The sequence below is a fragment of the Sabethes cyaneus genome, chromosome 2 (genome assembly GCF_943734655.1).
Source record: "Sabethes cyaneus chromosome 2, idSabCyanKW18_F2, whole genome shotgun sequence".
Classification (NCBI taxonomy): domain Eukaryota; kingdom Metazoa; phylum Arthropoda; class Insecta; order Diptera; family Culicidae; genus Sabethes; species Sabethes cyaneus.
Genome location: NC_071354.1, coordinates 99,333,457 through 99,394,821, shown reverse-complemented (window position 1 = coordinate 99,394,821; position 61,365 = coordinate 99,333,457). Strand labels below are relative to the sequence as shown.

The following is a 61,365-nucleotide window of genomic DNA, read 5'->3' as shown; positions in this document are numbered from 1 at the left end:
CGTGTTGTACAAAATACAACAACGTGAGTAACCGAAGGTTAATAAAAATTGATGAAATTTATTCAAGAAAACTTTATTGATGTGAATCAAATAGAATGGCATTACAAGAAATTATGCATAGTTCAAAAACCTATAAACTAGGCCTTTACCAGGTATTGGATATATTAAAGAATAATATTTTCTCCTACAGCTTACTTTTACTTGCACTTACTCAAATTAGTAACAACTTACTTATACTTACTCAGCAATCACATGAAAAAAAGATCTATCAAAATTTAAAAGTGCTCCTACTTTGTTCAAATTTTGTAAACTTATTCAATTTCCAAAAATTTATGTAAACCAATGCACAACACAACGTTAATCAACAGATGAATTATGTTCCGAAGACGTGTCGATTTCAAGGGACTGGAAACCCTATCCTTAGCCTATGTGTTTGACAGTAGCCAACATCTACTGCCGGTGCGGGAATTATTTGCAAAAATCTGGCTAAGATTGGAAAATAATACCCATCTGCCAGCATACCGTCTTTGAAGAGTGAAACGCACAGAACGTATGGCGATATCATGCTGTTTCATTTACACAAATGCATAGATGTTGACTGCAAAAACATGGCTGCCTAGCAGTACCTTGGTCGATTTCTATCTCGCATAGCAAGTAAGACCGTATAACAAAGGTTCCTTTCACCATTAGGTGGATTAAATCGGGTACAACTTCACTTTACGCAATCAAATCATAACAACTGGATATTTACAGATTTTAACCAAAATAATGCCTTCGGAAATGACGCAAAAAAATTACATCGGAAGCTGTTAGAAAACAAATTTATTTTTGAAATGTTGAAAATCTACATGGAATTCATATGCCAATATGATAGCATATTTCTACATAAACTTGTATCCATTACAATCAAAGTTCTTGCAGGCTAAGCATGAATATACAGCAATCAAAAGATTTACTGACTCTATTACCGCAGTGAAATCCTGTTTGTCGATAAGAAAATTTTTTTATTCTCGAAATCGCTCTAATTCTCGGGAAATCTAAACACAACAATGTATAGACTCATAATTCAGCAAAAAAACTGTGCTGAAATAAAAAATTGTGCATCTGAGCATCAACAAAATAAATAGTTGTTCTGAAAGAGTGAAACCCGGATAGTATAGAATCTTGAAACTTGTAAAGTGAATCATCAGTCAAAAATACAATGATTTATAATTAATTTTATAATTTTTATATAGTTTATGATGCGTACTTTATGATATGTATAGCTAGATAAATATTCCCCGGCCCTGCGGTGTGCGGACTTCGGTTCACTACGGTAAAAATATAATATGCAAACTATGCAGTTTAATCCTCAGTATTAGCTAATCAGATATTTTGTCGTTCAACCTTCGTTCAATAGAGCTCTAATAATAAACCATGGCAAATTAGAGCTGCGGGGATATTTTGGAAATCCTTGCATAATTTCTCGAAATAAATGCAATTTTGTTACAATATGCAACATGTTCTACATATAATTACAAAGAACTGAATGGTATTGTCGAATCAAATCGTTGTACAATGCAACTTGATTGAAATTTAAGTTAGAAATTCTGCAAGTTCTGAAGACGTTCCTAGTTCTATCTTGGACCATCAAGTTTTTATTTTGGACCGCCCAAAACCTATTTTGGTCCACCATTGCACTGTGGTCCAGAAAGCCAAATTAGGTGGAAAAAATTGTTTACTCAGTAGTCGTTGATATTAGACTATTTACGTCTTAGCAACATAATCTTGATTTAGGATGGCGCTTTTTTTGGCATGAGCTATTTTAGGGTGACCCTTAAATTAACCAAGATCCAGAAATTATCTTCAAAACGAAACAAGATAGAGCGATATTCACTGCAGTAATTTCATAGCTTGAAATATTTTGAGTAATATTGTAGAAGACGAAATCCTTCTATCTCGAACCGTTTCCATATTAGGGCGATTTTCCTGAGTCAAGTTAGGGTGACCCTGCTATTTTGCGATTTTTCTCCATAACTTTTTTATTTTGCATTTCTCGCAAAACACTTCTTCAGATGACTTTTGAATCTCAATAAGACGCAACTTTTGGTGAAAAAAGAAATTGGCTATCTATTTTACTTCTACCTTTATATTAAATTTTATGATAAAAGTAGGCCGTTTTCAAATGTTAGTATCTCAGAAAGGTGCAAGCAGAATTAAAATCGGTTGATTGCGTTTGAAAGATCGTGATTTTTTGTGCATAATATCAAAAAATTGGAGAGTGAATTTTTTTCTATCTCAAATAAATCAACTTTGAATATGTGTGGTTTTAACATATTTAAGTATATAAAAGTAAACGAGTTGCGCCATAACTCCGGAAGGCCTTGACTGTTCTTGATTAAACTTAGCGTACATGTTTCTTGACATAAGTAAATCAGTACAGGGGGTTGACAAAAGCGGGGTGGTCGCTGAAAATGGGAGCGGGAGGTACAAATAAGTAAAAGTGGCTGCGATCATCTTGCATTAAGGGGCGAACCAGCCACAGGCTGAAAACCTCTCAAATATAGAATAATAATAATAATAATAATAATATCTTGCATTTGGTCTGTTAGAAGTTGTACAAGTGGCTGGGAGATAAGATGAAGAGCGGTCACAACTACGGAAGTAGAACAATATAAGGAAGACTTTATATCTCTTTTATTATCTTCGGAGAGACGTACACGTTGCTGTAGACAAAAGGGCCGCTGACCGAGAAGAGCTAATCAAAGGAAGGGGTAGATTTGTCTAAATGAGGAAAAAAGTTTTGTTTTTTGTATTATGAGAATTTGCCAACTGAAACGTAGTGTTGTGAAGACCGCATTCGTGCGGTCCAATTTCTCTCACTATTTTCTTCTAACGAACACATATGCATGAGCATTTCTTTCGGATTTCTTTTCTGATATTCTCATACACTGCGACAAGTTTTTGCCATAGTGTATTTAGTTATCACCTCCCAGTTGGCCTCGAGGTATGATGCTGGTCTAATAAGCCAGTCGTCATATGTTCGAATCCCGACTGGGAGAGGCTGTTAGAGTCAATAGGATCGTAACAACTGGCCCTGCAATTGTCCTGCACTCTAACAGCTGGCTGCAAAGTCTGTCGTATAAACAAAAACAGAAGGTCAAGTTTCGATAACGGAATGTAGCACATAGGCTTTGCAATGCTTTGCTATTTAGTTATCAGCCACGTTCGTTGCTTACGCTCGCCATTGCAACCCAGCAGTTGATACCTATCATCGCTCGCATTGGCCCGCACACTTACCCGCCTGTGTAAGCGAGAGTGTAAAATGAAGAAGAAAAGTAAAATCCGTATCCATACATCCTAGTGTGCCGCTCGTGCTCACGACCTATGTACAGCTCGTGAGCTTTGGATTCGCGGGCGGGATGTGTAGAAAGTTAATATGAGGCTGTACACTCGCGAGTGTGCAGGTAGCAGAATGTATATCCACAGAGAACAGACATCCATTCAGGAACAAATTTTTCGGGAATTCTTGGATAAAATTTCAAATTTAAATTACCTAATATGCTAGCGTCACCACCACTATAGTTTCCCAACTAAATGATTCTTTTGATTTGCACACTGACAACCTTTGGCTCCTCTGGCGTTAGTATATATGGACTGTAACCGTTATGCTAGCGCCAGAAGCTAGCTGTTGTGAGTTTATTGTAGAATTTTATGCGCTTTTAGCGACATCATCACTATAGTTTCCCAACTAATTTGACATAAGTTTTATCCAAGTGGGGACCTTTCGCTTGGATGTCTGTTCTCTGTGGTATATCGGAGACGAATGAATCTAATGATTTAAAGTCTCCGTTAACAAATAAAAAACGAACGAACGCAGAATGTATGCACACAGTGCCAGCAGTTGTTTGGCGTAGGCTTGCGTCAGTGGAGTACGCTTTGGATGCTATGCTTTTCACACACGCTCGCCTGTGATTTTTAACCTTATCGAAAACAAATGTACAAGTGGCTGAAAGACAAAAGAATGGTGGCCTCTGATGAAAGGGGAGGTGGGAATCACGGAAATCCCCGTCGCGGGTAGAAAACTATTTAAACTTCTCATTCGGTAGTTCCACTCCATGATACTATGAAAAACATATGATTTCATTACTTTGTCTACCATTCCCTCTGTTTATTGGAAAGTCTACCGTTTTTAATGTCTAACCTCATTATAAAGTTCAAGTCAACAAACATGAGGTTAAGTTTATACATTATCTTTTAGATTTGGACCACTCACACAACTTATAACGGTTTAAATGCAATATAATTACAGCCACTTTGTACCTCCCGCTCCCATTTTCAGCGACCACCCCGCTTTTGTCAACCCCCTGTACTGATTTACTTATGTCAAGAAACATGTACGCTAAGTTTAATCAAGAACAGTCAAGGCCTTCCGGAGTTATGGCGCAACTCGTTTACTTTTATATACTTAAATATGTTAAAATCACACATATTCAAAGTTGATTTATTTGAGATAGAAAAAAATCCACTCTCCAATTTTTTGATATTATGCACAAAAAATCACGATCTTTCAAACGCAATCAACCGATTTTAATTCTGCTTGCACCTTTCTGAGATACTAACATTTGAAAACGGCCTATTTTTATCATAAAATTTAATATAAGTGTAGAAGTAAAATAGATAGCCAATTTCTTTTTTCACCAAAAGTTGCGTCTTATTGAGATTCAAAAGTCATCTGAAGAAGTGTTTTGCGAGAAATGCAAAATAAAAAAGTTATGGAGAAAAATCGCAAAATAGCAGGGTCACCCTAACTTGACTCACGAAAATCGCCCTAATATGAAAACGGTTTGAGATAGAAGGATTTCGTCTTCTACAATATTATTCAAAATATTTCAAGCTATGAAATTACTGCAGTGAATACCGCTCTATCTTGTTTCGTTTTGAAGATAATTTCTGGATCTTGGTTAATTTAAGGGTCACCCTAAAATAGCTCATGCCAAAAAAAGCGCCATCCTAAATCAAGATTTTGTTGCTAAGACGTAAATAGTCTAAAATCAACGACTACTGAGTAAACAATTTTTTCCACCTAATTTGGCTTTCTGGACCATAGTGCAATGAGGTGGCGAATTGTTTCGTACAGCTGCTCGCTCCTCGCTTTTAGCAGTTCAGCCAGGATACCATCCTTTACAGCAACCTTGCCGTTTTTCAGCTCACTGATTGCTCTTTTGACCTCCTCCTGTGTTGGTGGCTCCACAGTTTGGCCTTCGCTCAAAATTCTTATCCTGTAGCTGCTGATCTTCGTGTTTACTTCTCTATTCAACAGCGTCTGGAAATACTCTTCCACCTGCCGTTTACCGTCATTTTGTCAGTAAGCAGGTTGCCAGCACTATCATTGCACATCACAGGCATGGCAAAATTCTTACACCTGACCGTTTTTGTGGAAAGTCCGTGTGTTGTTGCTGACGAACCTCTCCTCTGGACTGGCGAGCACGTGCTCTTCGTACTGGCGTTTTTGGACGACGGGTTCTTTTTTCCGCAGCTCTACCAGGACGAACCAAAAAGACTCGCACAGAGTCTCGGGCATTCCTCGCATTGAAATCGTGTGAAGAAATTATACAGAGGATTCTCATAGAATTCCTTGCTTATAGAAGCAGGATTCTTATAGGAGAATCCTAGAGTTTAATCCCAGGGATAGCTATAACTCGGCACGGGAATCGCCTGCACTATGAACTGTTCTGTTCTGACGTGTAGAGGCAGTAAGCTGCTCATGTATATTGAACTATTGACATCATATTATTTATCACACAAATCAAATCAAATGTTCACACTGCGGCAGATCCTCCAAAAAGTCCATGAATACAGAATTCAGCGGACAATTATTTCATTGATTTCAACGTTGCGTATGATACCATCGACCGTAAAATCATGACCATTCTAACCTTGCAGGGGACTTTATCGACGTGATGGTCCCTCATGTGGGCTGTTCAACATGCCGTTACAGGATGTTATGAAAGGAGCAACACTCAGGCACAATCTTCAGCAAATCTAGTTAGTTTGTCTGTTTTCCAAATGAAATGGATATTGTCGATGGAACAGCATCTGTGGTGGTGGCTGAATAAACTAAAACTCAAAGCAGCGAAGATTGGGTTGAAGAAAAATGCGTTAAAACTAAAGTACCGTGAACCGCTAATATGACCCACACGCTAAAAGCTGGTAACTCGGTCCTAATAACGACTGAGTTTGTTTTGTTTCGAGCATCGAGCCGCTATGCTGCCCGTTCTCCCGATACTCGACACTCGACAGTGCCTGAGTCGAGTCGAGTTGCACGACATGACTTACAAAATAGAGCCCATATTCATTCGATTTACTGTCCTTGTAACGCAGATGTCTTTTGAGTAGATGTCTTTTTTGTGTTAATTTACTATCATGAGAATATTGCAAACTGGGGCCCCTAATATCAAAGATCCGGTGGGCCCTTTGGCTCCCAGTCCGCCCCTGACGTGTTATGCCAATTTTAAAACTCGAGCTTACATACAAAAAATACCTACTTTTCGTTGTAGCTTTTCAATCGAAAACTGTAAAATAACAACGAAAGTTAGATCAGGAAAAGTATGGTGGGCCGAATATGACACAAGGATGCCGGACGACAGTGTGACGAAAGCAGTTCTCTTCAACAACCCGATCGGCAGCAGGAAAAAGGGGCTCAATGTGTAAGATGGCTCGACTAAGTTTGGTCCTTAAGTGCTGGAGCTTGTGTTGTCTGGTCAGCGTCCCTTTGGGGCGCCCATGCAAATTATGTGATCCCTAACAATTTATTTAAGGATTTATTAGGGTAACCAACGTATTTTGGACCCCATCAACAGCTGTACATATTTTGGACACTTCCATTTGATTTTGCTGTAAGTGTCCAAATTATGTACAGCTACTGATGGGATCCAAAATACGTTGGTTACCCTATAAAGTATGCTAGCCATACTCATAATAGAGGGTTTTATTCTCCACTAGTTGCACACATATTATCCTATCGGTGTATTGTTTATTTACTTTATGGTATAAAAACGACGAGATAGCGTTTTCATATCAATTACAGGAATCCCCCGAATAACGCGATGGGTGGTGCTGTACGCTCATCGCGATATCTCAGCGGTCCATTAACCAATTAAGTTGATTTTTGGTAGTTGACTAGATTGTACCACATACTAACAATGTACCAAAAATCAACTTTCCATTAACCATTAACCATTAACCCTTTAACCCATTAATAAAATTAATCCATTAACCAATGGATAACTAAAAAATCGCCATGGGCGTACACCACCATCCACCGCGTTATTCGGGGGACTGCTGTACACTTCTGCTATCGTTAAATCAGCGAAGCGCAACGCAGCTCAGTTCGACTCGAAATTTCAATAAACTATAGTTCATAATTTACCGTTGGCAGTTTTGCAATTGAGGTATGTAACAGTGATAATCTGATTTCAAATATCTAGGTACAATAATATGCAACACTTAATTTTCTTTTGCTAAATCCGTTGAAAAAGGCTTAAATCTCAACAATTAGGTTCTTAGCAATCCTATTGGCGAAAATTGAGTTTACTGTTCAATAATTAAACGCAAACCAAATCGATCTTCCAAAGTACAATGGGAATTACGACAGGATATGCTGACTTATTCGGAAGTTTTTTAACGAGACTCGTATAATTTAAAACGACTTTTCCTAAATCGACGATCAGCAAAAAAAATTCCGAGGTTGTTTGAAGAAAAAATACACTATTACACTATACACTCGATACACTATTTATAGTGTCGTATAGCTGAAGTCCTGTTTCGGTGAAACTAAGTGCTATGTTATTGCATCTGGCAGCAATTTTAAGAGTCCTTCGCAAATTCGTTTTTTAATAATAATTATCCTGTACTTACTGAATACATTGAAAATATGCTTGTCAAGTAAGGAGGGATGCAGCGGGGAGGCAATTACGAAACACTGATGGTTCAAATTGCTAAATTGCAAACATGTGTGGTAAACGCTGAAAATAACCACGCTAATAATTTTCACGTGGGACTCTAGATAGGTGGAAACTCCGCAATAACGTTCCTACATCTATCAGTGAATAAATCTGGTGAGCGCTTTGCATTTCTGACTACAAAACAAACTGCATGTCCTGTGACAAACCATTAAAGCTCAACGATATAATTATAAAATAATCATTGGCGAAACTAGTGCTCATTTCTACGGGGGCTATAGCCCCGTCATTTTTTTCGATCTTTTTATTTCGTCGGCATTTTAAAATTAAAAGCACATTAATGCATGGGATCTTATAGCTAGTGATGTCCGTTAATCGTTCGATTAATTCAACTAATCGAATAATACATGGAATATTCGAATAATTTTTAATCGAATATTGCCAGCACGAGTAGTTGAATTAATCGAATAGATCAATGAGTACGAATAATGCCCGAATAATGCTCGTTAATCGTTCATAATCGTTCGATTAATCGAATTAATCAAAGAATTATTCGAATATTTTTAACCGAACACCACTGACACGAATAGTTGAATTAATCGATTAGTCCAGACAACGCTCACCGATTAATCGGTAATCGAATAATTAAAATTTCGGACATCACTACTTATAACCACAGAGAACAGACTACCAGGTAATTGGCAAAAAGTGTGTAAAAGGTTTTTATGTAATCTACGAGTAATCCTTCAATAGAGCACCCCTTGAGCAGTAAGTGGCAAACTAAATCTTGATGTCGCTGCCATCGCTGCTATGTAACTCCAGCACAAAGAAATATTAATAAAGGTACATGTATATTTTATAATGCGTTTGGCAAACTATTTCTGGATGGCGCCACCGACAGATTTTACACACAAAAAATCGATTACTTCCTTCGAGTCTGTTAATCTGTTCTCTGTGCTTTTACTTCATCGATGGATTCCGAGGGCAGTTCAGGTACTGTTTCAAACGTTCCAAAGGTAACAAATGATTAAATTGGCAACACAGTTCGTAATGTTTTATCGCCATAACTGGCAACACAGGCTCATTACATTTCTGTCGCAACCTTGATCGTGACTTCGTGTTAATCATACAAAAGCATTAAAAAATTTACTTTCGAATACGAAAGTTATTGCTTTGTTATTGCTTGTTTGGATAATGAAGGACAAACTGTGGGCAAACGACGCTTTATTCACTATGAAATTTCGGCAAACCGGCGCTTGAACCGGCCTTAAAAATACAAATTCATTTCATGCTGAATTTCGTTCCGTTTCTTCTGTTCTGATAGAACGGTAATTGCTAGGTTTATTTACTTTGCACGATTGGTTCCAATAACGAAACAGCGATGATGACACAATTTGACATTTTAGCTGTCAAAAGCTAAAACGACCCTTTTTACGACCGTTCAGAAACACGACTGTTTCAACCAACCCATCGACATCTCTATATCGAACTGCAGTAAACGTCAGCGACAGCATGTCCGGGGCTCAAAATTTGACAGCGGGCCCAAATCAGACTGCTGGCAGTTGAGTGAAACGCAGTGCTGACATGCTATCTCATTTTCGCACACACGAGATGTTGGCGACGAAAACATGGTTGTCTGCCGATGGGGTGGTTTCAACCGTCGTGTCCAGTAAGGGAATGCGTGTACAATAGGCATATAAACGCAAAGCTAATGAAGCCCATGCGACTCCTACATTTGGCTGTCCGAACTAGGATAATTATGATCAGTTACAAATTTTCGCTGAACGCAAATCAAAACATTTTTACCTTTATTATACTATAACAAAGGTTTAAAAATTGGTCGAAAAACACGAAATTGATCCGAGGCCCGGAGGGCCAAACCAATCGATAGGGTTCGTCGATTTGAGCAATGTCTGTGTGTGTGTGTGTGTGTGTGTGTGTGTGTGTGTGTGTGTGTGTGTGTGTGTGTGTGTGTGTGTGTGTGTGTGTGTGTGTGTGTGTGTGTGTGTGTGTGTGTGTGTGTGTGTGTGTGTGTGTGTGTGTGTGTGTGTGTGTGTGTGTGTGTGTGTGTGTGTGTGTTGTAACTGGTACCTTGGTGTGTCTTTACTGTGTGTACCGGGAAAGCTCAGTAGCAAGAGACCCTGTGACTATGGTCCCAGGATCGGCTTACTACTGGGTAATCAGAGGGGCTTCGCGAACAAACGTGCAGTCGACTTTCACCTTGCTTGGCTTGGGCTATTGTGATAATTTGGTTTTGGAGGTTGAAAAGATTGGAATTAGGAAAAACTATTGATTTTATTCTTTTCTATTGTGGGTGTGTATGTGTGTGTGGGTGTGGGTGATGGGTGAAAAACCGGTACGTACCGCTGTCGCTACTGCTGCTGGTCGAGTTTTCCGCTGCTTTCTGCTACTGACTCACTGTTCGGGGGAGGCTGGGGGACGCTCTGCGCGCGCTGCTAACTGCTGGCTTCGCAGGCACTGCTGACGACGCCGCTATGATTAAGGCGACGCTGCTGGCCGGTGCTAGTCCGCTCGTTCTGGTCTTCCCTCTTTGACGGAGATCGACAGGCCCAGGACGATACCGGAATGACCGTGCCGAGAGGGGAATGTCCTCCTTAATAATTATGGCCCAAGGCCAGAGGACTGCCGCTGGTCCTTTACGGGTTAGACGTAGCGAGCATCCAGGGCTCGCTAGGCCGATCGTGTGCTGACCTTCAATGGCAAACCGTCCCACGGTTGCACAAACAATTTGTGGTGTAATAAAAGGTCCTGAATAAACTTAATTCCACCACTCACTACTAGCACTTGTTCTTACTTAAAATGTAAGTCTTTTGCACACGACAACCAGATACTATCTGAGCAATGGTGGTCCTTTTAGCCACCACGAAACCTTTTCGCGGTATTTTTCCCCGCATATGGCCGCATATTTCGCGCAGTTTTTACCTTGTCATTCAGCGTATAACAGTTTTCTTCCCCCCCCGTCAGCTTTTCTGTTATACTAGTCTGGTGGTGACTGTCGTTGCACCACCCACTTGTACCCACTGTGTCACGTGTTTATTGTTTTAGTGTGTTGACAAAATTTTAATTATTTATTTATTTATTTTACTAACCTAACTAACCTATTTTAACAATTTTTGGCATTTAACTAACCCTACTAACAATAACCCTAGAAACGTGAAAGTAAACAAACATTTAAGCACATATTAAAAAAACCAGAAGATACTGTAACGCACGGTTACACTATCCCTCCACCTCGGTAAAATAAATGTTGGAATTACATTCTAAACATTTATTTTTACAAACACTAAATACTTTAAAAACTTAATAGACTTAACCATTCATAAACATAAAAACATTTACATTTACTCGTAGCTTTTGAATATTCAATCACATTTGAGTGAGCAACTAAACATATTAAAATTCGTGAACAACTAAAAGCTAAATTTAATTTAAATTTGCCATAATCCTTCACGTGTGATTTTACTCCTATGCTTAGGCATCACTGTGAACACCATTGGTGAGGCTCTGCTACTTCATTTTACTGTTTAATCGATTCTCTGATTGGGCAATACAATCGACGAACTACTAAACAATTCAGTCTACCTACAATCGCGATCGCGTACGGAATAAAAACGTGTTCTTGTGAATTATGATAATCTGCAGTTAAATAATTTAGAATAGAAACTCTAATTTGGGTGCAGTAATTCGGCGGATTTAGTGATTTCAGGAAAGTTTTATTCTATGTGTCCATATTTTTGTTAGGCTGATTGAAACTGTTGTTCCAGGATTCATTCCCCCAGTTGGCCACCTGGGGATTTCAGGAATAACTCCTGCAACAATTCGGTTTCTGGTTTCAAGATTTCAGGTAAGTAGCGATCACATTTCTTGTAGGGGAATGTTTTATATTCGTTCTGTATATTCAATCATTATGTAGGTTTGTTTAATATTAACTAAAGGAATTCCATAATCTTAATTTTATTTGTGACGTCACATCTCATTTCAGGTTATGCACAACTTCTCACATGGCGAAATCTCTACACTTCGGCAGAACTTCTCAACACGTTGCGGTGTTCATCCGCTCGGATATTCATCATCTTTACTCACCGCTCACAATTCGTAAATCGTGAGATAAATGGATGATGAGACAGGCCGAACACACGGATCATCTCATTAGAGTTCAGAGGTCAATCAACTCTGATGATCGATGATGCAACTATAATGCAGCTATGATGCAGCTTGTTATTGGTTTGTTGTTTCTGTTTTATTATCAGACAACTTCAAACAGGCAATAATATATTTTGTATTTTCCTTTTTTCTAGGTATTAGGAATTTATTCGTCGCCAGGTTTAAGATCTTTTGCTGAAAAAATCCCGATATTTTTACCTTGATCGTCGGCCAGTTCATAAGAGCTGCAGCCGCGTCGGGCAACGATAGTGCATGGGGTGAAAAGCGGTCCATATTTCGCGTTGTAATGATCCGCCGCTGAAGATAGGCGGAAATTCCGCTTATAAACTCTTTGGCCCACTCGGTAAGTTGGTGCAAACTTTTTGTGTCTAAGATTATAGTTTCTACGGTGCTTTTCGTTGCTCTTTTGCAAGTTCTTGGCGACCGTGCTCAATATATTTCCCCCAACTTGCCTTCGATACTGATCCCTCGCTTCAACGGATCTTTCACCTTCATCACGCTCCAAACGATGTTCCTCGCCTTTCACAACTTTTTCATGCCCATACAGAATGCGGTACGGCGTGTAACCAGTTGAGGCATGGATAGTAGTGTTTATCATTTCCTCAACTTCTGCTACTCTAGTGTCCCACACTCGTTGGTCTGTCTGCATGTACGTTCTCAGACAGGCATTTATCGTCCGGTTGGTCCGCTCTGCTGGATTAGCCTGACTGTGGTGCCTTGCATTAGGCCAATGTTGGACCCCTCGCTGGGAGAGGAGCGCTTGGAACTCTTTTCCCTGGAATGTGGTAGCATTGTCGCTAATCACCACCTCTGGGGTTCCATAACGTCTCATCCATTGATCCTCCAAAAGCCTGCAAACCAATTTAGCCTCAATCTTCTTCACCGGTATGAGCATTGACCATTTAGAGAAGCAATCCATAACAACTAGTAAATGGCAATTTCCGGTTCGACTTCTTGGCAAATTTTGAATATAATCCAAAGCTATAATCTGAAATGGGCGATCAGTTATCTTTGGTTTACCCATAGGAGGGACCGACGATACTGTCGACGGTTTACATTGCTTGCATGTATCGCAAGCTTGGACATATCGTTTGGTATCTGCAGCCATTCTCGGCCAATAATACCGAGTTTTGAGCCGATGCAAGGTCTTTTCATACCCTGGATGCAAACAATCATCGTGCTCCTGCTGCATTACCGTTTTTCGCAATCCTTCCGGTAGACACAGCTTCCACTCGTACGAATAATCCAGAGCATCAGACAGATTGGACACAAACTTATAGAGCTTGCCCTCTTCTAATTTAAAGTCCGCGTAGCTCTCCGGTTCCTCTTCGACTTTTTTAAACAAGTTAGCATACCAACTGTCTGCAGTCTGTTCTACAGCTTCGACTGCCCTAGAAAGTGCGTCGGCAACAACATTTTCCGATCCTTTGCGATGTTGGATCTGCATATCGTATTGCTGCAAAAGGATACTCCACCGGCTAAGCTTTGGGGAAGGCTTCCATTTCGTATTCATAATGAACGAAAGAGCCGACGAGTCCGTCACGAGAGTAAATCTTGAACCCTCGACATATGGACGAAACTTCTCGATTGCTTCCAGTGCTGCTAATCCCTCTTTTTCAGCTGCTTTCCAGGACCTCTGAGGCGTCGTAAGCTTTCGAGAAAAGTACGCTACAACATTTTCTTTATCCGCGAGGTCCTGTGTTAGGACACCAGCGATGGCTATATCACTTGCATCTGTTTGTATTTTGAACGGAAGATTGAAGTTTGGGTTGGACAGGATTAGCGCGGTAATTAACTTTTCTTTAAGAAAATTGAACGCCTCCTCCGCTGTCTCGTTCCACGTTACTACCTTCGGTTTTCTCTTTAGCAAATCCGTCAGAGGACTAGTCATTTTGCTAAAGTCTTCTATAAAGCGGCGGTAATAATTTACCATGCCTAAGAAGCGCCTTAGCGAACGTACCGATGACGGTCGCTCAAAGTTGACGATAGCTTCAACTTTAGACGGATTTGGTCTTACCCCGTGTTCTGAGAGGATGAAGCCTAAATACGGAAGCTCAGGAACGCAAAACTTGGACTTCTCAACGTTAATTGACAAGTTGGCAGTCCTTAAGCGCTTTGCCACTTCCTGCAACTGACGAATGTGTTCCTCAAACGTGTTGCTTGCGACTACGATGTCATCAAGATACACAAACACGTTTGGTTCTAATTCTCCGTAGCCCAATACCTGGTCCATAAGCCTCGATAATGTAGCCGGGCTATTAACTAGGCCGAAAGGCAAACGGGTGAATTGGAAAAGCCCTCTACCAAACACTCGGAAGGCTGTATACTTCCGTGAGGCAGGGTCAAGTGGAATTTGCCAAAACGCCTTAGATAAATCGATGGTGGATAGGTATTTCGCCGAGCCCAATCTTCCCAGTATTCTATCCTGGTGTGGCAATGGGTAGGCATCTTTCCTTGTCCTATCATTCAATTTCCTCGCGTCCAGACACATCCTGACTTTGACCTTTTCCTCTCCATTTTCTCCCTCGCTCTTCTTCATTACCGGAACAATTAACAACGCCCAATCGCTATTTGACCGTTCAACCACTCCAGAATCTATCCATTTATCGAGCTCTTCGTTAACATTTCTCTGCACTTCCGGCGACCAAGGATACGGATTCAACCGGACAGGCGAGGCATTTTGAAACTCATCCATAAATTCAATCTTATGAGAAATCAATGGTGTTGTTTCTAATTTTCCTCCTTCCACAAATATCTTAAACTGCTTTTTAACTTCTTCTAATCGATCCTTCTGCTTTGTAGTTAATAATTCTTTCTTCTCCTGCTCGGCAATACGCAGTTCTAGCGCCTCTACTAAACTTCCCGAAGGACCTTTAATTGTGGGTTCTATGTTGTATAAACGCCAGAAATTTATTCCCAGAATTAACCGACGGTTCAGTTTCGGTGCAATCAGAGTCGTAAGAATTTTTGTCCTACCATTAAACGTAATTGGCAGGTTTACGTACCCTGTGACCTCTAAGTTATCTCCTCCGGCGGTAGACAATCTTGTTTCGGTGTTGAACTGTTTTAGCTTTAATGACTTAAGCAGATTCTCACTTCCTGCTCCTAGAATAGACACCTGCGCTCCACTGTCCAACAACCCTATCAATTCTATTCCCAACACTGACACCTCGGCAAACGGTCTATCATCATCTTCCAATCTCAGCTTTAATTCGCTAACTTCCGAGCAGTATGGAACAAATACGGTTGAAGGATTTTTAAAGGAACCTCGGCGACCTTCTACGCCGACTTCCTTCCGTTTTTTGCACAAAACGGGCAATTCTCGGTTCTGAAATTATAGAATCCGCAAACGGTACAGAAGACTTCTCGCTCCCTTAGACAGGATTCGAAGTGATGGTTTTTTCCTCTACAGTTAAAGCAAACTAGTTTTTCTGGAACCTTATGATTCGCAATTCTATTTTCCAAATCTCCCTTACTGGAACGTGGCTGATCATTGTCCTTCCCTGGGTACGGTTTCCTGGGTGCAGACGGTTTTGACATTTCCTCTTTTGGCTGCCAATTAGACTTCTTAGCTGTTGGCTGGTTGACCCACAGTTTTCTATCTAATTGATCTTCCTTTCGCGGTGGGAAGTGTTTGACTTCGTGTACTTGTACTGTTTTTGGAGGTCTATCGGAATCTTTGCTCTTGTACATCGGCATGTTAGCGGAATCTAATTTCCGTCCCCAATGTTTCAGCGATTTAAGATTCCTGACTCCCTTAATTACTAACGCATTTTTGTAATCTGAGCGTAGGTTTCTAAAAACGATATCGAATTTCCTCTGCTCGCTGGGCTGTACCGCCATGCAATGGAAAATCTCCATCATCGCATTGTAGTACTCTTGAAATTTCTCAGAGCGTCTTTGCCACCGGTGTGCCGCCTGCTGCTCGTAGTGAAAGTCCATGTCAGGTGGCTGGAATTCAAGCTTCAGCTCCGTGACTAACTCTGTCCAGTTTCGAAAGTCTCTGTTACTCTTCCCCTCAATGTACCATGTCCTAGCATCTCCACTAAAGAGATGAATTGCTTCGTTGAACAACGCTCGTTTGCCCATGTTCTCTGCTTCTGCCATAAACTCTACTTCAGTTATAAACTTATTCAACCTCTTCCCCTCATCTCTACCGTCGTATTTCATTCTCCAATCGGCAACTGAACGTGGTGACCGTTTTGGAGCATACGATTTATCGCTATCATCATCAGAAAAACTATCATCACTTGAACTACTAGTCACTTTTCTGTTGATCCACTCTTTCGGTTTTTCTATGCTAACTTTTCGTTTCTTAATCTTCGCTTCTTTCATCTTTTCATTATTTCCTTCTAAATCATTCGATTCTATATTTCTGTCTTTACTTTCTTTGTCATTGATATCGAGACTACTCAGTTTCGACTCAATATACTGTTCTACGTGTTTCAGCATTTTCTTCATAATTTCCTCTGTTGATTTCGCTTTCGCTTGCCGTTTCCTTCTCAGCTTAGGAGTACTAGAAATCCTTTTCCTTGCTTTGTTTCTCTTTTTGTTTCGTTTTGCCACAGACTCTAGTATGCTTTCGTCATCACTGTCGTCTGGCTCTTCGTGTTCAGATTCCACATCCCTGATACTAGCGTTGCTTAATTCGGCCCTAATCTGTTCCTCAGTTCGCTTTCTTGCATCCGGATCTACGGATAACAAGCTAAAGTGATCATTCATCATTTTCATTGCTATACATTCCAGTCCTGCTGTATCAAAGTTCTTTTTTAATCTGTCCAGTCTGAATAACAGATGGATCAGTCTAGTTTTCAGTAAGGGAAGTTCTGCTTTCTTAGGTTTCCTATTTTCTAGCTGGTCACGAATTTTAGCCAGTTTTTCATCTACGCGATTTAGTTCGTCTTCACACTCCGCAGGGTTTTCGAAATACGCAAGCGTGACAACATTAGTTTCACGTTGCTCTCTCAACTTGTTCCTCAATTTCCGTTTCTTTGCATCGATGGATTCGCCAGTCTTAAACGAAACCTTCCTGATTAACAACTCGTGTTCAATCTCATCTGCGAGCAGATGCTCCACATTCATTGAACGATATTGTAACTCAAACTCAGAATTCATTTTAAATGTTAATAGAAATAAATATAAACCAAATTATAATTGCCGTAGAGAATCAATTGAATCGAAAAATGATGTACATATAATAAAAATAAAATGTTGTTAATTTTGTGTCTGTGTGCCTAGTTATTTATTTATTCAGGACCTTTCCACTGAAGTGCAGCTATTTTCGCTGCTATATCCGAATTTTACTATATTCGTTGCTACTCTTCTTGTAATTTAAATTTTCAACAGCTTTATCAGTGCGTTTCACTATTGCTTCGCACTCAACCGCGATCTAAACAGAATGGTCAGAGTCTAGTGTAAGTATTTAAACAGTAAGTAGTGTACAGAAATACCGGTTTTATTGGTGGTAGCTTAGGGATCCTACACAATCACTTTATGTTGGTTGTGTACTCTCCTGCCGCCTAGGGAAAAAATCGACTGATTTTTTTATTCTACTCGAGTCCTCTGATTACCTTTCGTGTGTTGTAGTTGGGCGCCATGTGTAACTGGTACCTTGGTGTGTCTTTACTGTGTGTACCGGGAAAGCTCAGTAGCAAGAGACCCTGTGACTATGGTCCCAGGATCGGCTTACTACTGGGTAATCAGAGGGGCTTCGCGAACAAACGTGCAGTCGACTTTCACCTTGCTTGGCTTGGGCTATTGTGATAATTTGGTTTTGGAGGTTGAAAAGATTGGAATTAGGAAAAACTATTGATTTTATTCTTTTCTATTGTGGGTGTGTATGTGTGTGTGGGTGTGGGTGATGGGTGAAAAACCGGTACGTACCGCTGTCGCTACTGCTGCTGGTCGAGTTTTCCGCTGCTTTCTGCTACTGACTCACTGTTCGGGGGAGGCTGGGGGACGCTCTGCGCGCGCTGCTAACTGCTGGCTTCGCAGGCACTGCTGACGACGCCGCTATGATTAAGGCGACGCTGCTGGCCGGTGCTAGTCCGCTCGTTCTGGTCTTCCCTCTTTGACGGAGATCGACAGGCCCAGGACGATACCGGAATGACCGTGCCGAGAGGGGAATGTCCTCCTTAATAATTATGGCCCAAGGCCAGAGGACTGCCGCTGGTCCTTTACGGGTTAGACGTAGCGAGCATCCAGGGCTCGCTAGGCCGATCGTGTGCTGACCTTCAATGGCAAACCGTCCCACGGTTGCACAAACAATTTGTGGTGTAATAAAAGGTCCTGAATAAACTTAATTCCACCACTCACTACTAGCACTTGTTCTTACTTAAAATGTAAGTCTTTTGCACACGACAACCAGATACTATCTGAGCAATGGTGGTCCTTTTAGCCACCACGAAACCTTTTCGCGGTATTTTTCCCCGCATATGGCCGCATATTTCGCGCAGTTTTTACCTTGTCATTCAGCGTATAACAGTTTTCTTCCCCCCCCGTCAGCTTTTCTGTTATACTAGTCTGGTGGTGACTGTCGTTGCACCACCCACTTGTACCCACTGTGTCACGTGTTTATTGTTTTAGTGTGTTGACAAAATTTTAATTATTTATTTATTTATTTTACTAACCTAACTAACCTATTTTAACAATTTTTGGCATTTAACTAACCCTACTAACAATAACCCTAGAAACGTGAAAGTAAACAAACATTTAAGCACATATTAAAAAAACCAGAAGATACTGTAACGCACGGTTACAGTGTGTGTGTGTGTGTGTGTGTGTGTGTGTGTGTGTGTGTGTGTGTGTGTGTGTGTGTGTGTGTGTGTGTGTGTGTGTGTGTGTGTGTGTGTGTGTGTGTGTGTGTGTGTGTGTGTGTGTGTGTGTGTGTGTGTGTGTGTGTGTGTGTGTGTGTGTGTGTGTGTGTGTGTGTGTGTGTGTGTGTGTGTGTGTGTGTGTGTGTGTGTGTGTAATGATTTTTTCTATCGCCTGTTTCTCAGAGATGGCTGAACCGAATCGTTCGCTATTACTTTTGTTTGAAAGGTATTATTGTCTAGTAGATTACTATTGAGTTGCTTCGTGACACGACGTTTCGTTTAAAAGTTATGAGCAAAGATGTGAAAAATACGTGACACGGGTTTCTCTAGAACTACATGACCGATTTCAGCGTTCTTAGTATCAAATAAAAGCTCTTATTAAAGCTAAATTATTCAGCAATTTTTAATTGAAAACAAACAAGCAGTTTCAAAGTTATGCTTTAAAAACCTTTTTTGACAAGGTAATAATTATCGTCTGTTTCTTAGAGATGGTCAAACCGATTTATGCGCTATTAGTCTCATTTGAAATATAATATATCCTAATAGATCACTATTGAATGATTTTTTGATTGGACGTTTAATTTGAAAGTTATGAGCAACCGTATACACCACACCAAAATTAACAAAAGTTTATAATGATTTTAACCAAGATAATTTACCTAATTTCAATTATTTTAATATCAAACGAGTGGTTTTGACACTACGAATATATATGCAAAATTTCATAAGAATTGGTTGTAGCGGTCAAAAGATATTAACCCTCGAACACTCGCGCCAACTTTTGTAACGCAGTTACTCGCGCGCCCAATAGCCTCAAACCAAAGAAAACGTGCGTACTAGAGTTTTGACTGGGAAAACTTGGTTTTAGGTTTATCGAACCTTTAGAATAGTTTCTAGAAATTAAAAGCTCTATCGTCTGGTGGAATCTAAATTTTGATTAATCCCCCTAAAAGTGAATAAAAAAATTATTTTTCTTCAGTGTCAATATAACACATTGATGTGTTCTGCAAAGTTATAGAGCATATTATTACAAGAAATTTTGCTAAAGACAGTAACCTTCCATCTCTGCAGCTCAGATAGAAAAATCTTATTTATTGTTTATGAATTTGTAAAATCAGGTTTTATATTTTTGCTCTTTTTGTAATTGTAGTATGACTTTTTCATGTATTACAAAGTTGTACAAATGATAAAAATACACAATTTTGCTGAATATAGTATACCTCTATATTTGCTTGTTTAGGAACTGTAGAACTTTGATTATAAAAAATACCCTAATTTTGACTACGAATTACTCGACTACCAGCAGACGGAAACATTTTACATTGGGTAGTTTTGCTGCATACAGACACCATTTTTCCATATGGAGAAACGAGAGAAAATTCCACTTAGGGTCAATTGCGGTACACCTCGCTTGCTGATTGCTTCGTTTCTGTGATGGCGGTTTATGCTGATCTATTTTCCCAACAATTTAAATTATTAATGCTTTGAACAATTATGACATTTTGCTCAGAATAAGTTTATTGAAGAATATACGTAATAATAACGGTTTGTAACTTTATAACAATATGGCGTTGAAAAACCTACACGTGTTGTACAAAATACAACAGCGTGAGTAACCGAAGGTTAATAAAAATTGATGAAAATTATTCTAGAAAACTCTATTGATGTGAATCAAATAGAATGGCATTACAGGAAATTATGCATAGTTCAAAAACCTATATGAATCAAATAGAATGGCATTACAGGAAATTATGCATAGTTCAAAAACCTATAAACTAGACCTTTAGTAGGCAATGTATATGTTAAAGAATAAGATTTCCTCTTACAACTTACTTTTATTTGCACTTACTCAAATTAATAACAACTTACTTATCCTTACTCAGCAATTTCATGAAAAAAGGATCTATCAAAATTTAAAAGTGTTCCGATTTTGTTCAAAATTTGTAAACTTATTCAATTTTCAAAAATTTTATGTAAACCAACGCATTACGCAACGTTGATTAATAGATGAATTATGTTCCGAAAACGTGTCGATTTCTATCTCAAATAGCAAGTAAGACCGTATAACAAAGGTTCCTTTCACCATTAGGTGGATTAAATCGGATTTTTATTTAAGTCTCAGTAAAATGAATATTGCGAACATTAAATTTTCTGCAGCGGGCTAGAAATCTAGCGCACTGGTGGTTGCAAATGAAATGTGTACTTAGGACAAGTAAATTGATATCCGGATTTAGTTTAGGTGTGTATGGTTATGTTTATAGGTGCGGGACCGAAAAATTTAGATCCAGATATACAGTGGACCCCCGTTCGTTTGAACGATTCCTCATGCAAACTAGCGGGGTTACTTTTTAATTTGAACAACTGGTAACCCGAAATATGCTGAAACCTGTGTGAACTGGCCGCCCTGATCTTTGTTATTGTTTTGGTGGTTTGTTTTAGTTGGCAGTTGCAAGTGCGAATATTGCATTTTCCGATCGGATTTCTCTCTTAATCGTTAGGAAAACGAAATGTGAAACCGATTAAACACGCTAGGTCAGTACAAACGAATCGAACAAATGATGTCATGTTGAGAATGACATTTGAACCATTTTTAATTTGAACGTCGTGCAAACCAACGGGGTTCAAATTAAAAAGTGTTCAGATTAAAAATGGTCAAACGAACGGGGGTCCACGGTTTTCATGAAAGTGTTCTACTTAATTGTTTAAGGTAATTTTAATGGTTTTAAGCAAAATTATAATATTTCATCCAATGCATGCTGAATCAATGTCCTTATTGTTTAGTATTTATTATGTAATAAAATTTTAATAGTTTTAAACAAAATGCAGGCAAATGAAAAGTATGGTAAGTATGTCGACCTTTTCGCGTGTCTAATGGCGGCTAGTTAAAGCCCTATAAAGATATACATTTATAGGGCTTTACGGCTTGTGGGTACAACTATCGGAAAAAATAACATGCTTTTGGCAACTCTGCTCGCGTCAAGTTGACATTTTCCCCTTGCAAAACTGTCAAGCGTACGTTAGCGTACCAAAAGCCAAAAGCATTTAAATATTTTCCGAAAGTTGCGCCTACTATCCGCCATTAAGCACGCGAAAAGGTGGATATGTTATTTTCTAACCCAACCATAACATTTAATTGATTCTAAAGCGCGTATTTTTAGAAAAAATTCAAATTCGCTTCTGATGATTTTAGTTTTCTATGTGTTTTGACAGCTTGAAATAAAAATATCATCATTTTTACCGCGACGCCACCTACTTGTTGAATGAAGTTTACCTATAACTTTTTTGAAAGGTACATTGTAATTATTTAGCAGTTGGAAACCCCTTGTGCTACACAGACAATGATTACCTTTGAAAAAAGTTACTTTTGATTACTTTACTGATTGCCTCTGATTACCAGTAATCAAACTCTTGTGATTACTATAAATTAATCATGATTACCAATGATTACTTAAGATTATCATTGATTACTCTACTGATTACCATTGATTACCTAATTAATTCGAAAATGATTACAAAAGTAATCTCTGATTACTACGCACTTATACGCCTTACTGGAAACCCCTTGGTCAATGCGGCCAATGCACGCTTGCTTGCACAGAAGTGTTGATTTGAGTATTGAGTGAAAAATACGCAAATTTGTGTTTTAATATTTATCTGTGCAGATTCTAGTACAATAACGGTCCGCTCGCTTCACAAGTGCACGTGAGATGAGATGTTTAAATTTTCTTCAAGATTTCATTCTTTGCTTGACCTGCGTTGGCTACATAAGTGGAAATCTAAATCATAAAGGAAATACTGTTGTTCGCTCTTTTTTTGTGTTAAACATAAGAAAACAAGTTATTTAGTTAATTGAAAGTGACATTTTTCAGTCAGATTAAAACTGGGTATCGGTCGTTTTTCGTATGAGAAGTTAGCAGGTTTAGAATTCAAAAACTAGCTTGGTAAGTTGAATGGAAATTCTTATGACACAACTATTGTATACAATAGTAGTTACCCCTAGTTTTGAGTATTCTAAGAAAATGCGTCGCATTTTACGTTTCAAACCAGAATATCGAAGAACGGAGTAACGTTTGTGCTAAAGCTTTTGGACAGGCGTTACGCGTACTCTATTTTGAACATATAGGTTAAATCAAAACGAAATATCCGCAGGGTGATTTCTGGCTTTAGTTTTTAGAAGGTCGCATAATCCATGCAAAAGGGTTGATTAAGCGACCTTTTAGAAACTAAAGCCAGATTGATTTTTTTTTTTGACATTTCCCATTTGATTTTGCCGTATAAAAGTCCAAAATAGAGTACGCGTAACGCCCGTCCAAAATATATAAATCACTAACGCCTGTTCTAAATAGATGAATCACTCTGCAGGCTAGAATTATTCAGTAAAATTGTAGACAATAATTGTACAAAATGTCCGAAAGAAGTATATTTTTTTCAAATTTTGCTTGGTTGATACGGTGGTGAAAAATGAATCAAAATTGAGTCTAAGAGATCGAACCATCTCTGATTTATAATATTAAATCTGCTCTGATTAAAATTCTGGCCCAATTTTTGAATAGGCCACATCGTCCTAAACGTAAACAAATAATCGCATGAGCCAGAGATGCCATATTTTCTAAAAAAAAATGTCTGCAACTGCTCGAAAACCGAAAAAATCGAGCAGTTTTCCGGTTAATCGAATTTTCTGGTTTAAAAATAATCTGCGAAAATCTGCACACTTTTTTAGGAAGTCTGTGAAAGTTTAAAGAGCTTCGAACAAAAATCTGCACCAAAACAATAAAAGTCAGAAAAACTGCAAATATCTGCAAATTTATAATGATCTGCAAGACCGTTCCAAAAATCTGGAATTTGCAGACAAATCTGCAAGTCTGGTATCCCTGCGCATGACAGTTTATTTCTGTCTGCTATGTCAGGTAGAGAATAACTTGCACCTAAAGACTCATGCAATTGATGTACCTTTGGTCGTTAGGACCTATTTAAAATTGTATTTTAGTTTAAAAAAATGAACATGAAAACAACAATACAGTGGGATTTCCAATTTGGCAAGAAATGCGTGTCGCCTATGTTGCCAATATTGAGACCCTTTTTTGATATAAAAAAATTGAATGTAAATGCGTTAAAAATTGACTAAATATTATTAATCAACAATTGCAATCATTTTATGTTTAAAAAGTCTGCCAAGACCAATCCGTCCGGTGCAAGTAAGATTTTGACAATCTGCGGTAAGACGTAGTCCTACGTACGGCAATAAAAATATTGCTCGAAACATTCTATAACCGCAAACTTTTTTTTCATGAACACACTGAGGGCATCATTTTTTCATCATTTAGCTCGTTATAAGGCAGTGGCAACTATATTGTCCCGCCAACGAAAAATATTGGTTTTGCTTTTATAATTATACTAGCTGACCCGACAAACTTCGTATTGCCACAAATTAAACTGTGTTGTACATAAATAGTGAATCTCGGATAACATTTGTCACAATCTCGTGTTTTGCAAGTTACTGAGGAGTGCATGGATGGTTTAATATGCAAATTTTCCTCACAGTAAAGTAGAAAACAACTCCCCCATTGCTTAGCATAAAATAAAGCGGACAGCATTAAAATATTCGCCATGATTATATAACATTTCGCCGAATACCATTTGCGGAACACCACTTCTCGGTTGACCATAACGCGGTATAAAGTTTCGCGGAATACCATTTCGCGAAAAACCTTACGCGGGATGTACCATTTCACGGAAAATGTTTTCGTAAGTACCATTTCGCAGGGGTTATCTTCTCCTTACTCGCTGTCGCTCGTTCGAACCCAACTGAAGGAAAGTAATAGAGGAAAATAAATAAAGATGTGTTATTGACTAATGTTCTATGAAAGAGTCTAAAATTTTTCAAGTTCGATTAGTTCTTAAGTTACGCAAAAATTTTTTGTTTTATTTGTATGGGCTACCTCCAAAACCCTCCACATGCCTCCACAAATTTGGTTCCATTTGCTTGATTAGTTCTCTGGTTCTGAGGAAATTTCTGTTTCATTTGTATGGGAGCGTCCCCGCTTATTGGGGGAGGGGTCATAATTCCCCTCCTAAAGAGAGGAGGGGTCTCAATGCATCATAGAAAAAAAATTTGCCTCCCAAAACACCCACATGCCAAATTTGGTCCATTTGCTTGATTAGTTCTAGAGTTTTGAGGAAATTTGTATTTCATTTGTATGGGAGTCCCCCCTCTTAGCGGGAAAAGAGGTCTCTCACCATCATAAGAACCTTCCCCGGCCTCAAAAACCTATACATGCCAATTTTCACGCCGATCGATTCAGTAGTTTTTGATTCTATAAGGAACATACGGACAGACAGGCAGAAATCCATTTTTATAGGTATAGATTTGTATGGGAGCCCTCCCTCTTAGTGGGGGGAGGAGTCTTTAACCATCATAAGAACCTTCCCCGGCTCCAAAAACTCCTCCATGCAAATTTTCACGCCGATCGGTTCAGTAGTTTTCGATTCTATAAGGAACAGATGCACAGACAGACAGAAATCCATTTTTATAGGTATAGATTGATATTATTATAGAAGGAAAACAAATATTTTTCGTTGGTGGTAATATAGTTGCCACTGCCTTATAAAAGGTTAAAGCATGTATGCGGAAACTGACGGATATTTAAGTATATTTTTGAAAGTGAAATATTTTGTGTTGCCAAAATCAAGGCATACCAAAATCGAACCATGCCAAATTCGAAATCTCACTGTACTAACATTACCAGTCCTATTGACTATTGACAGTATTATTCAATATTGAATAGTACCTTTTATGTAAACAGTTAAATCTAACTGCAAAAATAGTTCGCCAGTTCTATGTTTTCGCTTTTGATTAAACTGTCGAAAGACATAAATCAACAAATAATAGGGGTTGTCGATTTATTAAATTTTCCTAAAATGGATGGATGGATAAAATAAAGGTTTTCCTGTACTAGTGTCTTTTTCTAATGGAAAAAAACATAGGATTTAATTTATTTTCTATATCTATTTCAGTGCGAATATGTCAGACGATAAAGCAGAAGAATATTTCCGTAAAGGATTGTGGCAGGCTGCGAAAGGTAGGATATAGTCCGAAAATTATTATTAAATTAAATAAGTTACTGTGATTTTCTGTCGTGGACATTTCGTCATGTTTATGATGTTTATAGAGCTTGTTACACAATACGCTTCCAAAAAACCCGAATTAATCCACCTAGCGGTGTGACTTTGGCCTTTCTACTGCAATAATAAATATTTTTTATTTCTACGGAATATCTATAATTAAGTTGACTATATTTATTTGTTTATTTGTTAAAAAAGTCAACAGATTTCTTGATCCTAATGACTAATAAAAACTACTAGCTAATGTTCTAAAGCGAGATTTCAGCACGTTGAGGCTAACGACAAAGTCGAAACAGGATACAAAACGGTTAAAATTGCGTTGTAAGCCAGTTACAGTGCTGAAGGTGCTGTAGCTGGTTCTTCTGTGTGGTATACCTATGTAAAAATGAATTGCTCCGTGCTAAGCGAGGCGGTGCTGAAAAGTCGATTCTCTCTAGTATCCAAGGGCAGTCGATACGGAACGTCAAAATATCTGATATAAAAAGTATGAAGGTCTGTACCTAGCTGCACGAACGAGGGTCTCACGTAGGACTACGAATGTATGTTCAATTCGACAAAGCTTGACGTTTTGCAAATGTTTAGCATACAAAGTTTTAATTTATTGTAGTGTAATAAATGCTCAGAATCATCTATATACTTTTACACAAAAAAGAAGACAAGTTTGAATTTCTTGAATGCTTGTGCTCTATATATCAGTTTTATCCGTTCCACCTCTCAGACTTTCATCAGAAAATAATCACACTTTTTCTGGTGATTATCGGTGACACCGCATTTTGAAAATTTTAGTCAACTCTAAGTAACTGGCTTAACGAATGTTAACTGACTTAACCTTCCTAATGCATTAGAAAAAAGTTACATATTATGCATTGGGGTCGAAAACGACCCAAGTTTTGAAATTGCTCTTATTCATCCATTTTCCAAAATGGATGGCCAAAAACTGGCACTCAAGGTATGTTAGGGAATATTTGTTGACTAATGGCCACTTCTGCGTCGGTTCCGAAACACCCACTAACAGGTCCGGGGAACATTTGTATACTTTGAGATAATTCATTTTGCGGAACATCAAATCAGTTTGGCTTGATAAAATAAGACTAATTGAAGTACAATGGGGACATTTTGGACCCAAATTGCCACTTCACCATCGGTTCCGGAACATCCGGTACCCGGTTTTAGGGGACAATTTTGAATTTTGGGATGATTTATCTTGCGACACGCCGAATTACATCAGTTTTATTACAGAAGACTATTGAAAATACAATAAAGACATTTTGAAAGCAAATGGCCACATCAGCATTGATCCTGGTACACCCGGTACCCGGTTTTCGGGGACATTTTTGGTTTTTGAGATAACTCATCTTGCGACACATCAAATCACATTGGCTTGATCAAATAAGACTGATGGAAGTGAAGTAAAATCATTTAGAAGCCAAATGATCACTTTGCCATCGGTTCCGGAACATCCGGTAAATGATTCCGGGGGACATTTTTGAAGTTTGAAATAATTCATCTTGCGGCACATCAAATCACACCGCCTTGATCAAATAAGATAGTTACAAGAGTTGTGGGGACAATTTGAAGACAAATGGCCATTTCATCATCGGTTCCGGAACATCGGATGCACGGATTATGAGAACATTCTTGGATAAGATCATGCGGCACATCAAATCACATTGGCTTGATAAAATAACACTAATGGAAGTTCAATGGAAACATTTTGGAGCCAAGTGACAATTTCACCATCTGTTCCGGATCATCCGGTACCCGGTTTTTGGGGACATTTTTGGATTACAGGGTAATTCATCAGCCCGAATTACCACGTTTTATGGTTCATTATAAATACAGGGTACCGGATTATATGCGACTAACACCACATTGTACTTCCATTATATTGTTATTTTATCAATGCGATGTGATTTGATTTGCCGCAAGATGAATTATTTCGAAATCCAAAAATGTCCCCCGGAATCAGGTACCGGATATTCCGGAACATCGGTTTGGTAAAGTAGCCATTTCGCTTCTAAATGACCTAGTTTCACTTCCATCAGTCTTATTTGATCAAGCCGATGTGATGTGATGTGTCGCAAGGTGAGTTATCCTAAATTACAAAACTGTCCCCGAAAACCGGGTACCGGATGTTCCGGGACCAATTCTGACATGTCCATTTGCTTTCAAAATGTCTTTATTATGCTTTCAATAGTCTTATGTTATCAAACAGATGTAATTCGACGTGTCGCAAGATAAATCATCCTAAAAATCAAAATTGTCCAATGCATAATATGTAACTTTTTTTTGCTGTAGCTCTTCTAGATGTCGCTGAAAGCTGAAACTCCCCCAAAATGCTAGTTTTCGAAAGTTAGGAAAAGTCAGAAAATTTCAAGTCTCTAGCTCGTTCCGTTACTGAGTATCAAGCTTTGTAAGTATGCCGATGGGTCGAAAACGACCCCAATGCACTAGGAAGGTTAAGGAGCTTACGATTGGATGGAAAAAATCAACAAATAATCTGGGTTATTTATCACTGATTCACATTCGTCACTTTCCATGAAAATAGTTGACATATAGCACCATTTATTGTGACAGGTTGATTTGAATTATAATTGCCTCAAAGTTAATATATCATCAATTAGCTAACGTTTTCTGCACACTGATAGTCCATTTTGACACTCAGTTTATCAGTTATTTGACACTTGAGAGCAATACAATCGAAAGTATCTAAACAATTGCATGCAATGGTAAAGCAACAAATTAAACAACCAAAATATATTTTCGGATCAGACAGTCGCTAATTCTTCCTCACTTTGAAATTGCTGCATCACGTCACATGTATGAATATTCCGCCAACCCCTTTTATATACAAGACATCAGATTGGAATAAATTCTTGCAGTATGGGGGTACAATCGGGCGAAGGATAGGGTAGGTCGCTCACTTTTTTATAACTGTTCACTTTCAGGACATCAAATTGGACTAGGTTTATCGCGGTCTTAAGAAATCTTTTTAAGACGAGAGGACTTTATCACTCTTTCTGGCGTACTTCCCAAGCACAGATATCAAATTAGTATAAGTCTGAACGTCGAAAAGAATCTACGACCTGTTGGGACGAGGTGGTTTTGTTTCTTTTTTTTCTATAACTAAAGTTATCGAAATCACAGTAAACAGTAGGTGTATTTAACTGTCGTCCCTGCCTGTGGAGCAAGGCGATCACGAAGAAAATGTATGGGGATATTTGACCTTGAAACTTTTCGTTAATTTTCACTAATTAGTGGTTGAAAAAGAAAATTATAATAGAAATCACATAATTGCTACACCTTTTATGAATCGATCGGTATCTAAACTATGAAAATCCATTCTTAATTGGCAGAGCTATTAGCGTTCAAAATCTTTCATATTTTCGTGACGCTAGCATTTTTTTATTTTTGGGAATGACACCCTATATCAAACCTTGCCGTAAGACGTAGTCCTATGTCAAAACAGCTTTGATTACGCCCGATGTATTTGCAGAGAGCCCAGGTTGATTGGTCTGCAACGCTGTTCGTAGCTTGGTAGTCTGATCGGGTCGTTCCATGGTAGTCGTCGGAGCGCAAAGCGAACGAACCTCCGCTGTACTGCCCCGATTCGGGTGACGCCGTTTTGATCATACGGGCTCCATACGGGTGCGCAATATTCAAGATTAGAACGAACTAACGCGCAGTAGAGCGATTTCAAGCAGTATATATCTGTATCATCATCTATCGATGATCTTCCTTCGATCATCTTCATCGCAGCTTCTGCCGCCAACAATGCGACATGGACAGCAGAGGTGACACTACGTACAATTAAATTCGCTTGCGACAATAAGCTCAAAGCAAATGTAAAATATTGAACAATGATCAATTTCTTTCCTGTAATCTGTAATCTGTGGGTGGTTGACTAGCTGGACGCTGATGAGCGCATTACTTCTACACTAGGCCCGAGGGGTGATCTTATATCGGGGCCTCCAAGAGTCATTTCTGCCTGCCGAGTCAGCTTGCGACAGCCAATAAAACGCAGTAGCGAATTGACTCTGGAGACACCAAGATCAGACAATGTGAAATGGATTGGAAATAGTCACGTAGTAGTCTAGTTATCAATGTTCTATTCTATCTAGTTTTATTTTGTCAAAAACACGCCAAAAAAGAAAAAAATAGCATTTGAACCTACGCTAGACTTAGCGCAATCAATGAAGTTTGGTTGTATAATAACCACTAAATAGTTCCAATATTACAGGAAATGTTACTAATAGTGATGTAGAAAATCAAAACACTACTGGTGATAGTAAGAGAAGCGTTAACAACGGTAGTGACTGTAAAAGTAGATGTTAAGCCGAATTCTAATTTGAATAGAGAACAGGTTTGAAGAAGGTATCGGCTTATCACTATGCTTACTAATACATATCTCGTACATCCCTATACACAAATGCGCACCCAAACATGCGTATTTCTACGCCTGCACCTGCATGCATGCTCGTATGGGCGTATTTTTTATCGCTGTACTGCCTATAACTACGTAACCGCCACAAATTCTATAGCATCTCCATAGAGAATATCTCGCTCGCGCAGTCAGGGATAGTACACCAACTTTAAACATTCATACCGGCTGGCGTTAATTTATAACCAATCTACATGAGACATAAATATTTACTGAGAATTATGCGACTTGATAATATCAGACAATTTACCTCAATACACGGCTTGAGCATTGTACTCCCTCCCATGGGTAGGTGGTTTGACGCGTACTTCGGCTAACCGACCTAAAAATCTTAGTTCCGCATGTAGAATGTAACATAGTTTAAGTTGGATATATGTGTAGTATGTAGTATTGCATAATTTACCTTTACGTGTATCATGTGTCTCGTAATGCGGAATGGAGCGAAATTGAACGGATCTGATTTTAAATCAAGTTCGTTTAGGCCGAAGCACCGGGAGGGTTTACTCAGTTCCTTAGATGAAACTACCATTTCTCCATTATGCACCATTATGCACAGAAATTTCTCTAGAAAACTGAAACCAAATCCTACCCACCATTCATGAGATTTTGACTTATGAAAATTAAAATTTATCGCTAGTTAGAACGGACGAATGTTCAAAAATGATGTGATGTCTTTATTTGCGTAATCGAGACATTTTCTATGAGATTGCCATAGAATTTGTGGCTGTTATGCGATTATGGACAGCACAGCACTGAAAAATATACACACGTACATGTATACATGTGTATGCATGTATGAGTGTGTATGGGTGTATAGGTACGAATGAATATATGTTTGAGTGTTCTATGATGAGTCGGAATTTTTTCTTATACCTATGCTGCCAAACTACAATTATTAATGGGCAGGAAGTTATAGTCAGTAGCTGTGTTTCCTGTGTCAGTTTCCTATGTTATTACTATTATTACTAATCTTGCTATCGTTGTTGTTACTGTCACCTCTATTGTATTATTTTTGTTATTATTATTGTTATTTTCTTATTTCCCTCCTTTAGTAGAGTGATTTGCATGTCTTGTGACTAACCGCGTTAACGATATTCAACTAACAATATAAAATTATCACGAATGACGCTGTTTGTCTCCCAAAGACCCTCCTAATGCTGATGAGCTACTGTCGGATCAAGCTACTGTCCATCAAGTCGGACGGTGGCAACTCACCGGCGGCCTGCTCCTCTCCATTCTTGCTGCTGTCGTCGCGGTCGGACTCAGTACAGTGGATCTTTCGAAAAGCTTTATAGCCTCGATATGCATTTTAATATGTTCCTATAAACACCGTGAGGATAAACTTAGGGAACTGTGATATACGGTACTGATAAACGTAAGGTGAACGGTTCGACAGTCAACTAAAAACTGAATCTTTATTTTACTAATCAGAACACTGCCAGCAGCTGTTCTGTCAGGGTTGTACTCGAGGGTGGTCACCACAGTTCTCCCCCTTTTTGTTAAAACATATTTACTTTACATTTGAAATTGGCCAAACTTCACTGCCAAAACTGTCGTACAATTCAGATTGCGGTTAAACTAAACTGCCGCGTATTATTTATAAAAAAACATTTGATAGTGGCGAAACTTCACTGCCACAAACTAAAAACACGATTTGATGTTTCATCAATCTATACCTATAAAGAAGGATTTCTGTCTGTCTGTCTGTCTGTCTGTCCGTATGTTCCTTATAGAATCGAAAACTACTGAACCAATCGGCATGAAAATATGCATATAGAGGTTTTTTGGGGCCAGGAAAGGTTTTAGTGATGGTTAGAAACCCCTCCCCCCACTAAGAGGGGGGGCTCCCATACAAATGAAACACAAATTTCTGCATAACTCGACAACTAATCAAGCAAATAGAACAAAATTTGGCATGTGGGTGTTTTCGGTGACCAGAATTTATTCTATGGTAAATTGAGACCCCTCCCCTCTTTATAAGGGGAATTATAACTCCTCTCCTCCTTAAAAGGGGGGGGCTTCCATACAAATTTCCTCATAACTCGAGAACTAATCAAGCAAATGGAACCAAATTTGGCATGTGAAGGTTTTCGAGGGTAAGAATATTTTCTATAGTAAATTAGGACCCCTCCCCACTTTAAGAGGAGGGGCTCCTGTACCAAAGAAACACAATTTTCCTCATACCTCAAGAAGTAATTAAGCAAATGGAACCAAATTTGGCATGTGGGTGTTTTTGGAGACAAAAATTTTTTCTATGATGAATTGGGACCCCTCCCCGTTTTAGGAGGGGGGGATCCTATACGCATGAAACACAAATTTCCTCATAACTGAAGAACTAATCAAGCAAATGGAACAAAATTTGGCATGTGAAAGTTTTCGAGGGCAAGAATATTTTCTATGGTGAATAAGGACCCCTCCCCACTTTAAGAGGGGGGGCTCCTATACAAACGAAATACAAATTTCCTCATAACTCGAGAACTAATCAAGCAAACGGAACAAAATTTGGCACGTGGGTGTTTTCGGAGACAAAATTTTTTTCTATGATAAATTGGGACCCCTCCCCACTTTAGGAAGGGGGGCTCCTATATAAATGAAATGCAAATTTCCTCAAAACTCGAGAATTAATCAAGCAAATGGAACCAAACTTGGCATGTGAAAGTTTTCTAGGGCATGAATATTTTCTATGGTGAATTAGAACCCCTCCCCACTTTAAGAGGGGGGGCTCCTATACAAACGAAATACAAATTTCTTCATAACTCGAGAAATAATCAAGCAAATGGAACCAAATTTGACACGTGGGTGTTTTGGGAGACAGAAATTTTTTCTATGATGAACTGGGACCCCTCCTTACTTTAGGAGGGGGGGCTCCTATACAAATGAAATACAAATTTTCTCATTACTCGAGAGCTAATCAAGCAAATGAAACCAAATTTGGCATGTGAAAGTTTTCGAGGGCAAGAATATTTTCTATGGTAAATTAGGACCCCTCCCAACTTTAAGAGGGGGGGCTCCTATACAAACGAAATACAAATTTCCTCATAACTCGAGAACTAATCAAGCAAATGGAACCAAATTTGGCATGTGGGTGTTTTTGGAGACAAAAATTTTTTCTATGATGAATTGGGACCCCAACCCACTTTAGGAGGGGGGCTCCTATACAAATGAAATTCAAATTTCCTCATAACTCGAGAACTAATCAAGCAAATAGAACCAAATTTGGCATGTGGAGGTTTCTGGAGGCAAAAATATTTTCTATGATGTATTAGGACCCCTTCCAACTTTAAGAGGGGGTGCTTCTACACAAACGAAATACAAATTTCCTCACAATTCGAGAACTAATCAAGCAAATGGAACCATATTTGGCATGTGGGTGTTTTTGGAGGCAACCATTTTTTCTATGATGAATTAGGACCCCTTACCTTTTTAAGAGGGGGGGCTCTCATACAAACGAAATACAAATTTCCTCATAACTCTAGAACTAATGAAGCAAATGGAACCAAATTTGACATGTAAGTGGTTTTGGACGCAAGATTTTTTTCTATGGTGAATTGAGACCCCTCTCTTCTTTAGAAAGCGAGTTATGGCCCATCTCCCTGGGCTTCCATACAAATGAATTGCAAATTTTCTCTTATCTCGAGAACTAATCAATCAAATGGAACCAAATTTGGCATGTGGGAGTTTAAGATGGCAGAAATTTTTTCTATAGTGAATTACGACCCCTTCCCCTTTTAAGAGGGGAGCTCCCATATAAATGAAATTCAAATTTCCTTATAACTTGAGAACTAATCAAGCAAATGGAACCAAATTTGGCATGTGGGAGATTTTGGAGTCTTGAATTTATTTTACGATAGTTAGGACCTCTCACCCCTGTGGTAGGGGGATATGGACTCTCATACAAATAAAACAGAAATGTTTGCGAAACTCAAAAACTAATCGAACTCGAGAAATTCGAGACTCTCCCATAAAACATTAGTCAATACAAGACCACAAAAACTATCTATAGTAACACTAGATCATTCAGGACGAGACGGTCGCGAGTGTTGCCGGCGACCCGCCGTCGGAAGCGCCGCCCACTGGGGGGCTTGCAAAACTCGAGATTGTGACAAAGATCATCCGAGATTCATGTTTTATGTACAACACAGGTTAATTTGTGGCAATACGAAGTTTGTCGGGTCAGCTAGTAGTAAATAAAATCCGAATTTTTCTTTAAACACTGTGATCTAGTTGAACGTCGTAAACTCGACGGATGACGCTTTGATTTCGACGCTAAACTCGATTGCTTCGATGTATTGAAGCGACGTATTTTCCTCGGCTGTACACTGGAACTCGACGATGGATTCGATGGCTTCGATTGCGACCACTGCCGCGTAGATGGGCCTTCCTGGGGATCTACTTCCTCAGGTGGTAAACTTGTTGCTACACTTCCACCTCTCGAATCACAAACCTTGGGATGATCGTCAGTTCCTCGGTAAATAAACGAATCTGCTGCGAAACCGAGAAAATCGTCAGCATCGTCGTCAACGCCTTCATCGTCATCGTCACGTGCTCGTTTTCGGTTACTACTAATCTCCTCATCCCTCGCAAAAATCAAACCGTAACGATTCTTGCGGGTGCCAAACAGCTTCAGCTGATTGCGGTGCGCCAGATAAACCCGACCTCCGACGGAAACCTGAAATGTGTTTAAAGAAGCACGTTTTAGAAATTTAGCTTCTAACCATCGTCGAATGTCAGTTGGTCTAAAATTTTTATAATAAACTAGATCTCCTGGGCGCAACTTATCAATCCAGTCATACTTTGGGTGCTGTTTGGCTTTGTTACTATATACAGGTTTATCCATAGACTCTCTCTTCGTCAGATGATTTCTAAAACTATTCCTAGGATGGATCAAATCCAACAGCGTCTTGGGCTTAAAACTAAACAGCTTTTCAGAAGGAAACGAACTGTTATCCTCCAAACATGTGTTCCTGTAACCAAACAAAAAATATGACACCATATCTTCCATACTTAGCCTTGCCATCTCTGGATCCAACAGAAACTTTTTCAAACCTTCTTTTACCACTCTTACCTTGCGCTCTGCTTGTCCATTGCTGGACGGGTTATACGGCGGGCTCTTCATAACCTTGATACCATGTGTCTGAAAAAAATCAATCAGTTCTTTAGAGCTAAACGGTGGTCCTCCGTCCGTAACAACTACGTCCGGTAACCCAAATCTAGCAAAAACGCTGATAAACTTCGGCTTTACACTCCTGGCATCAGTACTAAACTTCATGTACTCAACTTCAAGCCATTTGGAGAAACTGTCTACAATGACCAGGAAAACTTTCTTGTCGAAATAAAAGAAGTCCGCATGAATGCGGGCAAACGGTTTTGTGGTAGGAATCCAGTTAGAATGCGGAACTTGCTTTGGAATTGCATTCATCTGGCAGCACACTCTACAAGTTTTTACGAAATCTTCGATGTCAACACTCATGCCATGCCAGTAAACTGTCCTTCTGGCCATCTGCTTTATTTTGGTTATTCCTGAGTGATTTTTATGCAATAAACGCAGTACTTGCTTTTGTAAACTAGCAGGAATAACGACACGATCTTGGTACAATAAACAATCTTCAACTTCTTCCAGGTCTTGGTGTTGCGCATAAACATTGGCTAAACTGCGATCTAAATTCTGCGGCCAACCATGCTTCATGTAGTTAAAAATTTGCTGCAAAAACGAGTCTTTTCGTGATTCACTTGCAATCAACGCATGATCTAGCGGAAACTCATTGGATACAATTAAACTTTTTATAAATTCATTTTGCAAAGCAACGGGTACGTTTTCTGGAAGAGGGAATCTTGAGCAAAAATCAGCATTGCCCATTTTTGCTGACGGTCTGTAAACAATGTCAAAATCGTAGATACTCAGTTCCATTACATATCTCTGCAGACGCGTCACAAACAACGTATTTTTTCCTTCCTTTCCAAAAATACCAATCAACGGTTTATGATCTGTATACACAGTAAACTTCTTGCCAAAGAGAAACTTGTGAAACTTTTTTATGGTGCTAACAACTGCCAACGCTTCTAAATGTAAAATTGGGTAGGATTTTTGTGCATTTGTTAAACTGAAGGAAGCAAAACTAATAGGCCTCTCTTCATTCTTGATCTGATGAGCAATCACTCCACCTAACCCGTAGCTACATGCGTCTGTTACAACGACAACAGGTTTACTCGGATCATAAAACTCCAACAGTTTTGAACTCAACAATGCTTGCTTACATTCCTCAAACACTCGGCTACATTCCGAGCTCCAGACAAACTTAACGTCTTTCTTTAGTAAACGATACAGACAGCTAAGGCGTGAGGACAAGTTGGGTATGAATTTCCCGTAGTAATTTACCAAACCCAAAAATGCCTTTAGCTCAGAAACATTGTTCGGAACTTTCGCTTTCCGAATCGTCTCGACCTTTTCCGGGCACGGCAACAAACCTCCGTCGCACAAAATGTGACCCAAGAATGGCAAACTTGAGACAAACCATTTGCATTTTTGCATATTAACTTTAATATTGGCATTAGAAAGACGTTCTAACACCAAATTAAGCTTTCGTACACAGTCTGAGTTGTCCTTGCCTGCTATCAAAACATCATCTAAGTAACAGTAAACTCCATCGATACCTTTCAAAACCTGATCCATGATCCGTTGAAATATAGCTGCACTTGAAGAAGCACCCTGTGGCAAACGATTATACGTAAACAAACCTTTGATCGTATTTATCACCATAATTTTCTTTGACCTGTTTGACAATAACAATTGTGTATACGCACCAGCCAGATCTAGAGAACAGAAAACCTTCGCGCCAGCCAAAGAGGCGAACAGATCTTGTGTGAGTGGTAGCGGATAAACATTAGGAACCAAAACTTTATTAATAGAAACTTTACAATCAATAACCATCCTAATGCTACCATCTTTTTTAACAACTTGAATTACCGGAGATGCCCATTCACTTGCATCTACTGGTGTTATGACGCCATCTTTTTCTAAGCTTTCGAGATGCTGTAAAACCTTATCTCGCAACCTGTATGGAACGTCATAAGCACGCTTAAACACCGGTTTATAATCTTTCAAAACAAGATCTGCCTCAAACCCTTTAATTGGCGTTGATAGAGATTTATCAAAAACATTGGCAAACTTACTCTGTAACTCAGAAACAATCTGGTCCGGGCAAACTACCAGTTGATTGATGCTGTTTCCAAACGCTCTCCTCCAGTCAGGAATAAACAAATCCAACCAATCTCGTCCAAGCAAAGGAGTGAAGTCACTACCGCTCCTCAAAACAACTAGCTCAACAGTTTTCCTCTGTCCGTTAAACTCAACACGGACTGTAATTTGTCCTTCCACCTTCAAACGACTACCGTTAATCACTGCCAATTTCTTGTCGCAAGTTTCCAAAGGAATATGGTCAAATTCTCCCTCGTACATCTCCAAACTGATGACGGAAACTGCAGCACCACAATCGACCTCCATTCTTAACCGCAAGCCGTCAACGTAAACGTTACGGAAACACGGTTCGTTGATTTTATTGACTGACGAAATCATCATACAGTCCATATCTTCATCATCCGAGACGGAACGATTCAATCGACGCCTCAAACTCTTCTGGTAATCGGTCAACTTGGGTTTAGCTGCTGGAGAATCGACAAACTTAACTGTCTTCCTCTTGTTTTTCAAATCGTAGCAAAAACGCCTTGTATGGCCACTCCTACGACAGAAATTGCAAAACAAATTACGATGCCTTGAAGTGGAACGATTTTTCCTGTCAAACGATACTGAGCGACTCCTACTTCTTCTTCTGCTAGGCTGACGACTCCGTCCACGTGAGCGATCTCGAACATTAACACGACTGTCCCGATCTCCAAGTCGGTTCAACACGCTCGTACGTCGCGAACTGGAATCTTTCGAGATTATCTTCACTATCTCTTCCGCTGATTCGGCGTTAGTAATTATTGTCTCCGTTTTTGCTAAGGTTAGATTGTCCTCGTCAAACAATCTTTTCTGCAGATCTTCATCGCTAATTCCGCAAACCAATTTATCGCGGATCGCCATATCCTTAAACGCTCCGAATTCACACAATTCTGCCTGGAGCTTGACAGCTAGTATGAAGTCCACAGCTTTTTCATTCGGTTCTTGGTTGCGTTTGTAGAACTTAAAACGCTGGATCAGATCGCTTTCCGTTTTGTCATACCGCTTCCGCAGAGCATCAGTAATTTCTTTAAACGACAAAAGCTTCAAATCCTTGCCAGGGAAAAGAAGTTTTATATCACTATAAACTTCCCTACTGCATGAAGCCAAAAACGATACTTTTTGCTCAACCGGATCCGTCACCTTGTGGTGCGCGTACACCCACTCTAGTTGCTCCAGAAACTGCGCGAACGGAATTGTGCCGGGAACGTACGGCTCAATCTGATTTACTAGCGGCATACTTGACAAAATGTGAAAAACAAAAACAAAAATAAAATAAAATAAATTCACAAAAATATTTAATTTTTATTCGCGAAACTACAATGCTATTTTTATCAGTGCAAAACTAGAGATCAAATCAAAACAAACCGAACTTGATCTCTACACACAACTCAAAGCAAGCGCGATAAACAGTAAATCTTTTCGTATTCCGTTTTGTGCGGGAACGATCAACACATGCAAACGGTGAAACTGTTGGTATGTAGTGCAAATTGCAAACGAATGAATGAAAACTTTACCGTCACTGAATGGTATCAATGTTGCATTAACCGAAACTTGTCAGCGAAACGAAAATGCTGCGGTTTGATTAAGTTAGTGCAACTTTTGGCAAATACAAAATGGTTCTTTTGCCAAACCAATCACGGTAGAAACAAAAAGAAGCGTCTTCTCTGTGTGCTAAACAAAAGAAAAGGCTTACAAACGCACTTTATAGCATGCAAACTAAAACAAATTCTAAACTCAACAGAATTAAAACCATGCAAAAACTTACGTGACCGTTGACTCAAACCTGTGTATTGGCAAACCAAACAAACCAAACCAACTCAACGGCAAAACACTGCACTTGCGGAAAAACTAAAAAGACCGCTTTTTTTTTCTTTTCAAACAGCACTCCGCACAAACTAACGGCGGGGCAAACAGATTTACTTTTTTTAATCTTGCTTTTCACTTTACCAGAAAACACCTCCAGTAAACCAAAACGCTGGGAAACACTTCACTGCAAACTCAATTTACCGGCAAACTTAGCGCACGGCGCAAACAGCAGAACACTGGAAAAACTTCCAGGAAAAACACTAGGTACTGTCGAAAAAACTATTCACACGCGATTTTTCCAAAACTTTACACTCGTCGCCACTAATATGTTCCTATAAACACCGTGAGGATAAACTTAGGGAACTGTGATATACGGTACTGATAAACGTAAGGTGAACGGTTCGACAGTCAACTAAAAACTGAATCTTTATTTTACTAATCAGAACACTGCCAGCAGCTGTTCTGTCAGGGTTGTACTCGAGGGTGGTCACCACACATTTGTTCTGTCCATTGCCCAATCCTGGCAGACTTCAACTGGAATTCCACTTCTAACTAAATCTTTTTAGAGTATAGCTCTTCAAGTAAAAACAGATATTCGATTCTCTGGTTGATTCAAGCGATAGCGAAGGGCTGTCCTCAATATACCATCATTCCCACTGCCTAAAATATGGCCATAGTACATAATATATGGCCATGGTATGAGGATTTTTCAATTCAATACCATCCTCACAGGATTATCAACGTCGTTAACATCTAGTCTTGCTTCAGTGACAGCTTGCGCTTAAGACTTAACACGGCATATATACATATCTCCAAGTGAAGTTCTCGTTCTACTTGATCCACCTCATCCTTTCTTAGTTACAGAATCATTTCAATTGACCACGGTCTGAAAAGCATACCGACAAATCGGTTGACTACCGCTACAAATAGGCAATTAATGCCACCGGGAATAATACGAGCGAGTACCAGTCCCCATTAGATCGCATCTGCTCTATTTTCCGGAAGTTCAAGTAGTTTTTCGATAGTTCTGAGCGATAATATTGCTCTTGAATAATATTCCGCACAAAATATTCGAAAATTTACGCCAACAGCTACAATACTGCAAAGATGGTAGATAAAGAAGCGGCTGCGGCTTTTAATGGGCATAGGTTGTTGAACAGCGCTGGGTCAATCGTGATGACATGGGTAGTTGGAGAGATGAGTAGCGTCCATCCTAGCGAGTAGTTAGTCGGTAGTAGCATAGGTGATGGACAGACATAGAAAATTTCTTCTTTTCTTTTCTTTTCTTTCTCCCTGATCTCTATCGCTTCTTCTCACGGCAACAATGTTGTCGTGAGGGGCGACAAGAGATCAGCCACGAACGACTGGTGACAACGATGGAGAGGACGGCGTGGAGCCGACTTTGGGCTTAAGTAAGATCGAAGACGGACAAGACGAGCAAACAAACAAGGGAAGGAGAAAACAAGATAAGTACAAGTCATCTTATTCAATATTCCACCATGTACACAATTATAGCGAATATGGAAAGAGCCAAGTTCTGTCATTTTTCTTCCTCCTCATTAATCCATCATCGCTAACACATTGTGGCGCTAGCGTTATCCGCAAGGATTCTTTTATCATTATCACAACCACCTTATCTCAGCCCAGGACAGACTTGGCTCTAACTGCCCCACCTCGTGCTGCAAACAGAAACAGACACCCTAGGCTATCATTTGAGGGGTGAGGGTTTCTGACATAGTGCTATTTTGGGACACTAATATACATGCTACATGCATTGTATGGAACATTTATCGAAGTAGTAAAATTGCATACGTTCAATTCTCAAAAGATTTCAAAGTTATTTCTATGTGCATTTGGAAACAATTTAACAAAATCAAGAACACAAACTATTGCTTTCCTGTACAGAAATTAAAGATTGTTTTTATTACCCATGGTTCCCCACGTTGAAGGGATTTTACCAAATTGGTATAGGTTTAGATCATCGTAAAGAATCTTCCAACCAATCACGAAGCAAGAATTCTAGTAAAACATAGGTTCATTATTTTCAATTTTTCAATAGTTCAACATCAAGAATCCATACTTTTCTTCATTTGGGCCAATTCTTAGAAGATTTTCCAATCGATTGGTGTAAGAATATTGAAAATCATTCGGGAACCCACTAAGCTATTAGCGATCAAAACCTGAGCACTTTTCAAGAAAGATTTTTTGGAATTACCCCCTATACCGGCTACCTTCCTGAAAGACGTAGTCCTACGTCAAAAAAAGGTAACTGCAGTGATGGTTAGTCTATGCAATTATCTTTGCTTCGGGTTATAGATGGTGTTAGCTCTACTGACTATCCAAAGACCCATGAAGAATGACAGTACTTGCAGCGCATTCCGGATTCATTTTCTAGTTAGCAAACCCCGCCAGAAATAATACTAGAATCATATGGTCGGTGTTACATCAGACCAGACCAGGTCGCAAAATTTAAAAAAATGAGTTAATGGCAGCTGATGCCGTGTTCTAAATAAATTAAACGACCCCCCGTCATAATCTTCATACATATATGAACTAAAGAAAAGGTTCAGTTGGAATAAATTCTTATACTTGTTCGCACGCGTTTTCATGATTCACCCACAAATTTTCCAAAGGACAATTCTTTCAATCTTTTCGCTTAACATTTTGGTCCTTCAAAGTCCGGATGAACATTCTGTGATGGTTTTTAGTTGATTTGTGGTGAAATTCCGGTAAAAATCGCGAAACATTTAGATTTCCACCGTGTGGAAAAGTACAGTACCGAGCCGCGCGCTATACGTGTTCAATCGTGTTCGATCCTATTCATCGCACGATAGTCGTGTAACAAGTGAAATTTCTGGAACATTTGTATAGTTATTTCCCATGAGTGAGGAAACTCCAAAGTCGGAACGGAACATTACGCCAAAGAACCTTCTCAATATTCTTACGGGTGCGCCGTCTAATAGTTGTGTGTTAGTGTTGGAGCAGAAACAAGAACAAAAGCGCAAATAAATGGCAAAAAAGTTAGACCGCATTCTTGATCAGCGCGATTTGGCGATAGAGAGGATGTATCGAATTAGAGAAGGTTTGAGGCAGGAAGACGTCAGCATTCATTGGCTCAATTTGCAAATCGAGACACTTCGTCGGTGCAACGATGATATGCACAGTACATATTTGCAAATATGTGAGCTCGTTCCGAGAGAGCAACGAGATGAATATAAAAATGAGTACGTCAGGGCAGAGGAACTGTACGACACACTAGTTGTTCTCATACAAGCCAAGATTGCAAAGTGGAATGCTGACGAAGAAGAGAAGCGACGCGGTAGAATGAACGCATTAGCCCCCGCTTTCGTCTCACAACAGCCAGTGGTTGTGAACAATTCGACACCTCACCTGCAGGTGCCCTTGCTGACGTTTGACGGCAACCTTGAAAACTGGTACTCCTTCAAGTGCATGTTCCAAACGATAATGGACAGGTACCCAAATGAGTCGCCAGCTACAAAACTCTACCACTTGAAGAACTCCCTAATAGGAAAGGCTGCAGGCAAAATTGACCAAGACGTGATCAACAACAATGATTACGAATCAGCATGGAAAATGCTTGAGGATACTTATGAAGACGAGCGACTTATCATCGACACTCATATAGATGCTTTACTAAACCTGCCCAAGATGACGAGTGAGAACGGCAACAAACTGCGTAGCTTGCTTGAAACCTGTACGAAACACGTCGATGCGTTAAAGAATCGTGACTTGCCAGTGGACAAACTGTCGGAAATGATGCTCGTTAATATGATTGCAAAACGTTTGGATAAGGAAACCAGGAAATTGTGGGAGTCGCAGATCCCAACAAATGAACTGCCGTCGTATCGTGACATGATCGACTATTTACGTGAGCGAAGTCGTATACTGCAAAAAATGAGAGAATACAACGAACCGCGACAGACTACTGCGACCAAGCAGAGAAATAAATTCGAGATGAAACCCGTTCAAGGTAGAAATTTTGTGAAAACCTCGTCAAGCCAGTGCAAGGAGTCGTGTCCATGCTGCAGTGGTGAACATAATATCTACAAGTGTGACACGTTTAAGGAGCTTGCTGTGAATGACCGATATACTAAAGTTAGGCAAGCCGGTTTATGCTTCAATTGTTTGCGACGTGGGCATAGGACCACCGTTTGCAACTCCGACAAGACCTGCAGGACATGCAAACGAAAGCACCACAGTCTGCTGCATGAGGACAAGTCAACATCAACAATCCCTAAGTCTCTGGAAAACCAACCTTCTGTATCGTGTTCGGACGCATCTGAAGAACGAGAAATTGCTGTACATAGTCAAGCTTCTGTAAACTGCTAAATCGTTCATGCTCAAGCAACAAGTCCTTCTTTCAACGGCGGAAGTCCTTGTATGTGATGCTAATGATAGGAATGTACAATGTCGCGTTCTATTGGATTCAGGGTCTGATTCGAACCTTATCTGCGAAGCACTTGCCAGGAAATTGAAGATCACAATAGAAAATGTTAATATACCAATCAGCGGAGTCAACAACGCTGAAACTGTAGTTAAGTATAAAATTCGTGCTAAGATCAGTTCACGCGTTAATCCGTTCAACGCCGTTTTAGATTTCTTGGTGGTACCGACGATCACCACTAATTTACCTGTCGTAAAAGTCGATATACGCTGCTGGACCATTCCCACTAACATAGCCTTAGCAGACGCATCGTTCCACATTCCCGATGAAATACAAATGATTGTTGGCGCAGAATTATTTTTTGAGCTGCTAAAAGATGGAAGAATGAAACTTGCAGGTGGATCTCTAATGTTGATCGAAACACAACTTGGATAGATTGTGAGTGGTCCCGTTAAGGCGGAACCGAAAGTGGCTAACGTTATTGTGTTAGTGCGACAAACACTGTACTGTACATCTCATGTGTTCGTTAAAAACCTAAACGTTTATTTGAATATTGCATTAGTATTGGTCATGTATATGTCAAATAGCGGAGCTTGCAAACATAAACAGCTGATCCGCAGCCAACCGCACTGACTACAAACATCCCGAAAAAGGGTTTGTTTTCTTTATCAAGGCATTCCGATTCAATCAAAATTAACAGCAGCAACTGAATAATGCGTAGGATCACTAGGATGTTAAATTAATCCGCTTGCATCGGATTGCGTTTTTGATTCCTGCGTTTGCGTTTTGTTTGTTTATTTCACTCTAAGCTCATCGATGCGGCGAAAGTTGAAAGCTCTTTAAAAGCTCATTGATGTGACGAAAGTTTGATACTGTGTTGCTGCTTTTTCAGAAATCGCTAGTTCAACGAAATATGTGCGTAACCAAATATCTATTAACTACCCAGGTAACCAATAAGCATTAAAATAAGCAGTAAATCAGTCGTTTATTAGCATCGCTGGCGTTTTATACTGCAGGTTGTTGTTTATCAGCTTTTTGACTGCATAACTGTTGTAAATTGGCATCCAAAATTCTATTTAAATTCTTCTTGTTGGTAACTAGTTGCAAATAAGCATTGTCAGCACTATAAGAGGGCTAGCCGTAAAGTAGCCGCATATTTTGCCAAAATAGCATTTAAGTAGCATTTAAGGCAACTTAAATGCTTATTGGCTTGCTTTTAAATTGCATTGGAAATGCTTATTGGTTACCTGGGTAATTCCAAATTATACATTGGTCGCTTTTATGAACACGTAATGATCGATATGTTCAGTTCAGGAAAATAAATTTCCATTAGCAATTATGTTTTGCTGAGCGTTTATTGATACACAGCAGATCGATAAATTGAATTACAAGTTTTAGGACATTATAACAGCGCTGGAAGCACTGATTACTTGGCGAAAGCGTGCTCTGCCAATACAGATGCATTTTTAAGGCGCAAAACAATACATGCTTCGAATGGTAGCCATTTATCCAGCCATCTTTGAGCCACTTTCGGTTTCCCCTTAAGACAACACCGCTCCTACTCTAGCGTTTGCCATTTGAATCGCATCGATGAGCAACTCAACCGCACGTTAGAAAAGTTCTGGGAGCTAGAAACGTGCCAGGAAGCATCACCGTATACACCAATCGAACAAGCCGTAGAAATGCATTTTGAGCAAACTTTTTCACGTGACACAACCGGCCGATATACGGTTAAACTGCCGTTCAACGAAAGCAAAAGTCAACTAGGGGACTCGTTGGAAACAGCACTAAGTCGATTCAATCGGTTGTAAATAACGATAAAAAAAATTCGTTATACTCAATTTATGGAAGAATATTTAGCTTTAGGGCATATGGTTGAAGTCCATGACAATCCCGATGATTGCTATTTCCTGCCCCATCATGCTGTCTACAAGGAACTACGAAAATCCGTGTCGTGTTTGATGCTTCGGCGAAAACGACGTCAGGTATCACACTGAACGATGCTTTGCGAGTAGGTCCTACGGTGCAAAACGATCTTATCACGATACTGTTGCGATTTTGCTGCTATCCGGTAGCACTAACAGCGGATATTCCAAAAATGTATCGCCAGGTTAGAGTTCGTAAGGATGATAGAAAATATCAACGCATACTTTGGTTGAGTTCCAACAACGACGTGGGAACATTTGAACTGAGCACCGTAACGTACGGTTGCGCCAGTGCACCGTACCTAGCAACGCGTACACCCATGCAACTTGCAAAAGATGAAGCTGCCGATTTACCCCTTGCAGCCAAGGTCATTTTCTTACAGGAGGCAATACCGAGCAGGAGGTAATAGAAATTTACAAGCAGCTTACTGAAATGCTCAAGCGAGGTGGATTTGGTATTCACAAGTTTTGTACCAACAGTGAAGCTGTTCGCGATGGTATTCCATCAGATCTGCAAGAAACACTAGTTAATTTCGAAGATGCTGACATCAATTGTGTGATTAAAACTCTTGGCTTGATATGGAACCCGGACGATGATTATTTCGCATTCAATATCAGCCCAATCGATAAGATGTCTTGTGCAGCACCAACAAAACACAGTGTACTTTCTGCTATTGGACTTCTTTTCGATCCATGTGGTTATATCGGTCCCATTATTACGACGGCCAAGCTTCTAATGCAAGACTTGTGGCGAATCAAGCTAGGATGGGATGACAGATTGCCTGACGAACAACACAAGGTGTGGATTACTTTCCGAGAACAATTTCCACCCATTAATGAACTGCGCAAAAAACGATGTGTGATTTCCAGCGAAGCAGTGTCAGTTGAATTGCACGGTTTTTCGGACGCTTCCAAGCGTGAATATGGAGTAGTTTTATACACGATATGTACTTTTCCTGATGGTAGAGTTGATGTCCAGCTGGTGTGTAGTAAGTTGAGAGCAGCACCTTTTAAACCGATGACTATTCCTCGGCTTGAACTATGCGGAACACTACTTCTTGCCCGTCTAGTGCAGAAAACGATTGCAGCTATGAAAATTTCTTTTTCAACTGTCACACTTCACACCGATTCACAAGTGTGTTTGAGTTGGTTTAAAAAGTCGCCGCTTGCTTTGAATCAGTTTGTGGCAAATCGCGTCGCAACGGTGCACGAGTTAACTCAAAACTAAAACTGGTGTTATGTGCGATCTCAGGATAACCCCGCCGATATAATTTCGCGCGGAGTACAGCCAGCGGAACTTCTTATGGTAGAACGGTGGCTCAATGGCGCTCCGAATTTATGGTTACAAAATTCCGTTTCTACCGAAGAAGAGATTTATTTGACTAATGATGAATTGCCTGAACTAAAATCAACTACAGTGGTCGCTACTACTTTGCAGGAACCGTACATTGAATTAACAAGAGTAAGTAATTTCCGACGTCTTCAACGAGCGTGGGCGTATGTGTTGCGATTCATCGAAAATGTTCGTACACGCAGAAAAATGATGATGTTTTGAAACAACAATTAACTGTCGTTGAGTTCAACTGGAATCATATTTTTGAATCAAAAAAATATTGTTTAAACCTAATTCATACTCCTTTTGCTTCTACTAGATCGTTTATAAATTCAAAAATACTTATTTTTGATTCTACAATTTTTTCTTTGATAGAAACTAGCTATTATTCGAAATAACAAAACTTATTGTTGAACTAAAAGGTCAAACAGCTAGAATCAAAAAAATATCGGGGTTAGCCTTCAGTGAACAATATTTTCTGTTGAATTTATACAGAATTCTTTTGCATTTACAATTTATTTTTCTGCGTGTACGAAAGTGCGTAATACAACTGAGTGCCAAACACAAGAAATCGCAAAGGCAACACTGGTCATCATGAGGCTTGTACAACAGGAATCGTTTAGGGAACTGCACGAAGATCTGAAAAAGGGGAAAAGAAAATTAAAACAACATCGAAGTCTAGCTTCATTTATCGATACGGATGGACTTATCAGGGTTGGCGGTCGTCCCAAGTACTCATCCATTCCTTACGATGGCAAGCATCAAATTTTACTTCCGGAGAAGCATCATGTGACACAAATTCTTGTGCGTCAGTTACATAACGATTATTTCCATGTTGGGCAGCAGGGTTTGCTGTCGATTGTGCGAGAACGGTACTGGCCAATCAATGCAAGAGTGCTAATTAAAAGGATCGTCTCGAAGTGTTACGTTTGCTTTCGTTACAATCCACCGCCAACAGATCAGTTTATGGGTAATCTACCAGATTATAGAATTACATGATCAGATGTGTTTTCGAATACCGGAGTCGACTATGCTGGTCCGGTGTTACTCAAAGAAGCGGATAGAAACAAGTCAGTATACAAGGGCTATATTGCACTGTTTATTTGCATGGCCACGAAGGCCATTCATATTGAAGTAGCATCTAACCTGACTGCAGAAAACTTCATCGCAGCTCTACAGCGTTTTATTAGCAGACGTGGTATGGTGGTAAATATGTACTCTGACAACGGAACAACGTTCGTTGGCGCAAATCATGAGCTGGCAGAGTTACGCAATATGTTTGAGAATCAAATACATCAACGAAAGGTAAATGATTTTTGTACATCGAAAGGCATTTAATGGCGTTTTATACCCCGCGCAGCCCTCACTTTGGTGGGATATGGGAGGCTGGTGTAAAATCAGCCAAATATCATTTAAAACGCGCCGTTGGAGACACTAAGCTTACATTTGAGGAGATGACGACTTTCTTAGTCGCCCTCTGTTTCCAATTTCGGATGATCCAAACGACATCAAGGTTTTGACGCCGCACTTTCTGACCGGAAAATCAGCATTGAGTATTCCGGAACCATCGTAAGCTGAAGTGACAGTAAATCGACTTAACCGTTGGCAACATATTCAGTTGATGAAGGAGCATTTTTGAAAGCGCTGGTCGGCTGAATATTTGCATCACCTACAGTCTAGACCGAAATGGCCCAACGAGATTACCAACATCGAAATAGGATCTGTGGTAGTATTAAAGGACGACAATGCCCCTCCACATCGATGGTTTCTTTGACGCATCGTTGCAACCCACCCAGGACAAGATGGAATTGTACGAGTGGTTACGGTTCGTACGTTTACCAAGGAATATCGCCGAGCTGTATCAAAACTATGCTTTCGTCCTACTGTTGATCCGGTGGAATCAACGGGGGGAGTATGATGCCGTGTTCTAAATAAATTGAATGACCCCCCGTCATAATCTTCATACATATATGTACTAAAGAAAAGGATCAGTTAGAATAAATTCTTAAGGCCCAGACACAATGCATACGGATTTTACTACGTTGCGGAAATTTGACAGAAAACCCATGAAAAAACTGTCAAATTGCCGCAACGTAGTAAAATCCGTATGCATTGTGTTTGGGGCTTTATACTTGTTCGCACACGTTTTCATGATTCACCCACAAATTTTCCAAAGGCCAATTCTTTCAATCTTTTCGGTTAACAGCAGCAAACGATCAAGAATTTTCTAAGTTACATTTTACTCTCATTAGATTACATAAATGTTGCAAACAGCCAGAGTTATGCTATGATTTCGAACGATTGATAATAGCTTACACCATGCAGGCCAGCAAACTTTAAACGCGTTTTTCTCGAAATCAGAGTTTTGTCACTTGATACGGTCTGACTTAACACCGGCCATATGGATGTTACTATTACATTCGGACTTTCAACTCGTTTGATATGTTATAAGACCAAAAGAGTCGACCCGTTATCGTAACATGTGCAAAAATTCTACTTGAAACGATTTTACCAAATTACTGATTGAGTCAATATAACATTTTCTTACTTATCGCGTCTGCCGATAGTCAAGTAATTCGCCTAATTTATAATACCAAACGTACTTATTTTTAATTACAGATATATACGACCAACTGCTTTGTTCCGATGAACGTGACGAGCAAATTTCAAATGAACGCCTTATATCACGCATTCAAGGACGGATCGAATCTTGCATGCATCTCAAAGATTATGACAGTGTTGCTCGGGATTGCTACCACCTAATAATGCTACTTGAAGATACGAGGTCAATGTCTAATCCAGATTACAGCTGTTCTAAAGATGTTACTTCTGACGATGTTGCAAGTTATAAAATATACCTGCGACTGCTCTATGTTCTTTACGAGCAACACAAATACATGGAAGCATATGATATTCTGCAAAAATTACCTACAAACCTCAACAACTATGCGGACACTAAACCTCGTGTAGAAGATCTAACCCGTCTGCTAGAAATGAACTTGGAAAATGATCAAACGAAATTATCTAAGATTGCTTCAACGACAACGTATACGCAGTTTAAGAGTATTCTAGCAGAACTAGAAAATTTGAGTATCAGCGACAATAATTCAATACCAAACTCTTTGGATATTGTCCGTAACCAGCTTAAAGATCCAATCGATACTGATTGCTCGTTCTACAATATAATTCGTTCAAATGACATCGAACAGCTCGATAAATATTACGTCAAATGTACAGAAAACAAAATTGCGCCGAATGATTTGGAGGAAATGCTCTCACAGGACTACGAAGATCTCAAACTAAAAAATGTCCCATTGTCGAAGGATATGGAAATATTTGTAGAAGAAAAGCTTATAAATCACCGTTTCTTCACGAATCAATCTCAGTTTAACAAGAATGCAACAGACTTCAAAAGTAATGTTCGAGCGCGGATTGAATTACTTTCTTGCAACTTATCGTTGTTGCAGACATACAGAGATATTTCAAACCAAATCGATGGGAAATTTTTATTTGCTGCAAAAACAGTTGCCCAGAATATTCATATTTTGAAAAGACAACTTAGATCATCCTATAATTGCTTGCCTTGGGAAGAAATTGAATTTTGTTTGGTAGCGTTTATACTGTCCCATGTGCAAATACTAGAAATAAATTTGTTCTACAACGCAACGTTAAATACACAAAAGATATTGCAATATTTAGAGATTTTCATCGAAAAACTCAAAGAAAAACAAACCGATTGGGAAAATACAACTCCTGATAACTTGTCACTACTTCCAAAGATCAAACGCGCGAAAGTAATTACTAATATAGTAAGTAAATGCCCAGAATTTGCAGATCTATATAAAGATTATCAGCAAATAAGAGATGTTCATTCGTTGCGAAAAGTCAGCAAATACATTAAACTGGCATTGTCGGTTAATCCTAATGAAAAAGAGGGTCAATTAATAATTATGCGCGTTCTTCAGGTTATCGGTGAATTTTTGAAAAACACATTAGAATCTCCGAAGCTATCCGACGTTACAAGTGACTTTTTAAGCATTTCACTACCGAAAAATACACGTGCTGTAGTCATCGATCTAAGAAATTCACTTTCGCATGGCCATTCGCTCGCACAACGAGTCGAGATCGAAACGTGCAAGGATGTAGCATTTTTCCTAGCCATCCAAAATGATGTTAAAAAAATTGATAACGTTGTCACTGAGCTTTTGTATCGACTTCAGCTGAAGACAGTTGAAAATGTATTACAAATAATAGCTAATTGTCAAAGCGAGCAAGATATTCGAGAATCCACTAGCAAGCTGAGAAACGTTGCTTTAGACCGATTTGTTACCACTGATTTCATAATGACTGAACATGAAAAATTACGAGCTATCGTTAAAGATTTGCGAAATGTCATTTCGCACAACACAAAAGAGATTCAAGCATTGTTCGGTAAACTAGATATTGCTATCGAGAATGCAGAGTTCCCTGGCAAAAATAATGAAAATAACTATTTGTCAATGGTTGCGATCCTAAAAGCATTTCACGGTAGCGTAAAAGAGGATAAAATCGACGAAAAATTTTTAAGAGACGTCAAATTTCGTGCAAATTATAATTTAGAAATAAAGCAGCATCGCATAAAATCCAATGCATATCAAAGCATCGGTTACTTGGCAGATGCCATATATAGTGTTATTAAGATAACTGAACGCGACAATCCATCGATTATTGAGAAGGTTAGAAGCATGATTCATGAAATTTATAACATCATTCTGTTGGAAACAGGACACATTCGATCAATTACGGACCTTTGTGAAAAACTGACGAAAGATGTAATATATGATAAACCGCAATCTGCACGAAAATTAAATTACAACAGCGAGATGCATTTGGCTTCCAAACTCATGGAACTAAAAGATATTATAAACAAAAACACACTCAGTTTGACCGAAAATATGTCACATTATATGAACGACAATCGTTTACAAGCAATACTAGAAATGCTTGTGCTCGATATAATGTCGATTTTGGACTGCTCAAAACCATATTTGGAAAATAATCTATTGTTTTTGGACGAAAATACTCCGTTGCTAATTGGCAAAAGTTTACGTAACCACCTGGCACATGATAATTCCCTAATTGAGATATTGCCTTTCAATCCTGCAACTGCGGTAATTTTGAATGCCAACAAACTTGTCGAGGGGGACATAACAAAAAACAGACGAAAAATAGGAAAATTAGTAAAGAATGACGCAAATCGTATTAGGGAAAAATACGAAAATGATCTACGTACAATAACAATGCAAGAAATGCTGTTTCTGGCTTTGGAAGAAGGAAACCTGCCGAAAGCGCGACAATACGTAGAGAACGGTGCGGACATTAAAGGTAATGTTCCTTCAAATAATGAATGAATCTTTTTTTCAGCATATTGAAATATGTACTTGTTCTTCAATCAATCTGTCGCTATTTGCATAACCGTCACATTTTCTATGGAGTTTCCTATATAAACGGGACTGTTATGCGAAGAGCGGCAGTATTGCCATATGAAGGAAGTAGGTATATCTCCGTGGCAGTCCTTCTATACGCACCATACATTACTATACCCTCCTTTAGTGAAAAAATAAGTTGATAAATTATGGTTCCCTTTTCCCGGAGATATTCCAGATCGCAGTGGGATTTTTTTTTTTTTGACGTCATAAGTAGCATGAGAAATAAAACTCTGAAATCTGCTTAACAGAGTACGCAGAAGTTATCCATTTCAGTAAGAGTTTTCCAAAGTAACAATGCGGATCTTTATCAAGGTGCAGTTTTGTAGCTCTACCTCTAGCACGTCTAGCACTGAAAGTGGGGACCAATTTTGTTGATTATCAAAACTAGGGTACCTATTAGATTCTACATCGTCTTTGTATGCTTTGTTCTGAAACTTCGTAATACCGCTTTTGTTTTTGTTTAGGTTCCAACTTATACCGTTTTACCTTTGTTATACTATAACAAAGGTTTAGTAATTGGTGGAAAAACACGAAAGCGAACCGAGGTCCGGAGGGCCGAGTCACATATACCAATCGATAGGGTTCAACGAACTGAGCAATGTCTGTGTGTGTATGTATGTATGTATGTGTGTGTGTGCGCTTCATTTTCTATCGCCTGTTTTTCGGAGATGGCTGAACCGATTTGTTCGATTTTACTTTTGTTTGAAAAGTACTATTGCCTAGTGTATCACTATTGTGTTGTTTCATGGTCCGACTTTTTGTTTAAAAGTTATGAGTAAAAATGTGAAAACTGCCAGACACGATTTTCTCCGGAACTAGACAACCGATTTCAATGATCTTAGTACCAAATGAAAGCTCTTGCTATAATATAAAAATTGTCAAGAAATTTTATTGAGAACAGCAAGTAGTTTAAAAGTTAACCTTAAAAAACCTGTTTTGACAAGGTAATAATTATCGCCTGTTTCTCAGAGATGCCTAAACCGATTTTTGTGCTATTAGTCTCATTTTAGAGGCAATATAGCCTAATAGATCACTATTGATTTGTTTTTTGATTCGACGTTTAATTTGAAAGTTATGGACAATCGTGTACAACACATCAAAATTTAGAATAATTTATAATAATTTTGACTAAGATAATGTATCAAGTTTCAATTATTTTAGTATCAAACGAAAGGTTATACATTGCGAATGTATCTGCAAAATTTCATAACTTACTCTTCATAACTTACTTGCATAACATACACTTACTCATATTAGAAACAACTTACTCAGCAATTTCTTGAAAAAAGAATCTAGCAAAATTTATAAGTGCTCCTATTTTATTCAAATTTCGTGAACTTATTCAATTTCCAAAAATTTTATGGGCCCTATTCTGTAAGTCACGTCGAGCAACTCGGCTCGACTCAGTCACTGTCGAGTGTCGAGTGCAAGAAGAACGGGCAGCATAGCGGCTCAATGCACGACCAAAACAAAGCTAGCTGAGGCGTCACTTGCTAACCGTTTAGTCACTAGCTTTTTGGCGGTAGTTTCAGTCGAGTTACTCGACAAAATCGGGTCGCGTGTGACTTACATAATACCAAAAGTCGACTAGTCGAGCAAAGTGACACTCGACGTGACTTACAGAATAGGGTCCTATGTAAACCAACGCACTATGCATCGTTAACCAATAGATGAATTATGTTCCGAAGACGTGTCGATTTCTATCTCAAATAGCAAGTAAGACCGTATAACAAAGGTTCCTTTCACCACTAGGTGGATTAAAACAGGTTTGTTTTTTAACCTGGCTTAGTTCCAATCCGACCACTGAATAAACAAACATTTTAGGGAGCATAAACAAACGTTTTCTGGTTGTCAGTTTATTGCTAATAGCGGGGTTGAAACTGTAGAAAAACCCTGGACGAACCCGACGTCCGACCTAGAGCAAAATTAATACCGTTTTTGTTTTTGCTTAGGTGCAATCTAGGTTCGCTCTAGTTCCAATCGAACGGCTGTCAAAACGTTTGTTTTTTCACTTAGGTTGAACTTAGTTTTGCTCTGGGATGCATTTCTTAGACGACGGGTTCGCCCTGAGTTTTTTCACAGTTTGAAGCTTGCAATAAACAATACACTGTCAATCCGAAAACGTTTATTTATGCTCGCGAAAATGTTTGTTTATTTAGTGGTCGGTTGGAATAAACCCAGGTTAAAAAACAAAAACGCTATAAGTCCAGCCTGAGTGAAAAAATAAACGTTTGGATAGTCGTTCGATTGGAACTAGGTTAGATTAGATTCGCTCTAGTTCCAATCGAACGGCTGTCAAAACGTTTATTTTTTCACTCATGTTGGACTTAATTTCGTTCTAGGTTGAACTTTTTAGACGTCGGGTCTTTCTACAGTTTCAACCCCCCTATTAGCAATAAACTGACAACCCGAAAACGTTTGTTTATTCTCCCAAAAATGTTTGTTTATTCAGTGGTCAGATTGGAACTAACCCAGGTTAAAAAACAAAAACGGTATTAAAGCGCATTCCGGAATCATTTTCTAGTCAGCAAGCCCCGCCAGAAGGTAATACTAGAATCATTTGGATTTTACTATTACATTCGGACTTTCAACTCGCTTGGTATGTTATTACCAAAAGAGTCGACCCGTATATGGTAACATGTGAAAAATGCGATTTGAAACGATCTTACCAAATTGCTGATTGAGTCAATATAACATTTTCTTACTTATCGCGTCATTTGAGTTTCCATCAGTGCATCTAATAGCCAATAAATAAATTAATTTTTCCTTCTTTCCATGTGCATTATTTAAACTTAGTACGGCCAAACTTTTACTGTATAGGTGCTTGTTGAACTAAAACGAAACAAATAATTGAATTAAAATAACATATTAAGCTTACCCGATAACAAGACCGTGCGGCTCAACCGTCTGTCTAAAATCTCAGTTTTGAGATCAGGCAGCCGTGAGCCACGCAGTATCGCACCTCCTAGCTTAGCTACTCAATAGAGTATTACCGGGTATGGTCACGTGGAGGCTTGGGCTGGCGAAAGCTATGTTCCTATGTTGGACGCTTTCTCGTTTGCCTACCCCATTTCATACCCGACTTTCTTGGGTTGTTGTTAATCATTGTAAAATCGTAATTCTCTGTGTTCCATTATAATTCGTGGTATTATCTGAAAACATTTTGCATGGAAGTTTCCAGTCTTCTCAGAAGTCGCAAATCACTTTCGACCTGGTGGAGCCATCTCGCACGTTGAGCCCTCCTGTTTCTGGTTCCGGTGGGGCTGTTGAAAAGAACTGTTTTCGTTCGAGCGGTTGCTCTCTGCGCGGAGTGCTTCAACGAACAGGTCTTTGTCGAAGGACTTCACTTTCCACCTCCTCCCTGTCGACTTCAACCCGCGTGGCCGTAGCATCCGTCATTCAATCGTGTACCGTATAGCTTGGTGGTCACTGCGTGTACTCATTTGACACCCTCCAACCTATGTTGGTAAGCACCGTTGGGCTGCAGAAGGTGATATCGATGATCGATTGTTGTTCATTTGGGAATTTTCTCTAAAAATTTCTCTATTTTCATAATATCTGCAAAGCATGACCATATGTCACATAATTCCGGAGTTATCACGGTGTTCCTTGGAGGACCGCAACATGGCTGTTCTAAATAATGTTGCTAAATATTTGAAATTTGTTAGAAACATGTTGATTTTCTTTAACAATATTTACCGATAATTTGTTTCTTCAACAGGTAGAAATATAGCAATGTGGACAGCGTTACATTTTGCTGCTAAAGGACATTCCTTGGAGACTATTCGATTTGTTATGGAGCATGGTGTAGACTTAGAAGCAAAAGACGTCGACGGTCGGACCGCACTACACGTAGCAGCTGAACACGGTAATCGTGAAATCGTTATTTTTCTTATAGAAAGAAACCGATCACATGTAAACGTCAGAAACGCTAGAGGCAAAACTGCCTTACATTTAGCTGTACACAATGGTCACAAAGATATCGTTGAAGTTCTGCTTGACAATGATGCGGATTTAGCTATACGGGACAATGGTGATTTGACGCCATTGTACAGTGCCATCATTAACAATCACGTCGAAATTGCAAAACTGCTCTTCAGAAATACCGAACCTGGCAATATGAAAGATGGTGTGTTGGGTGAGTTTAGCCCACTGCATGTTTCAGCAGAGCATGGAAGTTTGGAGTTTAGCTTGTTCTTACTGGAGCATAAGGCCAATGTTAATGCCAAAAATTACCGAAATTATACGCCACTACACGCTGCAGCCATAAATGGCCATTTAGATATAATTGATACTTTGATTCAATATGGTGCAGAAGTAAACGCCAGAGTTATAAATGGTTGTACAGCTTTATATTTCGCTGTAGAATACGGTCATAAAGAAATAGTAGCAGTTTTACTGAAAAATGGGGCATTTATCGATGTGCCTGAAACGATTGAGGAAAGAAGTCCTTTGTATGCTGCGGCGCAATTTGGCCATATCGAAATTACAAAAATGTTGTTAGATAATGGGGCTAACATATATAGTCGCACATCTGTTGGCGCAACACCACTGCATAGTGCTGCTCACAGTGGACACAGCCAGATCGTGGAAGAATTGATCAAAAGAGGTGCAGAAATCGACTCTAAAACCAAGTATAGGTTAACTCCACTGCATGTTGCTGCTGAGAAAGGTAAAAACATCGTCGTCGGTATACTAATAGCGAATAAAGCGGATACAGGCATAAAAAGTTCCACTGGTACCACGCCGTTACATGCAGCTGCTCAATATGGTAGCATAGAAACAATGGAAATCCTGCTAACTAATGAGGCAGATGTTAACGCCAAAGACTTCGACGAAAGGACTCCATTGATGTTAGCCGCTTATAATGGGCACACAGAAGCAGTTGCTTTCTTAATAAAACATGGAGCTTCAACTGATGCTAACTCTATAAACTGTATGACGGCGCTTCATGCAGCCATTTTGGGTACACATAAGGATATTGTTAATTTACTGATTAGCCATGGAGCTAGGGTAAACGTTAAAAGTGTCGATAATTTTACTCCCCTATTGGCTGCTATTCAGAGTGGTAACGAAGAGATTGTTGGTATGCTGCTAGCTAAAGGAGCTAATATAAATGAAAAAATCGAAGGAATCACCCCAATGCAATTTGCTATTAGGCATAATCACAAGAGAATTGTTGAAATTTTACTCGAAAAAGGAATTCACATAAGGAAAGATCACGAACCCCTGTTTGGCGCAGTGTGCTTAGGTCACAACGATATCGTTGAATTGTTACTGAAAAACAAAGCACATGTTGACGCAAAGCATCCCAAAGAGAATGTTACGCCGTTGCACTTGGCAGCAACGGTAGGACGTCCTGACACCGTGAAAATTCTTTTACAACATGGAGCAAGTGTAGACGGCTTACGAGGCGCTTCTTGTACACCGCTATATAGTGCCGCTGAAATGGGTCATTCTAAGGTTGTTGAAATATTGATTGCTAGTGGCGCAAATGTGAACGTCAGAAATATTGATGGGCCTCCTCTCCATATAGCGGCCGGAAAAGGTCACATGAAAGTCGTGGAGATACTTCTAAACAATGGTGCAAATGCAGATTCAAAAGATAATCACGGTAGAACAGCACTAGAATTGGCAGCATCGCACGGCTACCTGTCCATTGTTAAATGTTTAATGCAATATAAACATTTCAATCTTAACGACCGAGGCAACGATGGTTTTACTGTACTGCATATCGCTTCTCAAGAGGGAAAACTAGAAACGGTTAAATATCTTGTGAACAGTGGTTCAGATATGTACGCTACAAATAATTTCGGATCAAAGCCCGTACATGTCGCAGCTAGGGAAGGTTACAAAGACGTCGTTGAATTTTTCATCGAACAAGGCATGGACATTAACGAACCGGGTAATAACAATCAAACAATCCTGCACTATTCAATACTAAATAATAATGTAGCCATAGCACAATATTTAATCCAGAAAGGGGCAAACATCAATGCTAAAGATACGTGTGGCCTTACCCCTGTGCACCTGGCATGTTGTTTGAATCACGAAGACGTTTTAAAGTGCCTCTTACAGAATGGTGCTTGTTATAACCCAATAATGAAAGGAAATAACCTACCATTGGACATGACCAGGAGCAGACGTCTGTCTGATATATTGACTAACACAGAAAAACTGTTTTTATGCGCCAAGCGCGATCTCGAGAATGATGTTGAATCTTGTATAGAACAGGGAGCAATTGTACAAGCAAAAAATGTCCAAGGTCAAACATCTTTGCATTATGCAGCAATGAAAGGACAATGTAAAATTGTAAAAGTACTCTTGCAACTTGGTGCCGATCCTAACGCAGTGAATGACCAAAGGATGACAGCTCTGCATTATGCATCAAAGCTTTCCCACGTTAAAATCGCAATCAGTCTTTTGTCATGCGGCGCAATATATAATTCAATTGACAGTGATAATAAAACTCCAAAGGATTATGCTGCAAACAGTGTTATTCTTCAAATTTTTGATTTGGTATCACGATCATTCAAGCGAGTGGAAGGAAACAATTCTAGAATTTTAGAGGAAATAAAAAACATTAAAAACTCTGAAACATTAAACGCGTTGCTGAACGCTCGCGACAACGCAGGCGATACGCTTCTAATAAGCGCAGTGAAAAATAAATTCGCGAAAATGGAAGAATTAAAGCTTCTCGTTCAAGGCAATATAGCAGCGGATACCGAACGAGCGCTAGAATTGTTGAATGAGGGCAAATTTGACAAAGCATTACACATTTACACCACTATCTACAACAATATGAAGCGAATTTTAGGCTCCGATAGTCCGTGCACAATGGATGTTCAAACGCATATAGCTAGCGCACTGTATGCGAAAGGTTCGTATCGAGAAGCGCTCAGCATATTGGAACAAATTTTTGAGCGACAAACTGAGATTTTCGGCAGTGAAAAAAGAGAAACACTAAGCACAAGAAGCTTCATGGCATTTATGATGCATATTGTGGGAAGAAATGAAGAAGCTCTGCATATATACCGCGAAGTTTTGCAAAAACAAGCTCAAATTCTGGGACGACAGCACTTAGAAACATTAGAGAGTCAATTACACATGGCATTGGTACTCAATGATTTGTCAATGTACGAAGAAGCGCTACTGAATAACGAAACAGTGTTTAAAGCGTACAAGCAATTATATGGGGTAAATAATCCAAGTACTATCCGTGCACAAAATAATATCGGTATGGTACTCTCGAATCAAGGTAAATTCGAAGAGGCATTGAAAATATATGAAGCCGTATTGAAAAAGAAGCAAACGATTTTCGGCCTTCATCATAATGATACTTTGCGAACATTAAGTAATATTGCCGGAGTATTATACAATTTGAAGCGGTACCCGGAGTCGCTTGAAAAGTATCACGAAGTTTTAAGCTTACAGCGCAAATTCTTGGGTGCGAACCACCCAAACACATTACTAACTGAATATAATTTAGGTAACGTACTATATTCTCAGAAAAAGTTAAATGAGGCTCTTGCAGGATGGCAAAAATGTTTCGATAAAATGAAATACACGTTTGGCTCTACACATAGCAGTGTTCTGGATATGCAGATGAAGATGGAAAAAATTGATAAAATACGACAAATGCAAATCGATCCACACATCTTGAATAATGTATTAACGAATCAGCAAATGATACTGGATAAATCGGATGTTAACGTGAAAGATAAATTTGGTAGAACAGCTTTACATTATGCTGTCAGCAAGCATGATGTAACAGCAGTGTCGGATCTCTTGAAAGGCGGAGCTGATGTTACGCTCGCCACTGATAAAGGCAATACTCCTTTACATACTGCCGCCAACACAGGTTCAGAAAAAATTACAGACATGCTGTTGAGAACCGTTAGCTCAGAGCAATTGAGTGCCTTCATCAATGCTCAAACAACTGCAGCGGGAACTACGTCACTGCACATAGCTGCGAAAAATGGATTCGAAGGTGTTACCCGGACACTATTAAAGCGAGGAGCAATTTATAATCCGAAAAACAATGAGCGTAAAACTCCCCTGGATCTATGTAACGACCAAGAGATTAGAAATCTATTGCAACTAACAGCTGAGGTATTCGACAAGGTGTGTAAAGGACAAATGGAAATTATCCACAATTTGCAGTCAATGGATCAAGCAGATGTGGAAATAATTACTTGTGCTCGTAATGACAAAGGACACACTATTCTGCAAACAGCTTTAGTAAATAAGCATAGAACTTTGGCGACCGCTATAATGCATTTGCAAAAAACACTCTCACAATAGCAATGTTTTCTACAGGGTTACTTTTTCATAGAGTTTAAGGATTTATTAACGTAAGGTGAAACTCATTATCAGAATCTTACTCATACTGTCTTTAATTTCCAAATAAAATCTCTGTCATTAACAAAAATGTATCTAAAATTTAACGATTTCATTTGGGCATTGACATAAAAAGCGCCATAAATAACAAGAAAATTTCAAGAAAGCGAGCCTTGTAAAACCTCACGTAATATTTTACATAAAGCTAGAGAAATAAAACAAATCTTTAATTTTTCAGTTTTTTATTTTATTACAAAAGTATAGTATACAATGGGATTATTGTGGAACATTCGCATCTGTATTTTCCATATCCCTCCCATGGGTAGGTGGTTCATCGAGTCCTTCAACAACCGCTTATATGTT

At 39.2% G+C, this 61,365-nt stretch overlaps 3 protein-coding genes across 3 annotated transcripts; 2 read left to right on the top strand and 1 right to left on the bottom strand.

Moving 5' to 3' along the window:
* Nucleotides 1–34,683: 34,683 nt before the first annotated feature.
* LOC128735756 (uncharacterized protein K02A2.6-like) lies at nucleotides 34,684–38,961 on the bottom strand. Its single transcript, XM_053830245.1, has one exon. The coding sequence runs from the start codon at nucleotides 38,959–38,961 to the stop codon at nucleotides 34,684–34,686; it is 4,278 nt and encodes a 1,425-aa protein (XP_053686220.1).
* A 3,633-nt stretch (nucleotides 38,962–42,594) lies between these two features.
* Nucleotides 42,595–43,881, top strand: LOC128735755 (uncharacterized). Its single transcript, XM_053830244.1, has one exon. The coding sequence runs from the start codon at nucleotides 42,595–42,597 to the stop codon at nucleotides 43,879–43,881; it is 1,287 nt and encodes a 428-aa protein (XP_053686219.1).
* Nucleotides 43,882–47,788: 3,907 nt separating this feature from the next.
* LOC128735754 (ankyrin-3-like) lies at nucleotides 47,789–61,020 on the top strand. The gene is made up of 6 exons (XM_053830243.1): nucleotides 47,789–48,164; nucleotides 49,814–50,608; nucleotides 56,384–56,800; nucleotides 57,029–58,695; nucleotides 60,172–60,903; nucleotides 60,982–61,020. The coding sequence occupies exons 1-6, from the start codon at nucleotides 47,789–47,791 to the stop codon at nucleotides 61,018–61,020; spliced, it is 4,026 nt and encodes a 1,341-aa protein (XP_053686218.1).
* The last annotated feature ends 345 nt before the right edge of the window (nucleotides 61,021–61,365 follow it).

What these genes read in the sequence shown, in the direction of transcription:
- LOC128735756 (XM_053830245.1), bottom strand. Translation starts at nt 38,961, where the DNA reads ATGCCGCTAGTAAATCAGATTGAGCCGTACGTTCCCGGCACAATTCCG.
- LOC128735755 (XM_053830244.1), top strand. Translation starts at nt 42,595, where the DNA reads ATGTATCGAATTAGAGAAGGTTTGAGGCAGGAAGACGTCAGCATTCAT.
- LOC128735754 (XM_053830243.1), top strand. Translation starts at nt 47,789, where the DNA reads ATGAGGCTTGTACAACAGGAATCGTTTAGGGAACTGCACGAAGATCTG. An exon ending in GCCAACAGATCAGTTTATGG is followed by an intron (nt 48,165 to 49,813) that starts GTAATCTACCAG and finishes TTTTAATTACAG; the next exon opens with ATATATACGACCAACTGCTT. An exon ending in GCCTTACCCCTGTGCACCTG is followed by an intron (nt 58,696 to 60,171) that starts GCATGTTGTTTG and finishes CTATATTCTCAG; the next exon opens with AAAAAGTTAAATGAGGCTCT.